Source organism: Ranitomeya variabilis, chromosome 5 (genome assembly GCF_051348905.1).
Source record: "Ranitomeya variabilis isolate aRanVar5 chromosome 5, aRanVar5.hap1, whole genome shotgun sequence".
Taxonomy (NCBI): Eukaryota; Metazoa; Chordata; class Amphibia; order Anura; family Dendrobatidae; genus Ranitomeya; species Ranitomeya variabilis.
In genome coordinates this window covers 141,253,367-141,325,455 of record NC_135236.1, presented here as the reverse complement: position 1 = coordinate 141,325,455, position 72,089 = coordinate 141,253,367, and positions in this window count along the sequence as shown.

Below are 72,089 nucleotides of genomic sequence, written 5' to 3'. Positions count from 1 at the left end.
CGTAGAGTTAGGACTGCCCCATTATGAGATTGCCGTGAAGTGGCGGGGTAGCTCAAAGAATTGATCAATTATTTGCTAAATATCTCATATTTGAAATACAGTCAGAATTTATTATGTGCATGTGCACTTTAGATATTGCGTTTTGACCTTCAGCAGTGCTGGCTTCTCTTCTTTTTTTGCTTCTGTATTGGTATGTGGCTGACCACCACTGTTGCCACGCACGCTGGGTCATATGCGCCATTCTGTCTGGGTTCACTATTATTGATAGGCTGCTGTGCACACACACACAGCAGCCCTGCCCTGCCTCGGGCTCTAGTTAATTAGGCAGCTGTGCCTCAGCCAGTTTCATCCTTTAACTTTGGTGTTGGTTTGGCTGTGTGGAGGCCAGATCTGATATGTCCGCACAGGACCTGATCGGCCTCTATCCGCGCTCGCCTTCCTGGCACTAAGGGAGTGATTCTGTCAATGCTCCAGGTACAGTTTGTCATGTAATGTTATGTAATGTGGTCTGTTTTTTTTTTTTCTCACTCTCTATACATTTAGGAGGCCGTAATGGCACAATGTAAATAAAAAACGTAGAGTTAGGACTGCCTCATTATGAGATTGCCGTGAAGTGGCGGGGTAGCTCAAAGAATTGATCAATTATTTGCTAAATATCTCATATTTGAAATACAGTCAGAATTTATTATGTGCATGTGCACTTTAGATATTGCGTTTTGACCTTCAGCAGTGCTGGCTTCTCTTCTTTTTTTGCTTCTGTATTGGTATGTGGCTGACCACCACTGTTGCCACGCACGCTGGGTCATATGCGCCATTCTGTCTGGGTTCACTATTATTGATAGGCTGCTGTGCACACACACACAGCAGCCCTGCCCTGCCTCGGGCTCTAGTTAATTAGGCAGCTGTGCCTCAGCCAGTTTCATCCTTTAACTTTGGTGTTGGTTTGGCTGTGTGGAGGCCAGATCTGATATGTCCGCACAGGACCTGATCGGCCTCTATCCGCGCTCGCCTTCCTGGCACTAAGGGAGTGATTCTGTCAATGCTCCAGGTACAGTTTGTCATGTAATGTTATGTAATGTGGTCTGTCTTTTTTTTTCTCACTCTCTATACATTTAGGAGGCCGTAATGGCACAATGTAAATAAAAAACGTAGAGTTAGGACTGCCCCATTATGAGATTGCCGTGAAGTGGCGGGGTAGCTCAAAGAATTGATCAATTATTTGCTAAATATCTCATATTTGAAATACAGTCAGAATTTATTATGTGCATGTGCACTTTAGATATTGCGTTTTGACCTTCAGCAGTGCTGGCTTCTCTTCTTTTTTTGCTTCTGTATTGGTATGTGGCTGACCACCACTGTTGCCACGCACGCTGGGTCATATGCGCCATTCTGTCTGGGTTCACTATTATTGATAGGCTGCTGTGCACACACACACAGCAGCCCTGCCCTGCCTCGGGCTCTAGTTAATTAGGCAGCTGTGCCTCAGCCAGTTTCATCCTTTAACTTTGGTGTTGGTTTGGCTGTGTGGAGGCCAGATCTGATATGTCCGCACAGGACCTGATCGGCCTCTATCCGCGCTCGCCTTCCTGGCACTAAGGGAGTGATTCTGTCAATGCTCCAGGTACAGTTTGTCATGTAATGTTATGTAATGTGGTCTGTTTTTTTTTTTTCTCACTCTCTATACATTTAGGAGGCCGTAATGGCACAATGTAAAATAAAAAACGTAGAGTTAGGAATGCCCCATTATGAGATTGCCGTGAAGTGGCGGGGTAGCTCAAAGAATTGATCAATTATTTGCTAAATATCTCATATTTGAAATACAGTCAGAATTTATTATGTGCATGTGCACTTTAGATATTGCGTTTTGACCTTCAGCAGTGCTGGCTTCTCTTCTTTTTTTGCTTCTGTCATTTAACTAAACCAGTTTGAAATGATCCCATTATTTGCAATGGGATTGTTCCCACCGATCTGATGCATCAGTTGTTTCGCCGCATGGTCCAGTGGCCAGAACATGTTTCATGTAACTTTCTGGTCTGCCTTTTGGAAAAAAAAGAAAAGCCTGTTGTCAACTAAACAATTTTTGTATTAGTTTAGCCATCAGTTTTTTTTCCAGTTTGCTTGCATCAGGCTTAAAAGATGATCCTGATGCAACAGCTATATGTGAGCTCAGCCTTAAAGGAATTCGGCACCAAATGACTGTTCAAACCAAGTACAGATGCTTGAAACACCATGGTGGGACCAAACATTTAAATATACCTTACCACCCGCTTGTTTTCCTTTCTATCTTCACCCTTCCTTGGCTATCAAGTATTTAAATTTGTGAGTAAATTTTTTCTTGTAAGAATTCTGCATTGACCAAGTGCAGCATCTAAGTGTACTGCAATGAATTAGACCAGACTTGAACCAGAAGGGAACTGAAGGTACTTGGTAACATAGTGTCACATACAAAATTCTGCGCACATGATGTGGGGTGCGCCTACAAGGGTTAATTTATCTTGCCTCACTCTATCCAACACTCAATCTCTATTCTAGGCTAAAAAGTGAGCATAAATCACACCTCAACACAGTCTGAACACCCCGATTTGTTAATGCACTGCCACAACTCATCAAATATAAGGGGTCATGAGTAGAGATGAGCAAATTTGTTTGTAAAACAATCACCAATTATAACTTAGCACGAACATTGCACATTCGGATTCGTGATCGGGAACACGAGCATTTTTGTTAAAATCGGAAGAAGTCGTTACACTTTCGTAAAAGTGCGGGAAAATAATTGCGTTGCCACTTAAATATTTTAAAGTAGATGATAGATAGAAAGATAGATAGAAGTCTAGCTGGCCAATCAGCCGCTGCATAGTGTAAAATCACTGCAGGAGCCGATAGGATATAAGAAATGGATTACATACATTAAATACTTATAGAATAGGTAGATATACAGATGTCTGTGACAAATACTATTAGAACAGTGTGTGCAGATTACTGTAATCAATAAAAGATAATTTTTCTGAAAAAATGGCATGGGCACCCATGTAATTTTTGTAACCAGCAGAAGGAAAGCTGATGGCTGGGGCCAATGTTTATAGCCTGGGAAGGAGGTAATACCATGGTAAAAAGTCAGTAATACCATGCGAAAAAGTCAGTGATGAGTCTTTCCCATGGTTCTGAGGTCACCGCTGTTCATCCTAGCTGGGATCGTAGCCTGAAAAGCCAGCAGTAACCTCGATGACGTCACCGCGAGTCACTGAGGCTGCGCTCGCAGCAGCTCATTCACCAGTGGCTCTCAGCCTGGACAGTCACATCTTGGCACCATCCAGGTTGAAAACTATTAATCCCCCAAATATGGATTACGGCATGAGACAGAACGATAGACAGATGAGGGATACGGCTGTTTTTTATTTTCGTTTTATTACAGGAGAATGAGGATTTTGGTGGAATAGGTGTTAGGTGAGTATAACTGTGTTTGTTATTTTTAAATAAAAAAGGAAAAGTGTGTTTGTTTAGTCATTAATAATTTAGGACTTTATTCTGGCTGTGTCTTTATTTACCATGTAACTATAGGATTAGTAATGGACAGGTGTCTTACTGATGCTTCTCAATTACTAATCCATGGGCTTCATGTCACCTGACAATACAAAGGAGACATCAACCCCACAAATATGAACGCCACTTGCCGCCGCTACAGGGCAAGTGGGAAGACCCAGGCAAAGTGCCAGAATACCAGCCCCCAGCTGTCAGCTTTAGCAAGGCTGATTGTCAAAAATGGGGGGACGCCACACCAGTTTTTTTAAATTATTTATTTAAATAATTAAAAATAAGGCTTGGGGACCACACTATTTTTGATAACCAAACTTGCTGAAGCTGACTGCTGAGGGTTGCAGCCCCAGCTGTGAGATTTGCCTGGCTGGTTATCAAAAATACAGGAGAACCACACCAAATTTTTCATTTATTTAATTATTTATAGCATAGGAGCTGGCTTATGAATACTCCCATCAGCCACTTCTACGGTTACTGTTATACTACTATAAACCACTTCTACTGTCACTGTTATTAGCAGCAGCAGGTGTCGGATGATGGAGGTAATAGTCTCAAAAGCCGCCATGTGCTGTCATTGTTCTCACAATGCAGAGCATGGGAGAATGATGAGAGTCATCTTCAGCACCCTGCGCTGGGAAACAGCGATTACTATACTGAAGCCTCCCTGGCACCTGCCGTGTGGTACTGATGTGGCACACAGGCGGCACACGGTTGCCACACATGTGCCGCAAGTACTACACACACGGACACTGACCTCTCCGGTACCGTTTTGACGTTAGCACGAGAGCCGTGGGAAAAATTGAAGTGAATTCATTGGCTGTGAACTCTCAGGACCTTTCGATGCCATCAGACAGGGAATAGGAGTTCTGTGTCTCAGTGTCTCTGCTGGATGACAGGTTGTATAGTCGCATCATGCAACCATGCAGCCTGCCATCTAGATGTAGAAGAGCTATTTCTGTTGTGAGACAAATTGATTAGCTGCATCTCCGTGAAAAGGTGAGGAATATTATTATTTTTTTAAAACTATTGCAGATGACGAGGGCATCGGGGGAATGGGCGAGGTCATAAGTATGGTTTAATTAAAATTATTAAATGAGTCTGTGTCATTCTTTCAATCAAATGACTTTATTCTGGGTGTCTGTGTTTTCATATAATGTTACTATGGGATTAATGATGGGGGCATCTTATTGACAACTCTCAATTACTAACCTCGGGGTTTGACATCGCGTGACAATGCAAAGGTTGCATCAACCCCCCTAACTATCACCCCACTTAATACCACTACAGGGCAAGTGGGAAGAGCAAGGCAAAGCACCAGAATTGGCATATCTTAGAGATGCACCTTTTCTGGGGCAGCTGGGAGCTGATGTTTATAGCCTGGTGGGACAGTATCCATGGCCCCTTCCTAGGCCATTAATATCAGCTCGCAGCTGTCTGCATAACTTTGCTGGTTATTAATTATAGGGGGACTCTATGTAACTTTTTGGGGAGTCCCCCATTGTAGTAGCCGGTAAAAGTTAAGTATACAGCTTTCAACTGATGCTAAAAGCCTGGGAAGTTCCAGGGGTATTACCCCCTTCCCAGGCTATAATCATCTGCCCCAGCTGTCGGCTTTCCCTCTGCTGGTTAAGAAAATTGTGCAGGAGCACACACAATTTTTTTTTAAATAATCTTTTAATAATTAATTACATGTTCAGTAAGCTGCACACACACTGTACTAAATGTATATATCACTGACATCTCCGGTACATTTTTTTTCTGGTACCAGAAATATCAGGACTTGTGAAACTGGATTTAGGATGTAAATTGGATGCTAAGTGTTAAAAAACGACTTGTACTTGCAAGAAGAATGCATGACACTTTCATTACACTCGTCCGATTTTGCAGGAACAATATTGGACTGATTTTAAAATCGTTAGTGTCACTCCAGTCATAGGATATGTGCGCTTGTTGAGTATTTGCTTGTAGAAATTTCTGCAAGGTTTCTGCATCTCTTGGCAGCAAAAATGCTGTGTCAAAAAAACACATTTTGCAAAAAAAGGTTTTGTGATATAATTTATTTGTTCAACACCTTCTTTTTCATTCTGATGCAGTAGCATCAGGGTAATGGGATTAGGCTTGGTGTTAGCAGCTGTAATTGACACCAAGCCCTAGGTTTAGTAATGAAAAGATGTCAGCCAGGCACCCTCACTACTAAACTGATAAGTAAACACACATATGCACACATGTGCATGCACGTACACACGCACACATGCACACACGCACACACTGTAACCAGCATGTGTAGGAACGTTAACAGAATGAGCCTACATAGGTTTTCTTAAATCTGCCCTGGACAAATAGCTTGTCCAAGACTCACACTCACTTTTATTTTGCATTGCAATAACAGCTATGCTTGTGACTGCAATATACTCCCATGACCTCAATACGCCTCCGTGCACATCCTGGGGGAACACACAGCGACCCTCACACGTGACACCAGTCACTGCTTCACATATAATACATCCAAAAATCATTAAAACATTTTCCTTGGCTACATTTCTCACACAAACACTATTCTGTAGAGTGGAGTGCATTTCTGTGTTCTCTAAAACTGATAAAAACGTTTTAAATATTTTGAAGGCTTTCATTTCTCAGACATATAGTGTTACATTGTCTGTAAATATTTCTGTGATCTCTGAAAGTGAACAAAAGTTTTTAAAAATATTGTAGGCTTCCATTTCTCAGACATACAGTGCTACATGGTCTGTGATCTATAAAAATGAGAAAAAGCAGTGAAAGCTTTCTGGACTGAAACTCACAAAATCTGCTTTGATTGCTGCATGTGACCATTTTTTTATTTTATAAAAATAAACATGGTTTCAAGAGAGCTAGCAATTAAAAATGTGTAAAGCATGTGTTAAGGGAAGAAGTGAAAGTACTGATGATGGTGCATGCAGATGTCAAGGATGTGGGGCAGGTGTGACTGCACCTGGTGCTTGAGCACAAAAAACATGCCCATCCATGACACATAGGTTCCTGTGCTAATTTGCAGGGAGGCAAGCAAGAGCAGTGTGAACAGGTGGTCAGTGGGATAGCATATAATGCTTCCAGCAGTCTTCGTAGCACCACACAGTCTTTCACAGGGTCCAGTCACACCAGCCTAAAGTCTGGATCACTTAATCCTTACCCTGTCTCCTTCCTCCCATCATGTTGAGTCCCAGGAGACTAGTGATCTCACATGCTCTGAGGATTTCTTTAGAAGCTCTTTACAACATCATTTCTGGGAGCGAATACAGCCAGCAGTCTTTGAGAGCACTCACATTAGTGACTGCTCTCAAAGTCATCAGGATCATCCTGGGACATTATGGATTATCTTCTCTGTGGACAGGTGATGAATATTGTTTTTCACTATTATATTTTTGTTGCAGGACATGTTGGCGTCAGTGGATTAGGCGTTCAGTAAGTATGGTTTAATTTGAATTCAATAAAGGAGTCTGTGTCATTATTTCAAATAAAGAACTTTATTTTGGGTGTCTGTGTTATTTTTTAATATCACTATGGGGCTAGTAATGGGGGCATCTTATAGACTCCTCTCCGTTACTAACCTGTGGGCTTGATGTCACCTGACAAAACAAAGATGATGTCTACCTCCCCAACCATTACCTCACTTGCCACCGCTGCAGGGCAAAAGGGAAGAGCGAGGCTGAGCACCAGATTTGGCGCTTCTTACAGATGTGCCTTTTCTGGTGTGGCTGAGAGCTGATGTTTTCAGTCTGGGAGAGGGCCAATATACATGGCCCCTTCCTAGGCTATTAATATTAGCTTGCAGCTGTCTGCCTAGTATTTGCTAGTTAGATTTTATAGGGGGACACTATGTCCATTTTTTTCTGGGTTCCCTTTATAAACTAGCCAGTAAATGCTAAACAAACAGCTGTGAATTGATATTAATAGCCTGGGAACCTTTATGGCTATTAGCTCTTTCCCAGAATATTAACATCAGCCCTCAGCTGTCGGCTTTCTGTCTGCTGGTTATGAAAATTGCATGGTAACCTACACAATTTTTTTTAAAATTAACAGTTGCTGTTTGGCTACAGACTGCAGGGATTTTATTTTTTAAACGGACTACAGGTTGGTAGTGGGGCAGTCCATTTCCTTCTTGGCCGGGTTTTCCATATGGCTGAAGGCCACAGGTTGGTTGTAAAAAACCCTGAAGCAGAGAGTTGGATGTGTCAGGGTCAGTGTCAGTTTGGTGTTTGCTAGAGTGCACAGCAGGAAGCTCTGCAGAGCTCCACTTGTGTGAGGCAATATAGGCAAGTGGAGCCAAGCAACCAAGGGAGCTAAGACGCCTGGCACCCGCAGTGCACACGGCAGTGCAGTCACCCATGGCAACCGGTCACGGAGGTGCACTGGCGTGTTTATTGGCTGCAATCCAGAGGACATGGTTCCCATCTTCAATCTGGAGGATATCATGTACTTTGTAGTGCTGTGAGTTGAACATTAACCGCTTAAGCCCCGAGGGTGGTTTGCACGTTAATGACCGGGCCAATTTTTACAATTCTGACCACTGTCCCTTTATGAGGTTATAACTCTGGAACGCTTTAACGGATCCCGGTGATTCTGACTCTGTTTTTTCGAGACATATTGTACTTCATGATAGTGGTAAAATTTGTTTGATATTACCTGCATTTATTTGTGAAAAATACAGAAATTCAGCGAAAATTTTGAAAATTTCTAAATTTTCCAAATTTGAATTTTTATGCCCTTAAATCACAGAGATATGTCACACAAAATACTTAATAAGTAACATTTACCACATATCTACTTTACATCAGCACAATTTTGGAAACAATTTTTTTTTGCTAGGGAGTTATAAGGGTTAAAATTTGACCAGCAATTTCTCATTTTTACAACACAAATTTTCTTTAGGGACCACGTCACATTTGAAGTCATTTTGAGGGGTCTATATGATAGAAAATACCAAAAAAAAACTGCACCCCTCAAGGTGCTCAAAACCACATTCAAGAAGTTTATTAACCCTTCAGGTGTTTCACAGGAATTTTTGTAATGTTTAAAAAAAATGAACATTTAATTTTTTTTCACAAAAAATTTACTCCAGCTCCAATTTGTTTTATTTTACCAAAGGTAACAGGAGAAAATCGACCCCAAAAGTTGTTGTACAATATGTTCTGAGTACCCAGACACCCCATATGTGGGGGTAAACCACTGTTTGGGCGCATGGTAGAGCTCGGAAGGGAAGGAGCACCATTTGACTTTTCAATGCAAAATTGTCTGGAATTGAGATGGGACGCCATGTTGCGTTTGGAGAGCCACTAATGTGCCTAAAAATTGAAACCCTCCACAAATAACACCATTTTGGAAAGTAGACCCCCTATGGAACTTATCAAGATGTGTGGTGAGCACTTTGACCCACTGTTAGCTGTCGAGATCCCGCCTCTGCACAGGGGGAATCTCGAACCATCTCCGCTCCAGCCGCAGTGGAGTCTGCTCAGCGGAGATGTCGGTCCCAGCATCTAGCTCAGGTTGATACCAGACGACTGGTTACTGCTGCCTTTCCAGCTTCTGCCATTGTAGCCAGTACTGGGCAACGGCGAGCAGACGTGCTTGGGACTGCTCTTCCCTTTCTGAGCATGCCCAGGGCAAGATCTCTCATTGGAGATCAAGGGTCACATGCTCAGATACTGCAGCAAATCCCATTGGTCCTTTAGGAAGGTCCTGAAGGTGTTCTTCTTCTGTGGCTGACTCCCATTGATCCTTCTGGGAAGCTCCTGTTCTTGCTGCAGCTATAAAAGGTTTGCATGGCAGCACGGCCATGCGCTAGTGTACATTTGGAATCGTGTGTGTTGATGAGTGCAAGTTGTTCTTTAAAATCCCCTCCCTTGTGTATGACTGTTCGCAAAAGGTGGATGCTTAGCTCCCGACTAAGCTGTCAACATATAGACACACGATACAGCGTCTATTGCTGTAACCATCAGTGTGGTGCCGTGCGCTTATAGAGCGCTTTCCTATCCCAAGTCTGGGTGGTTAGTGGCGTCCGCCAAAGCGGCACAGCATGCACTCTTGTGCTTTAAGTTATATTTTCTGTTACTTTGACACCCCATTTGTGGTGTTGAGCATAAGTGGTCTGAACGTACTCTAATCCTGTGTCTTGGGATAGAGTCCTGAGACTCCTTGCTTGCACTCTTGGTGCCGTACTGCGGCCCTGTGACACAACAGGGTTTGCTTCCTTCACACAGGGTGAAGTTAACTTGTGTGTGTATCCACAATGTACCGCCATATAGTCTGTCATTACTCAGCAGCAGATTCCATCTCTGCATGGTGGGCCCCGGGCTGCGAACGCACCTTATACCATCTCTCTTATAATTTGGTGTGTTCGGCTAGCCCTAACACCCACCAAGTGCTTCACAGAAGTTTATAATGTAGAGCCGTAAAAATAAAAAATCATTTTTATTCCACAAAAATTATATTTAACACCCAGTTTTGTATTTTCTCAAGGGTAACAGGAGAAATTGGTCCCCAAAAGTTGTTGTCCAATTTGTCCTGAGTGCACCGATACCCCATATGTGGGGGGAACCACCATTTAGGCGTACGGCAGAGCTCGGAATAGGAGAGCCATTTGGAATGCAGACTTAGATGGATTCGTCTGCAGGCATCACGCTACATTTGCAGAGCCCCTGATGTACCTAAACAGTAGAAACCCCCACAGGTGACCCCATATTGGAAAGTAGACCCACCAAGGAACTTATCTAGATGTTTTGTGAGAACTTTGAACCCCCAAGTGTTTCACTACAGTTAATAATGCAAAGCCGTGAAAATAAAAAATCATTTTTTTCCACAAAAATTATATTTAACACCCAGTTTTGTATTTTCCCAAGGGTAGCAGGAGAAATTGGTCCCCAAAAGTTGTTGTTCAATTTGTCTTGAGTACGCTGATACCCCATATTTGGTCGGGAACCACCGTTTGGGCGCATGGCAGAGCTCGGAAGGGAAGGAGCGCCTTTTGGAATGCAGACTTAGATGGAATGGTCTGCAGGCATCACATTGCGTTTGCAGAGCCCCTAATGTACCTAAACAGTAGACACTCCCCACAAGTAACCCCATATTGGAACCTAGACCCCCCAAGGAACTTAGCTAAATGTGTTGTGAGAACTTTGAACCCCCAAGTGTTTCACTACAGTTAATAACACAGAGCCGTGAAAATAAAAAACAATTTTTGTCCCACAAAAATGTTTTATTTAGCCCCCCAAATTTTTATTTTCCCAAGGGTAACAAGAGAAATTGGACCCCAGAAGTTGTTGTCCAATTTGTCCTGAGTACGCTGATACCCCTTATGTTGGGGTAAACCCCTGTTTGGGCACACAGGAGAGCTCGAAAGGGAAGGAGCACTGTTTTACTTTTTCAACGCAGAATTGGCTGCAATTGAGATCGGACGCCATGTCACGTTTGGAGAGCCCTGATGTGCCTAAACAGTGGAAACCCCCAATTCTAATTGAAACCTTAACCCAAACACACCCCTAATCCCAATCACACCCCTAACCCCAACCCTAACCACACCCCTAACTCCAACACACCCCTAACCCTAATCCCAACCATAACCCTAGCCACACCCCTAACCCTGACACACCCCTAACCCTAATCCCAACCATAAATTTAATCCAAACCCTAACCCTAGCCCTAACCCTAGCCCTAACCATAACCCTAGCCCCAACCCTAGCCCCGACCATACCCCCAATCCTAACCCTAACCCTAGCCCTAACCCTAGCCCTAACCCTAACCCTAGCCCCAACCCTAGCCCCAACCTTAACCCTAGCCCTAACACTAGCCCTAACCCTAATGGGAAAATGGAAATAAATAAATGTTTTTAATTTTTTTATTTTTCCCTAACTAAGGGGGTGATGAAGGGGAGTTTGATTTACTTTTATAGTGGATTTTTTAGCGGATTTTTATGATTGGCAGCTGTCACACAGACAAAAGACGCTTTTTATTGCAAAAAATATTTTTTGCGTTACCATATTTTGAGAGCTATAATTTTTCCATATTTTGGTCCACAGAGTCATGTGAGGTCTTGTTTTTTGCAGGACGAGTTGACATTTTTATTGGTAACATTTTTGGGCACGTGACTTTTTTGATCGCTTTTTATTCCGATTTTTGTGAGACAGTATGACCAAAAACTAGCTATTCATGAATTTCTTTGGGGGGGCGTTTATACCATTCCGCGTTTGGTAAAATGGATAAAGCAGTTTTATTCTTCGGGTCAGTGCGATTACAGCGATACCTCATTTAGATTTTTTTTTATGTTTTGGCGCTTTTATACGATAAAAACTATTTTATGGAAAAAATAATTATTTGTGCATCGCTTTATTCAGAGGACTATAACTTTTTTATTTTTTCACTGATGACATTGTTTGGCAGCTCGTTTTTTGCTGGACAAGATGACATTTTCAGCGGTACCATGATTATTTATATCTGTCTTTTTGATTGCGTGCTATTCCACTTTTTGTTCGGCGGTAAGATAATAAAGGGTTGATTTTTGCCTGTTTTTTTTTATTTATTTTTTTACGGTGTTCACTGAAGGGGTTAACTAGAGGGACAGTTTTATAGGACGGGTCGTTACGGACACGGCGATGCTAAATATATGTACTTTTATTGCTTTTTTTTTGTTAGATAAAGGAATGCAATCATGGGAACAATATATATATATTTTTTCTTTATTTAGGATTTTTTTTTTTTTTTAACACGTGAATATTATTTTTTTACTTTATAACATTGCCCCATGGGGGGCATCATGTTATAAGGTCAGATCGCTGCATATATTTAAACAAGGGACAGAAGTTCCCTATTCTGGTGACCATTTGCGTTCTGGCCCCCACCAATTTTGAACTTATCATTTACTCCTTGGATACGCAAAAACTACTTCTTGCTGAAAAACCTTTAAAAAATCTTGGTACAAAAAAATCCAACAGTGTAAAATACTGCTATTTGATCCATGAGTCTTCCCCTTCCCTGGCATGGCTGGAAGTATTTAACACTGGACAAAAACACCCAAAAAAAATCCCTTGAAACAATGTATTTCTTGAGTTTTAAAAACCAACACTAAAAAAAAGTGAGAAAAAAATATATACGAGCATATATACTGTATGTATATATATATATATATATATATATATATATATATGTATATACATACACGAATACACATATGCATATAAACCAGAACCAGTGCTAAGCAAAGAAAGATATTCAATAGCCTATCTACCGCTAAGTGTAGCCTGAATTGATTCTACCTGTCCATAGAGGTTGGCACCATTATAAGAAAAATATGCCTTGATTACCCTAGTGAGCCCTGGAACTGGTATTGCATACCAGAATTGCCAAGACATGTACAGCTAAAAAGATGGCCTACACATAGTAGCAATAGGTGAAAAACCCTTCATTACCCACAAATGTACATAAATGACACTGTAATATAGGCATAAGAGGAAAATGGTAAATCACAAAAATGTATCACATAGATGGATCTGGGGGTTTGTGTCATAGTGATATACAAAGCCAGCAAGAAGCCAACATATTCTCAAATGAACTTAGTCCAGATGAAGTGCTCAAGGGAACCAGACAAGTAAGTAAAACATTGACACCAACCACTCTCTCATCTCATAGTGAACCCATGCACAATGGATGAAATATAGACCAATTAAAAGAATAACTCATAGTCCACGATAAGGAATCCCACATATTAATTTAATACTTAGCTTACTGATTATAACACGTTTTCCCCCACTAACAGTTTTTTTTATGTTAATTAAGGGAATGTTTGGATGAGATGGAGCATTACCACAATAAGCATTCCGGACTGCAGTAGTAGTGGGATGCTTTGCTACATGGGTTTGTTCCTATCTTGGGGGAGGAAGTATTTTATCAAACCTTGTGGAATTTGTCAACACTAAGGGTGTATTTTGCGCTGGACTGTGATATTTGTATGGTAGCGCTTAGGCGGTCTTTTGTGGTGCAGTTTGGTATTGGTGCTGCAGTGGAGAAGACCACTTTACTACACTGTGGTATATTTTGTGGCGCTCCTGTACTTTATTTCTTTCTCTTAGCCGATGTTGGAATAATGACATGGAGCCCTGATTATTGAACCATTTGGGTTCCAAGCAGAGGCGTAGCTAGGGTTGTGGTTCAGGGGGGCGAAACTTCTGCCTGGGCCCCTAACCAGGTAACCTTGATTACAACTCTGTGATGCACCCTAATAGTGGAGGAGAACCTCAGCAGATGACCACGCTATTACTGTAGATAATCTCTATATAAAGACCAACATAGATATTACCGCCATATGATCAGTGGTAGATACCAGTCCTACAGAACATATAAGAGATCACAGCACAGTTACAGATAATGACTTACTGCTGATGTTCATTCTAATGGAGTCATTCACTTTTCCCATCTTTTCCATCTGGCCCAGACTGACAACTTCTTCCAGCCAGGACTCGTCTGCAGACAATGCATCAAAGACACATTTCACTTCTCACATTCCAGCCATCATCATCTATTCCCCACCACCCATCATCATCTATTCCCAAACTGCACAAACTCCTCATCCTGCTGATACCCCAATACTGAGCCACTGCTGCTGCCCTATGTGTCCCTATTACTGCACCTGCTGTGTGGTTCTATGTGCCTTCTAAATTCTAAAGTAACCCTCTATAATATAATAATGCCGGGTACAAGTGCCCTAGAAAAAAGTGCCAAAATATTGCTCCCTAGAAAGTAATATTGCCCTCTGTGTGCCCCTTTGACAGTCACAGTAACCTGAGTTCCCCTATAGCAATAAGTGGCAACTTTACATTTTATAGTGTCCCAAGTCTCCCTTTTACAGCTCCCCTATACACAGTATGATGCTCTCTTAAACACAGTATAATGCCCCCTCACTGTATAGTACCACCCACACTGTATACTGACCCCTTAGTAGCCCCCAAACTGTTTGATGGCTCCAACACTGTATGCTGGCCCCTTCACTGTAATGCACACACTGTACGATGGCCCCTCACTGTAATCTCCACACTGCATGATGGACCCTAGATTGCCTCCATATGGTATAATGTACCAGATCATCCTAAATATAGTATAATGCACTACACATAGGCCTACTCTATATTGCATAATGCACCCCCATAGGCAGACTCTATAGCACAAAGCAGCACCCATAGGCAGACTCTATAACACAAGGCAGCACCCATAGGCAGACTCTATAGCACAAGGCAGCACCCATAGGCAGACCCTGTAGTATAAGGCAGCACCCCATAGGCAGACTCTGCAGTATAAGGTAACACCCCATAGGCAGAGCCTGTAGTAAAAGGCAGCACCCCATAGGCAGACTCTATAGCACAAGACAGCACCCATAGGCAGACTCTGTAGTATGAGGCAGCACCCCCATAGGCAGACACTGAGGTATAAGGCAGCACCCCTATAGGCAGACCCTGTAGTATAAGGCAGCACCCCCACATGCAGATGCTTTAGCAAAAGGCAGCACGCCCATAGGCAGACCCTTAAGTATAATGTAGCACCCCATAGGCAGACCCTGTAGTATAAGGCAGCACCCCCATAGTCAGACCCTATAGTGGCAGAGCAGGGAGATCGATTTTCCCTGCTCTGCTGCAGAATGTAACTGTATCGGCGCGCTGCCATACTTACCTAATGTATGCCAAGATAACACACGTTTTGCAAATGTCTGACAGATAATAGTCTATAGATTTGTTAGACTCATATGGTGGGGAAATGTCCTGCCATGGACACTGCATATAATGCTCAGATCACATTTGAACCTGGCCTTGAGTTTAGCTTTGGATTGCAGGTATGCATTGATTACTAAATGTATAATTCAGGAATATTTAATTATTAGATTTCTAGTTTTTCTAATAATTTATTCTAATATGAAATAATCTTTCGTGGCGCTGTCATTAACAGATTCCTTAAACATACAAAATAGAAGAATAGAAATAAATACCTTCTTTTTTTTAGCAGGATTTCATAAAAAATGCAGCACAGAACACATAACAGAATGGGCACATGAATGGGAGAGAGATGGAGGAGGACAGCAAAGGACACTGGGAGATACAGACAAGAAATCACTGCAAAGTGTTCAACATTCTCCAGCTGCCGTGCTTTTAATTTGCTTCCATTCCAATTAAAATGCAAATTAAATTTATAATTAGCATCAGAGAAACCTCCTCGTGTACCGTAAAAACATTTGGGCTACTGGTACAGATCTGGCATTTTCAGTTAGCATAAGGGTCAATGCACAGAGCACGGTGCACGCAGCTCAACCTGCACTGCAAGTGTTAAAAAGACATGTATTGGTTGCAAGAGAAGCGTATCAAAAGTGTTGCTATGTGTGTAATATTTTACAAGCAATTTAAAAAAACATATAATTCCACATTTGTTTCAATGTGAATGTATCTTAAAAAAGTATCTGAAACTTTTGTTCAAATGATATTTATCTTACAAAACCATAATTCATAATATAATAAAAATATATATGTTAAAGGGGATGTTCATCTTTGGAGACAATTTTTTTTTTAAAGTATCTATTTGGAGCTAAAAATCATTTTTTATCATTGAGCTTCATTAAACATTTTGCTTTGTTTGGCTTTTGCAGGCTTTTCTTCCTGCACATCTTTGATATTGTCTGCGGTCATCTATCACCTGACTGGAGTTCACAAAGGACTGACAAAAATTGCAATTTCTCAATGAGCTCACTAAGGGTATGTGCACACGTTGCGGACTTTGCTGTGGATCCGCAGCGGATTGGCTGCGGCGGATTCGTAGCAGTTTTCCCTGAGTTTACAGTACCATGTAAACCTATGGAAAACAAAATCCGCAGTGCACATGCTGCGGAAAATACAGCGCGAAAACGCGGCATTGTTTATTTTGCAGCATGTCAATTCTTTGTGCGGATTCCGCAGCGATTTACACCTGCTCCATAAAACGAATCTGCAGGTGTAAAACTGCAGGTGGAATCAGCACATAAACAGCAGTAAATCTGTGGTAATTCCGCAGTAAATCCACAGTGCGGATATCCTGCGGATTTACCAAAATCAGTGCGGAAAAATCCACAAACCTTTCCGCAACATGTGCACATACCCTTATAGATTCTCAGTTAACTCATTGTGCAGTCAGCATAAGACAATGAAACGCAGAGGTTATAGAAGGTAAACAATGCAAACTTTTTAACTCAATTACAAAAAAACGGTTTAAGCCAAACACATATTTAACCCCTTTCCCACCTTAGTCGTATAGTAATGTCTAAGGTGAGTTCCCCCTGTTTGCTGCTATCTCCTGCGGGAAGCCAGCAACTTTTCTGGCACATGACAGCTGATCTGATCAGCTGACATGTGCCCCTAACATCCGAGGGTGGAATCACGAACCATCCACGGCTGTTAACAACTTAAATGCTGCAGTCAATCTCTGATAGCGGCATTTAACATGGTGGTGCCGGAAGCGTGTATCAAACCCCGTCCATCGACACCCATGTCACGTGACCTCTGCAACTATCTTAATATATACTTACTTTGTAATGTCTTCTCATCCTGTTCCATCCAGATGTGTCTGGATCCCAAAATTCCAAGCGGCGGAAGTTCACAGACCTCCATATTGGGACATCCAAGTGATGGGTTTCTCAATATGGAAACAGCTGGTTGCACCAGCCTCTTGCGCAGTACCCCCAGTGGAACACCATCGCACCATACACACACTGTATACACTGTACGCACCACACAGACACACACACACACACACACACACACTGTTTACGCCATACACACCACACACACACACTGTATACATTGTACACAGCCTCTTGCTTGGTACAACCAGTGGAACACTATTGAGAACATGTTGCTGCCGAGATCAGCCGAATGATTCACTGACCGCCGCCATCTTTGTACAGGAGGAGCGCATGCGCAGTTTTAATGTTAATCTGTCTACAGGCAGAGTAAGCCAGTCACATTAAAGGGGTTTTCCCACCAACGAAAGTTCATTTTAAAAATTGTCTGTGTCTGACAGTGTACGGAGCATACCACATCTCCTGGGCAGGGGAGGAAGCAAAAGACAATACTGACATTACAGCAGGGGATCACAGAGGATTTCTTTTGTCAGGTAAAATATTTCACAGACTGTTTTTAAACAATATTTTACCTCACAAAATGTATCCTTTGCGATCTCCTGCTGTAATGTCAGTATTGTCTTTTGCTTCCTCCCCTTCCCAGGAGCTGTGGTATGTTTTGTGCACGGTCAGACACAGACAATTTTTTAAATGAACTTTCATTCATGGGAAAGCCCCTTTAAAAATCAAATAACAATGTCATCATAGCTCCTCCTAAAAAGTACGCCAATGACAATGAAAGGAAAGTGGCAAAGGCACAACATGGAAGACAACAACGGGAAAATGAGACTCTTGAAGAGCAATAGCATCGCTGGGACAAAAACAATGCTTATAAGCGTGAGCACATGAGGAGGGAGATTCTCAGCACTGCAAAGCCTGCCCCACAGTGACATTCCCACCCTCCCAATGCAATAGCATCGGGCCTCCATCTAGTCAATATATAAAAACAATTATTCAGATCGGTAGACGGCATAACAAGAAAAAAACGGAAAAACCCAAGGTCACGAAGGGGATAAAGAAGCCCTTATCTTAATATGGTATTAATATGGTTTCATATGATATCATATTATATGGCCTTGTGTACTTACAATTGCTGATTTTGCCTTTCTGCTCAGTTAGATCTCCTTTTTTCCATTAGATCTATGACATCACATGATTAAAAACTGACTAGCTGAAACCTTCTAAGCTGTATGTAGAAACAGGAGGTAAATTTTCCTTGTATAACTCATCAGGCACTGCCAGAGTCTGAATGGAGAGGAGGGAGCAGCTGGGTCAGGAGTTGAAGAGGGAAATGGAAAATACAGGGACAAGAGAATTCCTGATCTACAGAGAAAAGAAAAGGAGATGAATTTACTGGGTAGAGAAGTAAAAGGAGCAATTGTAAGTGCACATATCATACAATATGAGGATACTAAGTTTGAAGGGCGTGCTTCTTTAAGTAAGAAAAAAACTAGCATTAAAGGTGGAAAACCCCTTTAAAGGCATTATGCAGCCATCAATGCTAGTAGTGTATCAGTGGTGGTCTCGTCAAACTCAAATCTGACAGGTGGACCCGCCCCTATCAGAGTGTATCAAAAGTGTGTAACCCCTCCTCCCCTCCCTGTCAGCCAGCTGTCCCTCCTTGTCTGGGTGTCAGCTTTTGATACAGTTTGAATTGTTAATTGGATCCAGTGATTATTATCCCAGTATTTGTTTTATATTAGATTTTCATATGTAGCTGCTGTGCGATTATTCTGTAATCAGGGCAGTGTGTTTTATTACCAATGAGAACATATGCCAGTCATTGTATGATTTTTAAAAAGACTTTATTAAAGTATGTAACAGACACAATACATTGTATATGGAATACAGAAACTCTGGCTGTCTAGTTAATGGTCAGTAGAGTCACTTTTTTTTAGCAACTGTCAGCAGTTATAGTATCAGACTCAATCAACTCACTTAGCTAGCTAGAATGTATTCTTTATCTTTGTGTAGTTGTGGCATTTGCTTTATTTGCAACAAACAGTTGTTTGTGGCTTTTGTAATCGCTGACCGCTACATATTTAGAATGAAGCAGCGACAACATAATTTTTCATGATCTCTGTGTAGCTGAGATTATTTGTCAGTTCCCAGCCGTGACCGGCTTACATATAACTCGTCAAACTCAATTGGGCACATTATGTATGTAGCCATATTACAACACCCGCAAGTAAGAAGCGGTGTGTTTTATACGATTATAAAAAAAAAACAAAGACACGATATTGTAAAAATTTAAAAAGATTTTATTGTTGTAAAATAAATACATCTCAAAGACATTTCAATACTATAAAAATTATTACAGAGTATAAAAGCAAAAACATTAAATAGTACAATGATCATACATCAACACACTTCTTACAAAATAAATAAATAGTATCACAAGTACAATGAACATACATCATTACACTTCTTGCTGAAATAAATAATATAGTGTAACAAGCCAAGTTCAGCATTTATCCAGTACATTCTTTACATCGTGTGCCACATGGTTTGTAGCATCAGTAGAGACCTTTTTTAGGCATTAGAGTTCCGCTTGTGGTGCCTAATGACGGGGAATGTAAAGATTGAATTGTACGTGGCATCGGGGTTAACTTCTGTGGAGTAGATACAGCGTGTGTCTCGCTGCTGGAAATTTTTAATTCATCTAAAAGCTTCCTAGTAGTGGGGTTACCAACAACTGTAGAGGGTATATTTAGCTCGGCCATAGCATGCATAAATGAATCCCAACCCGGAGGTGAATTCCGCCCGGTCAGAGCATGACTCTGCGTTGTACTACGTACCAAATCCAGTAAGTTAGACCCTGGTATTACGGATCCTTTGAAAATAAATTTGGCTTTATTATTCCAGGCTGTAACATTTTTATTCTGCAGTAACCTGTTAAGTAAAAATTCAGCATTCTTTTTATATCTTTGGTTTATATGACTGACAATTTCAGCGACCTCTTGATTTTTATCAGAGTCGGTATTTGGCAATTGTTGCTGACCAGGATCAGGAGTGCTAACGAGATTTAAAGCCATTACTTCTTTTGAGCTGTGCTGCGTATGTACCAAATAGCGTTGTAGCATGGAGCTATACATTTTAATTTTCACATCATCGGGAATGTCACGACGTTGTAAAATGGCGCTAATTTCACCATCAAGGCGCCGAATAACACTGTCGCGTATGTTATCTGTAGTACCGGGCCTTAGTTTGTCTAGCTCCTGTTTGGGGACTAGATACATTTTTTCTGTATGCTCCATTATCTTCCTGCGAGCAGGCTTGTTATTATTGGAATTGCAAAAGCTAAAAGAGGGCCGATAAACCCCCCGGCCTGCTTTAGTAGCCGCTTCTATTTCTTTATGGGCTGAGACCTGTCGCTCAGGGTTCTTATAGCTTTACGCCACTTCTTTAATATGCCTTTTTGATGCTCTTTCAGCGGAATCCTGCCTTTTAAGATGTTTAAAGCAATCTCGCCTATGGCTGTAATTAAATCATTGCTTGCATTGCGCAAAATAGACTTTCTGACTGCGGGGGTTGCTTTCACCAGAGTTTTTAAGAGAGCCCAGTTACGCCGGAGTCTCTCAGACATCTTTACAGCACAACGCACACAGCGCAGAATGTCTGATACCGGGTAAAATTCACTTTTTAGAAGTGTTTTTCTTTTGAAAATAGACAGCAGGCAACGCTGGTGGAAACAATCCGGTCATTAAGCTCAGATCCTCAGGGGTATTAGCTCTCAAATCTACAAGCAAATACCCATAAGGCTCCCGCGTGGCATCCTCAAAAGCTTCTAGGAAAAAACGTGTTTTTCCGGGATACATCTGCCGAGCTAGAGTTAAAATTTGTAATTTATCTTGGCGATTATTAAAAAGCACCATGTACTTTGTGTTTAAATTTATCGTGCGGCTTTTCTTACCCTGACAAAATATGTTTTGTACCAGATAGAAAATGCTGAGATTTCTGTGGTGCACATACTTGGTAAAGGCTTTTTCTATCTCACAATTTTCACTAGCACTCTCCATGAGATCATCAACAATAGCCAAATTCACCTTCTCCGGAGGGAATAATTCGTCATCTACGAATGTATTCGGCAGACCCTCCACAAATCTGGCGTTGGGAAAAGAGAGAGAGATTTCATCATATAGTTTTTGCCAACACGAATAAAACCAAACAATATTATCAGGTTTCTGAGAAAAATTAGTTTCAATATTATATAGCAGTTGTTTTACAAAATAGCTCTTTCCAGAATTAGACGGGCCTGCTAGAATGCATGAGAATGGGTGCTGCAGACGCGTATCCATCACAATACTCGACTAATACCTGAAAGGCAATGTGGTGAAATCGTCTAATAGTCACCGCTTTGTATAAACATACTTTTGTGTTTTGCGTAATGGCTGCGTCTCAATATCCCAGTACATTTTTTTTCTCACAATGGACGGCTGTTGTACGACAATACGTTTCTGAGTTTCTGTGGCAGAATTGCGCTGGTAGTCTAGAACTAGATCTTTTAGACTGTTGAAATTAATAGATTGAGAGTTACCGACATTTAGTGTAATTCCCTTAACTTTTAAGACAGTTTTACCAGTGTTGAGTTTGTATCCGTAAGTTTTGGGGCCCGCGGATACAAATTCTGTGATGTATGTACCATCGGGTATTTCACTGGTCAGCTCCCCCAGGTAATCGCCTAAAGGCGGCTGCCACTCACCATCTCTCTGTACAAAAATAACTGAATCTGTGTCGTGATAAAGACACCTCTCCTGCAGCCGGTCCAGCAGCGAATAGAGCTCTAACCGAGCATACGCTGTTGTAAAACACGCTATAAAAATGTTTGTGTTTTTGTTGAGTGTGTGGTGGCCTTTTGCATATTTTCAGTTAACGGTTGCAGTGTCATCATCAAGGAAATGTAACATCAAAATGTCATAGTAAGGCAGGAACAAATACTTAAAAAGCTCATCTGGATCCCTAACAATGCTGGTACATGATAGATTAGATCTCTGAGCAAACTTTCCCCATAAAGAATTTAAGAAAAGCTTGGAGATCTGTCTCTTAGCAGGATTGACAGCTATATTTTCAGGCCGTAATTGGACACCTTCTTTTTCAATAAAAGAGTCAATGTACTGCCTTTTCTTGTCGTCATCAGTGCACCAGCTAGGATAACCAGAGGCTTCCTGCTTATCCCTAAGATGTAATTTAATGTAGGGAGCAAACAGTTCATCAGTGGTTTTAGGAAAATGCCATATTTCATAGATGTGGGCGATCGGATACCCTTTTTCTATCGCCATCTCGAGCTCTATAGTGCACCAGGTGCCTGTCAGGGCACGTTCTTCATCACTATGAGCACAAACACCTGCCTGGGAATTTACAGCGCAAGTGTAGCAAAGGGGAAACATTAATTTTTTGTTGAGTTTTACCGGTAGAACTGGAAAAAATAAATCTCTCGGCGGGTAGACCTTGACTTTAGCAATGCCAAAGTATTTTTTAATGAATCCAAAATTGTCATAGATGATGTCTGGATGGCCTACAGGGTATGTTTTAGTTTTGTTTACAAAGGGGTACAGGCTGGTGATAGAGCTTAATGGCGTTAGTTCGGCCGCCATAAAGCGCATCACGGGGGTCTAAAGGAATGTGAAACTCCATCTGGCGGAGAAATGCTTGAAGGTTAGAATCATTTTCAACCATTTCATTCCACTCATGCTCCCACATCACTCTTATTGTGTACCTGCAGCACTGTAAGTAGTGCTTTTTAGCTAAAAAGGTATAATATAATTGACCGTAGGATGTGTTTGTGACCTTATTCGTGTCATTTTCATTATAGCACACGGGACATCCGTGGTAAAAACACCCCTGAAATTCAAAGGCTATGTGTTGGCTGCTAACATAGGCATAACCATCTAGAAAATATTTCCCGACTTGTTTTTCACCGCCTCTCAAAGCGTGCTGTATGTCGATGTTCTCGGAGTGGGCTACATACATTAGCCATTGTATAGCGGGTGACGAGTAGCGCTTTTTTGCCTTGTGATAATTATCACCAGGTAAAATGGCGATTGTCTATTTTGGAAGAAATTTAAACCTGTACATTGCCATACACACCGAGGCCAGGGTGATGAGCTGAAAAGGGTCAACACATCTGCTCACTACAATCGTTTGCTTTTGACGCTTACAGTATTTTTTGACATTTTTCTGTGTCATCTGCATAATACGCTCTCTATAGATCTCGCAGGCGTGTCTCAAAATTTCAACATCCTGTTTGCAATAAGATTTTAGCTCAGCCTTGAAGTCAAAAGTTGTATTTACCTGTGTCTCATACCACTCCATGAACTCTACCCTCTCACCAGGTGACATGTACTCAACTTCATAATATTTTACATCAGGTATGGGGCCTACATAGTTTTGGTTTTCTCTGGTATTAAAAAAGTGTGGAAAATGGCTTTTGCCTCCCGAAAAGCCCATGGCCTGTGGTAATTTACTGAGTTTCATGGGGATAAAATTTAGAGAGTCTATGAACCTTATAGACAAATCGGGTAGCGACACACACAAGAGGCGGCCACCTTGGGTTATCAACTGTACCTGTAGTTTTTCAGAAATCAGTTCCTTAACAATAAAGTACGAGTCGTATCTTTCGCCATTGTGGGCAATAAATGTATGATCTGAAAATTTGCCGCTTGTAAAGAACTGTACAAAGTCATGTGTACAGGTATCCCCCTCAAACTCCCAGGAGGGGTGACCATACAGCGTAGTAGCATAAATGTAATTCGGGATGTGCGTGCCTGTCTCCTGCATACATTCAAAATCATAAAAGATATAACAATCTGACTCATCCTGTGCTACATACTTCCGCATGTAACAGAGATGGGCATCGAATTTATTTATACGGCTGCGACATACAGGACAGCGCAAACCATCACATTTATGCTCAGTTTCGCTATTTCTGAGAACAAAACGGTTGCATTTATCACAAAATGTTTTAAGCCTGCAGAATGCTGGGTCGCCTACAGCCAATTGTGTGTGATAATCTAAGCACTTGCTCGAGCGACAATAAACTCTGCAAACAGGGCACCTGGGTTGTTGGGCAGTACTGCTTTCTACACAACCCTCTCTCTGACAGGCTTTACAAAAATACTGACAGGAATGGTTGTTCTTGTGGTGAAACACTGAATTGCAGAGCTCACAAAAGTAATCAGCACAGATAAAACCCTTCATATTTTTGATACCATAGTAGTGATTATCATGGAACAATATGAATACGGTTTTACCATTAGTTGTATTGCCACTCTGAAAGTAGCGCCAATCACCCTGGCTATAGTACAGTACTTTAATGGTGACCCCCAAATATTTTTCAAATGCCGGGATATCGGTAAAACTCACTAACTGATAATCAGGGATGGCCAGTGCTGTGTGTATGTTTTTAGAGCGGCTCAGTAAAACAGCATCAGCGGCATCCGTGTCGTCCATCAGGGCGCACACACTAGCAGCCAAACACAGATTTGTCGTGTAATTGTTAAAATCATACAACCATTGCCTCTTTTGTTTAATGATCTGACTGCTCGCTATAGATTTCAAGCGCCTTTTTTGTTTTACACCACCGCGACGGTTTTTAATGATGGTGACGACTAGCTTTAGCGAATTGGATGATATGCATTCAGCATTAAAAAAGATTCAGAATTAAAATCTTCCCTGGTTTGTTTTGTAGTGAAAATAGGGTCTAAAGTATCGCTACCTTCAAACCTTAACTGTACAAAGTCGCCAGGTTCAATGTCCCTGATGATTCTATCCAGTAATGCCTGAATACCGTCATGAACAATATTCACACCCTCTTCAAATGATCGTACACGCTCCAAATTTACAAATCTAAAATGATTTGTATGTATATGACCGTTGAAATTGCGGAGAGCCCTTTGATGATGATGGATGTGTTGTAAAAATACTGTATGGTCGGGGTACAACACATCACCACCAGCGACAAAGCCAGCGTCTGAGGCTTGTGAATTTTGTGTAGATGCATGCAGGACATTTGCATAGTTATCATGGATATGTGAATGCTGTTCTGACTCTTGTGACGACAGCTGGGGTGTCTGTAGAGGCATTGCGGGACACGTGCCACCACGACGCCTCCTAGTGCATAGCGCGCGTCTAGCGCTGACCAACAATATTAGAGTCCTCATTATAACTCTAGCCCTATTATGCCTGGGTAGTGCGGGTTTAGGCAGTTTATGCACGCTGTAGCCGACCATATTCAGTCATAATGGACTAGCTGCAGATGTTGTCTCCCCATCCAGCTGCAGATTCCGGAGTGCATATAGTTCGGCCTTATTAGCATGTGTTGGGATTAGTGTTGATAATAATTTTTCAAAAGCATCACAAAAAAACATTATTTTGGGGACTTAGAGTTTGTGGCGTAAGAAGCGGCTGAACTGTTCCTGAAACACTGCCATTTCAGTGGTGCCCCAGCCGATGGAATCATGCCGCAGATTTGTAGATGCCGCCTGAATCCTTGGCTTTTTACACACCTTAACAGCCGATGGTAACGACCTCTTTAACCGTTTCTTAACATTAACAGAGTTAGATACACAGACATGAGATGTGCCACCCAAATTAGAGGCTCCTGAGGGGCCAGCCCCAGAGGAATTAGCAGGTACAGTTAGACATGCCGCTGGCGGTTGCATAGTGTGTGCCACGCGTATAATGAGCGGTTCTATGGATAATTGCGTACCATCAGCGAGCTGATCAATTGCGCGATCAAGCGCTTCACCAGACATCGGAGCTGCGGTACCCACGGCGCTGGATGTGGTCGGTGGCTCTGTAATATGCTTTGTTTTTCGCTTATGTTTTCGGGCTGGCTCTACCACTTCTGGGCATAGTTGCGGTGGGTCGTTCACATGGCTGGTCGATGGCTGTCCAGCACTTGAATGGAGTATTTCACGATGGTCCGCCGGTACAGGGTTTCCTGCACCCTGCACCACACAGATCGGTGATAGCGGGGATGTTCTAACAACTCCATTAGCTGACTGTATTGCCGTCCACACTGGTACTGCGCCATTCTCGAAGAGCTGTAGTGGCTGCAGAGGTGCTGGAGGTGTTTTTCTCATGACTTTGCTTTTAGCTGCAGGAAAGTTTATACATGTGTCAGATATGTGCGAGACCGCCGCATGTCGCTGCGCTTAGCTGCAGGAAAGATTATACATGTGTCAGATATGTGTGGTACCAGGATCTCATTTGAGAAGCACGTGTATCATTGATTGTACAGAGACTGTGAATGTATATCAAAATATACACTTACGGACTAGCAATGTGGGGCGGATGATTGCGGTGGCGGCTTCTGGAGCTTCTGTGGGGTTCTCCATTAGCAGGTGTATATTCTCTTTTGTGAAAATTCTTCTAGGCTTCAGTTTACAATCTATAAATAAAGATATAGGACTTAGTAGAGGCATGGTGGATTTTCTCAGAGCGGTTGTGCAAAAACGCGTTTTCATACGATTGCTACCTTTTCCTTTCTTGCTCGCTGGCCCTCGCGGTTTTTTAGGGGTTCTAGAAACAGGGCTGTTTCTCGGTGTGGGGGCCTGGTACAACAGGACTTCAGCGGACATCTGATTGTGTTCCGAGGTAATTGGTTCTGGAATCAGGTCGATATCTGTAAAGAATTAATATATATTTACACATCTAAATACTTAAAAGATATTCAGGCCGACATCTGTAAAGAATTAATATATATTTTCACATCTACTTAAAAGATATATACACTCACCGGCCACTTTATTAGGTACACCATGCTAGTAACGGGTTGGACCCCCTTTTGCCTTCAGAACTGCCTCAATTCTTCGTGGCATAGATTTAACAAGGTGCTGGAAGCATTCCTCAGAGATTTTGGTCCATATTGACATGATGGCATCACACAGTTGCTGCAGATTTGTCGGCTGCACATCCCAAAGATGCTCCATACAAGGCAGGATGGATCCATGCTTTCATGTTGTTTACGCCAAATTCTGACCCTACCATCCGAATGTCGCAGCAGAAATCGAGACTCATCAGACCAAGCAACGTTTTTCCAATCTTCTACTGTCCAATTTCGATGAGCTTGTACAAATTGTAGCCTCAGTTTCCTGTTCTTAGCTGAAAGGAGTGGTACCCGGTGTGGTCTTCTGCTGCTGTAGCCCATCTGCCTCAAAGTTCGATGCACTGTGCGCTCAGAGATGCTCTTAGGCCTACCTTGGTTGTAACGGGTGGCGATTTGAGTCACTGTTGCCTTTCTATCAGCTCGAACCAGTCTGCCCATTCTCCTCTGACCTCTGGCATCAACAAGGCATTTCCGCCCACAGAACTGCCACTCACTGGATTTTTTTTCTTTTTCGGACCATTCTCTGTAAACCCTAGAGATGGTTGTGCGTGAAAATCCCAGTAGATCAGCAGTTTCTGAAATACTCAGACCAGCCCTTCTGGCACCAACAACCATGCCACGTTCAAAGGCACTCAAATCACCTTTCTTCCCCATACTGATGCTCGGTTTGAACTGCAGGAGATTGTCTTGACCATGTCTACATGCCTAAATGCACTGAGTTGCCGCCATGTGATTGGCTGATTAGAAATTAAGTGTTAACAAGAAGTTGGACAGGTGTACCTAATAAAGTGGCCGGTGAGTGTATATACACACAGACACACAACGCACCTATGATTTCTTGCGCCAAATCCCACAAAGCAGCGTCAGCTTCACTAGTGTTACTATACTCAGCTCTGGCTGTATCACACTCCAGAGCAGGCACGCTGAAGCTGTTTAAAAAATCATCGGGCATGGTCCTGATACATTCATCTTAAACAAGAAAGAATAAAACAATATAAAAATAATATACAAAACAGCCCTTACTTAGAATGGCACACTAACAGATGCATTTATATAAAGCTTGAAACATACCTAAAACCGAATCCTCAACTTGGTCGGAAAAATCCATAAAATTTTGGGATTCCATCTAAAATAAATTATCTGTGTAAATTTTTGTGCTATCTATATTAATTTTACAACACAGACAAACTCATTTATAAACCGCAACAAATAAATTTGCGCCTAGTGTATAAATATGTTTATACTAAGCAAATCACAGGTAACACGGTTAAGTCTTTCTATATTAATTTTGCACCACAAATATGGTTTATACAGTAAAACTATATTATACAGCGCAACTAAATATGCACCTACTGTATAAATATGACTATAAATATGTCTGTGTTAAACAAAACATATGTAATAAGTAAGTACGCTAGTTAGGGTGTATTACAGCTATTAACTACTGTAGTACACAAATTATGTCATAATAAATATACGGTTAAATTATTAAAACATATAATGCCACTAACCATCAATATAATACTAACTTATTAAAACAAATAACAACCTTAATTATGGTTTTAGCTATACATAGTTAAATATAATTAAGCATTTGTGAATAATAAGACAAAGTAGAATAATACGGAGCTCTGTATATACTTACATTTAGAATTGCTCAGAGATTAGCCTGGTCTGACTTCTGGTGGATGTCTTGTGTAGTGCAGCTGTAGAGACAGCTGTATTTATTCCTAGTGTCAGAAAACAAGCCAAATGTTAACACCCAGAAACACACCCAGTTACGCCCCGCCACACGCCTTCTGTTAACACCCAGAACACACCCATACAGACAATTATTGCTTGTATTAACTCAAGCATGATATAGTCGGATTAAAACAGGCAATTTTATACAGCTGAATTTCTGAAAGAAGCAGACGGTTATTGATCATCGAGACACAATCATTTTATTCAATCATGACGTCTAACTCGTATGATGCCATATTAAAAAAACAATATTTTACACCTAAAACCCCAGGGTCATTCTGCGGAATTGACAAATTATTTAGAGAGACAAGAGACCGTGGAATAAAGAAATCGGATGTGACTGGCTGGTTGAATAAACAAGATGCCTACACTCTACACAAACCTGTTAGAAAACACTTTTTGACAAATAAAATTTACATCTCGGACATTGACGCGCAGTGGCAAGCGGATCTCGTAAGTTTAATTGACTATTCAAGGGAAAATGATAATGTCAAATACATCCTGACGGTGATTGATACTCTATCCAGATACGCATGGTGCGTGGCCTTGTCAAACAAGACCGGCGCGAGTGTAGCCAGATCGTTCGAATTAATATTTCAAAATGATAAGCGCATACCGAAGAAATTGCAGATGGATCGCGGCAAAGAATTTATAAATTCACAACTCAAGCAACTATGTAATATGCATAATATTCACCACTTTTTTACCAATAATGATGTGAAGGCATCTATGGTAGAGCGCTTTAATCGCACATTAAAAACCCATATGTGGCGCTATCTTACACAGCACAATACCTTTAGGTATATTGATATTTTACCGGATTTGGTGCATAGCTACAATCATACTTATCATTCTACCATACGCTGTAGTCCCGCTGAAGTGAGTACGCAAAACGCGATGCAAGTCTGGCGCAATATTTACAGTTCTACTATTACTAATATACCGATTAAACCGTCTTTAAAGGTTGGAGATCATGTCAGAATATCGCGTTATAAGGGAACATTCTGTAAGAGCTATGAGAAAACGTACAGTGAAGAGATTTTTTTAATTACCGCAGTCTCCAATACATTTCATAAACCTCTTTATAAAATTAGTGATTTATCCGGCGAGGCTGTAGAGGGGTCATTTTATAAGGAAGAGCTGCAAAAAATACCTATGGATGAGAATCGTGTCTAGAGAGTAGAAAAGATTTTGAGAAAAAAACGTGTCGGGGGTGTGAGTCACTGCTTCGTCAAATGGCTGGGGGACCCCGAAAAATTCAATATTTGGATCCCGGCTTCGGAGTTGACAGATATATAGCCATGGAAGCGGGTTTGTTTTTCATCACATTACCCAGCAATTCCTCAACTAAAATCTACCCCGACAACACCATATCGAATTACAATACCAAGTTAGCGAGGGCCGTTCATCTTTCAGACGCTTATGAAGTGGCGTTAACGGAAATACAGTACCCCCATAGGTGGAACACGTTTGAGGCTTTTGAAGGGAACTTCTACGCTGGTAAGCACAATGATCCGTTAGAACATTATCACATAAAATCAGGATTTTACTCGAACATTCATAAGCTGGTTGGCACGGTCAATGCCTGAATAGAGGCGCTGAATTTATCCACGCCTGCCTACAGAATACGGTATGATGAGCTACGCCGAGAGGTGATCCAGCCCCTATACAGTTTGCTCTGGGTACTAAGCTAAAATGTATTTTCGGCCTACAGACCGTCGATGACTCCCCCGTTGCTTTAATGCCATGGAATCGCCGCTTTTACCCCGATTTAAAGGCTGGTTTTTATTCGCTTTTTGTATACACTGATATAATTCAACATCAGCTTGTAGGCGACAGTTACGTTCAACTGTTACGAACCGTAGAAGTTAGCGGCGAAGATAATGATATTGTCACGGTGCGCTACACGCGACCCGATTACATACCGCTGTGCAAACAACACTTTGACTCCATAAACATTACAGTCATGTCAGACCAGGCTTCGCCGGTTAACCCCTTCCCGACATGTGACGGTATAGTACGTCACATGTCGGGACCCCCGCTTTGATGTGCGCTCCGGCGGTGAGCGCACATCAAAGCTGGGACATGTCAGCTGTTTTGAACAGCTGATATGTGCCCGCAATAGGCGCGAGCAGAATCGCGATCTGCGCGCGCCTATTAACTAGTTAAATGCCGCTGTCAAACGCAGACAGCGGTATTTAACTACCGCATCCGGCTGTGCGGCCGGATATGAGCGCATCGCCGACCCCCGTCACATGATCGGGGGTCGGCGATGCTCCTCCATTGTAACCATAGAGGTCCTTGAGACCTCTATGGTTACTGATTGCCGGTGGCTGTGAGCGCCCCCCTGTGGTCGGCGCTCACAGCACACCTGCAAATCTGCTGTGTAGCAGCGATCTGATGATCACTGCTGCATAGCAGAGCCGATCGGGCTGTGCCTGCTTCTAGCCTCCCATGGAGGCTATAGAAGCATGGCAAAAGTAAAAAAAAAAAGTTTTTAAAAATGTGAAAAAAATAAAAAATATATAAAAGTTTAAATCACCCCCCTTTCGCCCCAATCAAAATAAATCAATAAAAAAAACCCAACCTACACATATTTGGTATCGCCGCATTCAGAATCGCCCGATCTATCAATAAAAAAAGCATTAACCTGATCGCTAAATGGCGTAATGAGAAAAAAATTCGAAACGCCAGATTTACGTTTTTTTGGTCACCACGACATTGCATTAAAATGCAATAACGGGCGATCAAAAGAATGTATCTACACCAAAAAGCTATCATTAAAAACGCCAGCTCGGCACGCAAAAAATAAGCCCTCACCTGACCCCAGATCACGAAAAATGGAGACGCTACGAGTATCGGAAAATGGCGCAATTTTGTTTTGTTTTGTTTTTTGCAAAGTTTGGAATTTTTTTTCACCACTTAGGTGAAAAATAACCTAGTCATGTTAGGTGTCTATTAACTCGTAGTGACCTGGAGAATCATAATGGCAGGTCAGTTTTAGCATTTAGTGAACCTAGCAAAATAGGCAAGCAAAAAACAAGTGTGGGATTGCACTTTTTTTGCAATTTCACTGCACTTGGAATTTTTTTCCCGTTTTCTAGTACACGACATGCTAAAACCAATGATGTCGTTCAAAAGTACAACTCGTCCCGCAAAAAATAAGCCCTCACATGGCCAAATTGACGGAAAAATAAAAACGTTATGGCTCTGGGAAGGAGGGGAGCGAAAAACGAAAACGGAAAAACGGAAAAAGCTCCGGGGGTGAAGGTTCAGATACGGCAAGTGTATAGTGCGATTACATTTTAGACCGCGACAGTATTGACACGATAAAATGGTGTCTCAAAGGGTGTATGGAGATCCCGCTGTTTATGCCCGCTACTATATTGCCCAGTCAGGGCACGGGCTAGAGGGACTCCGCGGGAGCGAGTACATGTATGGCTCTGGCCTGGCCGGGATATTTAAAGGCTTATTTCGTCGCGCCGTGCCGCTTTTCAGAAAATGCTTAGAATTAGTAAAACCCCACATAAAGACGGCGGTCCGGGACATCGCAACGGACGCCGTCATGACCGCCTCAATGGCCCTTATGAAACGGATAAATACACAACCACAGCAAGACGGATCTGGGGTAATTTATGTCGCTAAAAAAGCACAAAAAAGAAAGAGGCGTGCTTGCCCCCCTTTACCGCCTATGCTCATGAATAAAACTACCACCAAGAGACGCCCCCGTCAGAAACGAGTAAGACGCTCTGCGGACGACATCTTCTAATCAGTTATCATGGCTTTCCTGCATGACGCTTCTGTAGAGTGCGCAAAATCTGAACTGGATATTTTTGACGTACCCCCGACACAAACAAGTATAGAGAAATCTCTATTTGTAGAAGTACAACCGGTTGCGGCTCTGTCAGACAATGGACCGTTGGAATTTTTCATATCTGGGAGCGGCAATTATTATTATGATCTAAACAACACGCTGTTGTACATAAGCTGTTGCATCGTGAAGCATGATAATACGGCTATCGCCAATGGTGCCCGTGTGGCCCTCATAAATTACCCTCTAGCCTCTCTTTTTAACAAGGTCGATATTACTCTGGGAGTTTGACTTATCTCACAATCGGACAATCTCTACAGATATAGAGCGTACATAGAGACCCTTTTAAATTACAGCTCGCAGACGCTGTCATCACAATTTACAGCCGGTTTGTTCTATAAAGACACTGCGGGCCATCATAATGACCGGAGCTTGGATGGCACAAATGCAGGGTTTATCAAAAGAGCCAATGCAGCTTCTCGCTCAAAGCCCTTCGACCTCTTGGGGCCCATTTTTGGGGATATATTTAATCAACCAAAGTTAATATTGAATGGTCTTGACCTTACGGTTAAGTTAACAAGAAATAAGGATGCTTTCTGCCTCATGTCCGCAGAAGCCGAGCCGCTGAAGGTGCAAATCACGCAAGCGGCTCTCTATGTGAAGAGAGTGCAGGTGTCTCCGGCTGTCCGAATCGGCCACAGCCAGGCCCTCCTATCCGCAACCGCCAAGTACTCAATTGACCGAACATGTCTGAAAGTGTACAGCATCGCCGCAGGGACACGGATCACGAACCACGAGAACCTCTTCCTAGGCCAGGTACCAAAAACTGTTATATTGGGGTTTGTAGATAATGACGCCTTCAGCGGTTCATACTCAAAAAATCCGTTGAACTTCCACCACTACCACGTCAACCATGCCGCTTTATATCTGGACGGCCAGCAGATACCCGCGAGACCATATAATCCTAATTTTAATGATTATTTAGCCATCAGAGAGTATATGGCGCTTGCCCATATATCTGGCAAGCAAAAGGCTGATTGTGCCATGGCAATAGATCGTGAAATATTTATGGCCAGATTCATTCTATTTGCTTTTGATTTATCGCCTGATCAAGAGCCTGGAGGCCATTTCTCGCTCATTAAAACAGGCAACCTACGTGCTGAAGTTCGCTTTGCGCTAGCAACACCCCACACGATAAATATGATTGTTTTTGCAGTCAACCACACCATTCTGGAAATTAATAATAGGTGTGAGATCTTGTACGATTTTAATTAAGTAACGATGGACAGTCTGCAGCTTACAGCGATACTGAAGGCCGATAATTATACAGACCGCATATTCGCCGGTGTGTTTCCGTGTGATTTGCTTCCGGAAGAAAGAGTGACTCAGAGACCAGCGGCATATATCGTGAATACAGACCCGGCGAATCAAGCTGGACACCACTGGGTATTAATCGTACTATGCGATGATAAGACGGGCATATTTTTTGATAGTTATGGGTTTCATGCAGACAATATTATCTTCCCACGCGATTTTGTGGCATTCCTGAACAAGAATTGTGACTCGTATTGTTATCAAGACGCCCAAATCCAAGATATGTATAGTCATGTATGCGGACATTATTGCATATACACTCACCGGCCACTTTATTAGGTACACCATGCTAGTAACGGGTTGGACCCCCTTTTGCCTTCAGAACTGCCTCAATTCTTCGTGGCATAGATTCAACAAGGTGCTGGAAGCATTCCTCAGAGATTTTGGTCCATATTGACATGATGGCATCACACAGTTGCCGCAGATTTGTCGGCTGCACATCCCAAAGATGCTCCATACAAGGCAGGATGGATCCATGCTTTCATGTTGTTTACGCCAAATTCTGACCCTACCATCCGAATGTCGCAGCAGAAATCGAGACTCATCAGACCAAGCAACGTTTTTCCAATCTTCTACTGTCCAATTTCGATGAGCTTGTACAAATTGTAGCCTCCGTTTCCTGTTCTTAGCTGAAAGGAGTGGTACCCGGTGTGGTCTTCTGCTGCTGTAGCCCATCTGCCTCAAAGTTCGACGCACTGTGCGTTCAGAGATGCTCTTAGGCCTACCTTGGTTGTAACGGGTGGCGATTTGAGTCACTGTTGCCTTTCTATCAGCTCGAACCAGTCTGCCCATTCTCCTCTGACCTCTGGCATCAACAAGGCATTTCCGCCCACAGAACTGCCGCTCACTGGATTTTTTTTCTTTTTCGGACCATTCTCTGTAAACCCTAGAGATGGTTGTGCGTGAAAATCCCAGTAGATCAGCAGTTTCTGAAATACTCAGACCAGCCCTTCTGGCACCAACAACCATGCCACGTTCAAAGGCACTCAAATCACCTTTCTTCCCCATACTGATGCTCGGTTTGAACTGCAGGAGATTGTCTTGACCATGTCTACATGCCTAAATGCACTGAGTTGCCGCCATGTGATTGTTTGATTAGAAATTAAGTGTTAACAAGAAGTTGGACAGGTGTACCTAATAAAGTGGCCGGTGAGTGTATGTTCTGCACCATTTAGCACTCGGGTTACCATTCAAGAAACTTTTACAACATTTCACTCCTAACTTGCAAAGAAATGATAGAATCGTATCAGAGTTTGTGGAATCAAAATTAGCAATTTTAAAGAACCGTTATAACACTCGTCATCTGTTTCATCAAAAATGTATGTGTCTTTGTGCACAGTTGTATTGAGATTTAGCTAACATTACAGAATCGTATCAATTTAATAAAGCCTTTTTAAAACCCATACAATGATTGTCATCTTTTCATAATATTGAGAATTATACCGTGGACATTATCTGTACAGGGTGGGGCGTCTCTGTCCTTGTGGCTATCTATTTTATCTGTTAACCGGTGTGACTGTGGTTAGCCGCCAGCGCTTTGCTTGGACATTATCTGTACAGGGTGGGGCGTTATCACACCTAACACAATCCTTTTATCTGTACAGGGTAGGGGCGTTATCACACCTAACACAACCCTTTATCTGTACAGGGTGGGGCGTTATCACACCTAATTGTCATGATTCTCAATGGCGAGAGAACATAGCCCAGCATATATGAGAACTAGCTCTTGGAAGATGGAAACTATACTGACCATGAACTAAACCTGCCGCACAACTAGAAGTGGCCGGGTAGCATGCCTACGTTTTTTTATCCCTAGATGCCCAGCGCCAGCCGGAGAACTACCTAATCCTAGCAGAGGAAAAGACAGTCCTGGCTCACCTCTAGAGAAATTTTCCCAAAAGGCAGACAGAGGCCCCCACATATATTGGCGGTGATTTTAGATGAAATGACAAACGTAGTATGAAAATAGGTTTAGCAAAATCGAGGTCCGCTTACTAGATAGCATGAAGACAGAAAGGGCACTTTCATGGTCAGCAGAAAACCCTATCAAAACACCATCCAGAAATTACTTTAAGACTCTAGCATTAACTCATAACACCAGAGTGGCAATTTCCGCTCACAAGAGCTTTCCAGACACAGTAACGAAACAGCAGCTGTGAACAGGAACAAAATGCAAAAACACACAAGGACAAAAGTCCAACTTAGCTGGGAGTTGTCTAGTAGCAGGAACATGCACAGAAAGGCTACTGATTACATTGTTGACCGGCATGAAACTGACAGAGGAGCAAGGTTATATAGCGACTCCCACATCCTGATAGGAGCAGGTGAACAGAGGGGATGATGCACACAAGTTAAATTCCACAAGTGGCCACCGGGGGAGCCCAGAATCCAATTTCACAACAGTACCCCCCCCTCAAGGAGGGGGCACCGAACCCTCACCAGAACCACCAGGGCGATCAGGATGAGCCCTATGAAAGGCACGGACAAGATCGGAGGCATGAACATCAGAGGCAGTGACCCAAGAATTATCCTCCTGACCGTATCCCTTCCATTTGACCAGATACTGGAGTTTCCGTCTGGAAACACGAGAGTCCAAGATCTTTTCCACAACGTACTCCAACTCACCCTCAACCAACACCGGAGCAGGAGGCTCTACGGAAGGCACAGCTGGTACCTCATACCTGCGCAACAATGACCGATGAAAAACATTATGAATCGAAAAGGATGCAGGGAGGTCCAAACGGAAGGACACAGGGTTAAGAATCTCCAATATCTTGTACGGGCCGATGAACCGAGGCTTAAACTTAGGAGAAGAAACCCTCATAGGGACAAAACGAGAAGACAACCACACCAAGTCCCCAACACAAAGCCGAGGACCAATACGACGACGGCGGTTGGCAAAAAGCTGAGTCTTCTCCTGGGACAACTTCAAATTGTCCACCACCTGCCCCCAAATCTGATGCAACCTCTCCACCACAGCATCCACTCCAGGACAATCCGAAGATTCCACTTGACCGGAGGAAAATCGAGGATGAAACCCCGAATTACAGAAAAACGGGGACACCAAGGTGGCAGAGCTGGCCCGATTATTGAGGGCGAACTCCGCCAAAGGCAAAAAAGCAACCCAATCATCCTGATCCGCAGACACAAAACACCTCAAATATGTCTCCAAGGTCTGATTAGTCCGCTCGGTCTGGCCATTAGTCTGAGGATGGAAAGCAGACGAAAAAGACAAATCTATGCCCATCCTAGCACAGAATGCCCGCCAAAATCTAGACACGAATTGGGTCCCTCTGTCAGAAACGATATTCTCCGGAATACCATGCAAACGAACAACATTTTGAAAAAACAGAGGAACCAACTCGGAAGAAGAAGGCAACTTAGGCAAGGGAACCAGATGGACCATCTTAGAGAAACGGTCACACACCACCCAGATGACAGACATCTTCTGAGAAACAGGCAGATCCGAAATAAAATCCATCGAGATGTGCGTCCAAGGCCTCTTCGGGATAGGCAAGGGTAACAACAATCCACTAGCCCGAGAACAACAAGGCTTGGCCCGAGCACAAACGTCACAAGACTGCACAAAGCCTCGCACATCTCGTGACAGGGAAGGCCACCAGAAGGACCTTGCCACCAAATCCCTGGTACCAAAGATTCCAGGATGACCTGCCAACGCAGAAGAATGAACCTCAGAGATGACTCTACTGGTCCAATCATCAGGAACAAACAGTCTACCAGGTGGGCAACGATCAGGTCTATCCGCCTGAAACTCCTGCAAGGTCAGCAGAAAACCCTATCAAAACACCATCCAGAAATTACTTTAAGACTCTAGCATTAACTCATAACACCAGAGTGGCAATTTCCGCTCACAAGAGCTTTCCAGACACAGTAACGAAACAGCAGCTGTGAACAGGAACAAAATGCAAAAACACACAAGGACAAAAGTCCAACTTAGCTGGGAGTTGTGTAGTAGCAGGAACATGCACAGAAAGGCTACTGATTACATTGTTGACCGGCATGAAACTGACAGAGGAGCAAGGTTATATAGCGACTCCCACATCCTGATAGGAGCAGGTGAACAGAGGGGATGATGCACACAAGTTAAATTCCACAAGTGGCCACCGGGGGAGCCCAGAATCCAATTTCACATCACCTAATACAGCCCAGGACACGCTGAGAAATTATGCTGCAGGGGCTTTCATTCTAAATATGTAGTGGTCAGCGATTGCAGAAGCCACAAACAACTGTTTGTTGCAAATAAGAGCAAATGCCACAACTACACAAAGATAAAGAATACATTCTAGCTAGCTAAGTGAGTTGATTGAGTCTGATACTATAACTGCTGACAGTTGCTAAAAAAATGTGACTCTACTGACCATTAACTAGACAGCCAGAGTTTCTGTATTCCATATACAATGTATTGTGTCTGATACATACTTTAATAAAGTCTTTTTAAAAATCATACAATGACTGGCATATGTGCTCATTGGTAATAAAACACACTGCCCTGATTACAGAATAATCGGACAGCAGCTACATATGAAAATCGAATATAAAACAAATACTGGGATAATAATCACTGGATCCAATTAACAATTCAAACTGTATCAAAAGCTGACACCCAGACAAGGAGGAACAGCTGGCTGACAGGGAGGGGAGGAGGGTTTATACACTTTTGATACACTCTGATAGGGGCGGGTCCACCTGTCAGATTTGAGTTTGACGAGACCACCCTCTGATACACTACTAATGCTAAGGGTTGGTCTTATTTTCAACACCACTGACACTGTGCTTTGTAGGGGTTTTAGGAATTCAGTGACTACTTTGTAACCTTCATTATTTCCACAGCTTCATATACAAAACATTCACATTCATACTTACTGTGTGTAATTTTACTTCTCCCATTCATGTCAATGGGTTGAAGCTGTATCAATAGCATGATTGTGTATTACAAAGCTGTGTAAAGAATGAACAGTACATCATGGACATGTACAGGTACAGGCTGGACAAGCGCGCATTTTAAAGTGCGCGCGTGTCCAGCCTCCCGGCTTGTGATTGGTTGACCGCGATGCAACCAATCACAAGCCGGGACGTCACGGGAGGCTGGACAAGCGCGCATTTTAAAATGCGCGCGTGTCCAGCCTCCCGTGACGTCTTACGGCTTGTGATTGGTTGCGTCGCCCATGTGACTGCGACGCAACCAATCACAAAGCCGGGACGTAATTTTAAAATCCTTAAGGACCTGAAATTACGTCACGGCTTGCTGTGATTGGTTGCGTCGCCCATGTGACTGCGACGCAACCAATCACAAAGCCGGGACTTCACGTAAGGAAAGAAAAGCGCGAATTTTAAGCAAAAAACGCTGCCGGTTCCCTCGGAGAGGTGAGTATAGCAATATTTTTTATTTTAATTCTTTCTTTTACACATTAATATGGTTCCCAGGGCCTGAAGGAGAGTTTCCTCTCCTTCAGACCCTGGGAACCATCAGGAATACCGTCCGATACTTGAGTCCCATTGACTTGTATTGGTATCGGGTATCGGTATCGGATTGGATCCGATACTTTGCCGGTATCGGCCGATACTTTCCGATACCGATACTTTCAAGTATTGGACGGTATCGCTCAACACTACTCAACACTATTCATGAAGAATTTTCAATGAAAAAGAGATTGTAGGCCTCCATTCATATTAGTTAATAGTCGTTCAAACCTGATGATTTTCATGGGTTCGGTTCACCATCTAATAACTCCTGATATTCTCCAGACAGTTTATATATAAGGATATAGTTAGTGATGAGCTAATATATTAGGCACTATTCATTATTTGCACAAATAGGACGTATTCAGGCTATTCGTTACTCGGCGAGTAATTAGCTATTCGCCTCGGTATATTCAAGTGATCCGCCTGGCATATTTGGAGCTGTATTTGCAGCTAATGAACATTCTGGGCTTGCTTGCCAACCACAGTAAGGCCGGCGCCATCTTTGGTGTGGTATCACTGTGATTGGCTGGCCTTACAGCATCAAAGGAGATATTTAATCCCTGCCAGCGCCAGGATTGTACTATTGGTTAAATAAATAGTGTATATTTATCTAGTAGTTGTGCAACTGGCGCAAAGCCTGCTGAGATACTCAAAAGTGATAATTTACCAGTAATTTTCCTGAGTCTGCTGTTGGTGTGTGTAACAAAGGTGATATAAAAAAAATTACTGTGCTATTGATTAACTAAATAGCGTATATTTATCTAGCAATTGTGCGACTGCTGCAAAGCCTGCTGAGGTAAGCAAACATGACTATTTACCAGTAATTTTCCTGATTCTGCTGTTGCCATGTGTAATAAAGCTGATAGATTAAAAAATATTACCTACACATTGATAGATACAGGGAATTTGTAGATTTTGGAAACCTCTGTGAGGTTACTTGTACAAATAAATCCAGGATTTTTTTTCTCATAATGATTCAATATGGGAAAGGGTGGTGTTAAGGAGTGGGGACGTGGATGTGGTAGTGCTCACCAAGGCCATGTCACAGATCAGAAGGTGATTTTATCTCATTCTAGCTTCCTGTCAAAATTTGGTCTGCGCGCTACACCATTGTTGAACCCAGACAAGTGCAAGGATGTTACGGGTTGGATGGCAGACAAAGGTTCCAGTGTGTTGATAAGCAGCACCACAATGTCTTCCACAAGGTTCAATCTCAGTAACCAAGAGGCTGGGCCTCACAATCCTCAACCTGGTCCTCCTTCCTCCCCCCATCAAGAGTCCCAGGAAACATATGAAACATATGACCCCAACAGTGGCCACTCTGAGGAACTGTTTAAGTTTGCTTGTAATTATTTAGCCTCTCACGTGTACCATTAAAGAGGGTCGTGAGGAGAAGGAGTGCAGTGATGCACAAACATTTGAGCACCAAGGCCAGAAGAAAGCCACGTTGGGGAAGGTCAATTAATGTCTGAAGAGGTGGAGGAAAATCATGACACACAGTTGCCATCAGGTCAGCCTAAAATCGCAACTCAGAGGGACTATCAGATTGATGACTTGGAAGGCAAAGTGGTTGATGATGAGGCCACTGATCCAACCTGGCATGATGGCATGTATAGTGCGCACAGCAGTGCAGAGAGGAATGGATCTGTAGCATGAAAACAGGCAAGAAAAGGTAGTGCTTTGACCAGAAGGAGAACTCTGTCAACTGTTTGACAGAGCACCCCCTACTCAGCTAGATAACAGGAGAAGGGTGCATTGTTCCCCTGTATGGCAGTTTTTTTTTCTGAAAGTCCTTCAAACAAAACAATTAAAATTTGCAGCATACCAAGCTGAGAAGAGGCAAGAACACTGCCAACCTGAGCACCATGGCAGGCAAGCACTGCAGTAGGTGGGTGGTATGCCTGGATACAACATCTGTGTCTGAGGGTGAAAGCACTGCCCCTTCCCCTGTGTTATGGTCTTCTCAATCTGCTTTCCAGGAAGCAATTGCTGATGCCTCCTGCCCACAACCTGCTGTTTCACACAACAGTCAGCAACCAGGTCCATTTTCTTGTCCTAGCGCAGCGTTCAGTTGTCCCTTGTCAGCATATACGTCCCTTCCCAAATTGTTAGATAAGGCATACATATTTGGTAGCACTTTACATTGTCCGGTGCTGGACAAAGACCATTGATGACTTTTCCAGGCTCCTAAGTGAGATTTGTATCTCTTTATTAAACTGTCGCTTCCCTTAAATTTTATAAATTTTGTTAAAAAAAAATGGTGGTGTGGTATTGGCCAGTTTTCCACATTTTAAGCAGGTCTAAGAGACATGTCACGGGTGTGCCAGAGGCTGCAGACCGTCACTCTGCATTTGACTGCAGAAGGTCTCAGCAGTCTGCTTTGCAGACGTCTTCCTGGCCCTTCTGACTCTAGGACCCATTGGCAGCCTTTCCCCTGCTCTGGTTGACACACCTGGACCGCGGAGTTTATGACTCCCAGCTTGCTGCTGGGAGTTGTGGGTGACATTTCCATTTTCATGTTGAGGTTTGGAGCTATAGCAGTCGGCTATCTTCATGTTTGGTGTTTATAGGATGTCTGTGTTACTCAAGGTAGGTGTTCCCATTGATGGTGTATCCATCTGTCTTTAGTGGTAGTTAGTGTTGAGCGATACCTTCCGATATCGTAAAGTATCGGCCGATACCGGCAAAATATCGGATCTCGCCGATACCGATACCCGATACCAATGCAAGTCAATGGGACGAAAATATTAAAATAAACCCTATCTTTCCTTGTAGGTTCATTCTACATGAAGGAAAACAAGTAAGAATAATGTAGGATGTATTGGGGGAGGTGGCGGAGACATTAAAGGCATAGAGGTTTAGCCCAATCAAATAGAATAGCAGGAATTTAAATTTTTTTTTAAAACGTTCAGAGTTACAAAGATATTGACTATGTTAAGATTTTTTTTATTTTGTCAGATATTCATGTTTCACTACTTCCACGCCCTTCAACCTCTTTTTTACTTCTCCCACACTTTCTTCTTCTTCATCATCAGCATCTTTGACATCAAGTTCTTCTTCACCTTATTCATCTTCTTCTTCATCTTCTACCTATAATTTTTTTTTGTTACATTGTTCATATTCTTTTTATTTAACTATTATTCTTCTTCATATTCAACTTCTTCATCATATTCTTATTTGTGACAGGCATTCCCGTAGTTGTTATCTATAAAAGTTTGAAGATTACACCTTTCGTTCTGCCTGTCACAAAAGAGTTAGATTTTTCCGTGTTCAGTTTGGCCTGCAGCATCAGGCTTTATCCAGGGGCACCACGAGGAGGAACGGACTCACCCCCATACACTGCTTAGTCTTCTTCTGCTTATAATTTAGATAATATCTTTTGCTCTGATATTTAGTGTTATGCTTAATGTTCTTCTGCTCTTTGTTCTGCAGCCTCTTGTTCTTCTGCTTCTCGGTCTCCCATGTCGTCGTCGTCTCCAGGGTCGTCGTCATCTCAGTGGTTGTCGTCTCTGGTGTCGTCGTCATCTTAGGGGTGGTCTTCCGGGTCATCGTCTTTAGGGTCTTGAACTTGGAAATGTAGCAGAAGGTACAAGAAGGCTGAGAAAATGCCGAGAAACAGCTGATGGAACTGGAACTCGGATGGCTACCCGAAGGTCCAAGAGCCAATGGAACTACTGAGGACCAGCTGACGTTACTGGAACCTGGTTACTAAGCAGGAGGTACCCGTGCCTGAAAGCACTACCAAGGACCACCTGATGTTTGTGGAACTTGGATACCCAGAGGGAGGCACCTAAGCCAAAGGCTCTGCCCGGAACCAGCTGACAGTACTGGAACCAGGATGGGGAGCAGAAGGTACAAGAGCAAAAGACACTGCCAAGAACCAGCTGACGGTACTGGAACCCGGATGGGTAGCCGAAGGTCCAAGAGCCAATGGAACTACCGAGGACCAGCTGACGTTACTGGAACCCGGTCACTTAGCAGGAGGTACCCGTGCCTGAAAGCACTACCAAGGACCACCTGACGTTGGTGGAACTCGGATACCCAGAAGGAGGCACCTAAGCCAAAGGCTCTACCCGGAACCAGCTGACGGTACTGGAACCAGGATGGGGACCTATTCAAGCTTGTCTTCTTAGAGCCCCAACTAGTGGGGTTGGAGCAAAGGGTCAGCAGGGGGAGCAGAGCGTAGGCCGAAGCCTGCACTGGAGGCATTTGGAGGTCTGTTGTGTCTGCGTGGCATGTGCAGGACACGATGCCGGCTACACAGCAGGGGAACAGCTGTCGTTGCTGAACTCCACTGACACATTGGCGGGTGTTTTTCTCTGTGCAGCCAGCACTTCCGGGCACCAACTGGCGGTGTTAGAGCCTAGGGCCAGCAGGAGGAGCAGAGGGAGCAGAGTGTAGGCCGAAGCCTGCACTGGAGGTAGTTTTAGGTCTGTTGTGTCTGCGTGGCGTTTGCAGGACACGTTGCCGGCTACACAGCAGGGGAACAGCTGTCGTTGCTGAACCCCACTGACACATTGGCAGGTGTTTTTCTCTGTGCAGCCAGCACTTCCGGGCACCAACTGGCGGTGTTAGAGCCCAGGCTCTGCAGGAGGAGCAGAGTGTAGGCCGAAGCCTAATTGAACCAATTTTAAAGGTAACCTTTAACCCCCCCTCAGGTGTAACAAACTAGAAGAGCCACAGCTTGGGCAGTAGTAATGCTGCACAAGTCAAAGGTTGCTCTTTTAATTTTGCTCCTTGCACATGCTGAAAGAAACACGTATAACATTTAGCCCCTTATACTGTCAAACTGTCTTGGAGGCGGAGTTTCCTTCTTAATGAGACGCAGCACAGCTGTCAAAAATCCCACCTTGGTGCTGGGCGCAGCCTCCTGAGCATCGCTATTTGCTGTACAGGAGTCTGCACTGTCGTGTTATCCCTTGGCCTTGCGCTGTTAGCGCTGCCTGTCTTCTGACATCATTTAATGTTGGCCGGTGCAGTTCGCGATGCCCATGAATCCCAGCCCCGCAGTGTCTTCTCATTTATTCACACTGCGGGGCTGGGATTCATAGCCTTGCGCAGTACATATGTTCGCCTCTCGCTCGGGTCCTTACACCTGCTTCAGACTGTATGGCGTCAGCTGATCCCTTATCGCATGCCACGGCCATGAAGCTGCACAGTCTGAAGAAGGCAGAAGGAGATGAGGGACAGGCGAAGATATGCACCGCTCATGCCCATAAATCACACCCTCGCAGTCTAAATAAATAAGACACCGAGGGGCGTTGTGTCGGGCAGGGCGGCCGCAGAGGCGCAGCCAGCCAAACAATGATGTCAGAAGAAGGGCTGCGCCACCAAGGGGGTCACTGCGTGTCATTACAAAGGAAAGTCACACCTCAGGGACGTTTTAGTGGTCTCGGGGGACACATTTTATACGTGTTGAGTTCGATGTGTGCAAGGAAAATAACTTAGTGAGCCACCTTGTACAAATGCAGCATTACTGCTGTACAAGGTGGCTGTTATACATACAAACGCCTGGGGGGGACAGGTTCCCTTCAATTTCAGTTCTTGTGTCTGCGTGGCGTTTGCAGGACACGTTGCCGGCTACACAGCAGGGGCACAGCTGGCGTTGCTGAACCCCACTGACACATTGGCGGGTGTTTTTCTCTGTGCAGCCAGCACTTCCGGGCGCCAACTGGCGGTGTTAGAGCCCAGGGGCAGCAGGAGGAGAGGGAGCAGAGTGTAGGCCGAAGCTTGCACTGGTGGCAGCTTTGTGTCTGCGTGGCGTTTGCAGGACACGTTGCCGGCTACACAGCAGGGGAACAGCTGGCGTTGCTGAACCCCACTGACACATTGGCGGGTGATTTTCTCTGTGCAGCCAGCACTTCCGGGCACCAACTGGCGGTGTTAGAGCCCAGGGTCAGCAGGAGGAGCAGAGGGAGCAGAGTGTTGGCCGAAGCCTGCACTGGAGGCAGTTTTAGGTCTGTTGTGTCTGCGTGGCATTTGCAGGACACATTGCCGGCTACACAGCAGGGGAACAGCTGGCGTTGCTGAACCCCACTGACACATTGGATGGTGTTTTTCTCTGTGCAGCTAGCACTTCTGGGCACCAACTGGCGGTGTTAGAGCCCAGGGTCAGCAGGAGGAGCAGAGGGAGCAGAGTGTAGGCCGAAGCCTGCACTGGAGGCAGTTTTAGGTCTGTTGTGTCTGCGTGGCGTTTGCAGGGCATGTTGCCGGCTACACAGCAGGGGCACAGCTGGCATTGCTGAACCCCACTGACACATTGGCGAGTGTTTTTCTCTGTGCAGCCAGCACTTCCGGGCACCAACTGGTGGTGTTAGAGCCCTGGGTCAGCAGGAGGAGCAGAGTGTAGGCCGAAACCTGCACTGGAGCAAGTTGAAAGGGAACCTTTAACCCCCACCCCAGGCGTTTTTTGCTGAAAGTGCCATCTTGTACAGCACTAATGATGCAAAAGGAAAAGGTGGCTCTTTTAATTATGCTCCTTTCAAAGGCTGAACTAGACACGTATGTAATGTGTCCCATCACACCGTTAAACCATCCCAGAGGTGGGACTTTCCTTTGTAATGTGACGCAGCACAGCCGTAATTCCTACCCCCTTGGTGCCGTGCGCCGCCTCCTCAGCGTTGTTTGATTCTGTCCCGGAGCCTGCGCTGTTATGTTATCCCTTGGCCAGGCACACTTAGCGCTGCCCATCTTCTGACATCATTTGGTGTCAGGCTGGCTGAGCCTATGCGGCCGCGCTGGCCGAGATCCCGCCTCGCAGTGTCGTCTAATGTAATCCCACCGTGGGCCTGGGATCCGTGGCCATGCGCAGTGCATATACTCACCTCTCACTCCCCTCCCTCCGGCTTCTTCAGACTGTGCGGTGTCACGGCCGTGGCATGCTATTAGGGATCAGCTGACGGTGCACAGTCTGAAGAAGGTGGAGGGAGATGAGTGACAGCCTGAGGTGAAGATATGCACTGCGCATGCCCATGGATCCCAGGCCCGCAGTGTGATTAAATCAGAAGACACTGCGAGGCGGGATCTCGGCCAGCGCGGCCGCACAGGCGCAGCCAGCCTGACACCAAATGATGTCAGAAGACGGGCACCGCAAAGTGTGCCTGGCCAAGGGATAACATAACAGCGCTGGCTCCGGGACAGAATTAAACAACGCGGAGGAGGCGGCGCACGGCGCCAAAGGGGTAGGAATGATGGCTGTGCTGCGTCACATTACAAAGGAAAGTCCCACCTCCGGGATGGTTAAACGGTGTGAGGAGACACATTTCATAAGTGTGTAGTTCAGCCTTTGAAAGGAGCATAATTAAAAGAGCCACCTTTTCCTTCTGCAGCATTACTGCTGCACAAGGTGGCTCTTTCAGTAACAAACGCCTGGGGGGGGTGGGGGTGGGCAGGTTCCCTTAAATTTTAGTTGTGCCAGTGTGGCGGTCGCATGACACGTTGCCGGATACACAGCAGGGGAGCAGCAGGCGTTACTGAACCCCACTAACACATTGGCGAGGTGTTTGGCTCTGTGCAAACAGCACTTCTGGGCAGCAACCAGCAGTGTTGGAGCCCAGGGACAGCAGGAGGAGCAGATAGCAGGTATTGCAGCACACACAGCAGGGGAGCAGATGACGTTACTGAACCCCAATAACAGAGGAGCGACTGTTGACTGTACGGACAGCACTTCCAGGCACCAACTAGCGGTGTTAGAGCCCAGGGACAGCAGGAGGAGCAGATAGGAGGTATTGCAGCACACACAGCAGGGGAGCAGCTGACGTTACTGAACCCCAGTAACAGAGGAGCGACTGTTGACTGTGCGGACAGCACTTCCAGGCACCAACTAGCGGTGTTAGAGCCCAGGGACAGCAGGAGGAGCAGATTTGAGGTATTGCTGCACACACAGCTGGGGAACAGCTGACGTTACTGAACCCCAATAACAGAGGAGCGACTGTTGACTGTGCGGACAGCACTTCCGGGCACCAACTAGCGGTGTTAGAGCCCAGGGACAGCAGGAGGAGCAGATAGGAGGTATTGCAGCACACACAGCAGGGCAGCAGCTGACATTACTGAACCCCAATAACAGAGGAGCGACTGTTGACTGTGCAGACAACACTTCCAGGCACCAACTAGCGGTGTTAGAGCCCAGGGACAGCAGGAGGAGCAGATAGGAGGTATTGCAGCACACACAGCAGGGGAGCAGCTGACGTTACTGAACCCCAATAACAGAGCAGCGACTGTTGACTGTGCGGACAGCACTTCCAGGCACCAACTAGCGGTGTTAGGGCCCAGGGACAGCAGGAGGAGCAGATAGGAGGTATTGCAGCACACACAGCAGGGGAGCAGCTGACGTTACTGAACCCCAATACCAGAGGAGTGACTGTTGACTGTGCGGACAGCACTTCCAGGCACCAACTGGCGGTGTTAGAGCCCAGGGACAGCAGGAGGAGCAGATAGGAGGTATTGCAGCACACACAGCAGAGGAGCAGCTGACGTTACTGAACCCCAATAACAGAGGAGCGACTGTTGACTGTGCGGACAGCGCTTCCAGGCACCAACTAGCGGTGTTAGAGCCCAGGGACAGCAGGAGGAGCAGATAGGAGGTATTGCAGCACACACAGCAGGGGAGCAGCTGACGTTACTGAACCTGTTGTGAACTCTGTTTTCGGGCTCCCTCTTGTGGTCACTGGTGGTATGGTGTGACTTTTGCTTTGGGCTCCCCCTGGTGGCTTTGTTTGTTATCCTGCTGGTCTCTGGCTATCAGCTGGTTCGTTATCCTCTGGGAGGTTCAAATATAGCTCTGTTTTACTTCCACTTGTGGCCGGCTGTCGATGTAATCAGTGCTACTCAGATTCCTTCTGACTGCCTTGCTCCCTGTCCATCCAGGATAAGCTAAGTTTTAAAAACAAAAGTTGCCGTGCTGCAAGGCACTTACTAGTTCATGCAGAGTCCTGAGTATTGCCACTTGTGCACCGAAAACTTCTCCACCGTCCGGTGGTCTCTACTAGAGGGAGCATCCTCCCCAAGAATGCAAATCCCCTGTGAAAAACTCGTCGCCGCAGCTCAGCGGGAGCCTCGGCCGATGGCGCCGCTGCCAGCGACGCGAGGTGTGCAGGGGGCGTGGTTAGATGGTGACGTCACCTAGCCGTGTGTAACGGACATGAGCGGGGGCCAATCCCGACGCGTTTCGAGGGTAACGTCTGTCTTCCTCAAGGTACCTTGAGGTACCTGGAGATTCAGAGCCGGCTGGTATCCTTAGAGAAGGGGTGATTTTGTCTGCCATCTCCCCAGATTTGCGACGTGTGCTGCAAGAGTTTCAGGCGGATAGACCTGACCGCTGTCCACCGGAGAGACTGTTTGTCCCGGATAGATGGACCAACAGAGTCATCTCCGAGGTTCATTCTTTGGTGTTGGCGGGCCATCCTGGAATATTTGGTACCAGAGACTTGGTGGCCAGGTCTTTTTGGTGGCCTTCCTTGTCGTGGGATGTGCGTTCCTTTGTGCAGTCTTGTGGAATTTGTGCTCGGGCGAAGCCTTGCTGTTCTCGTGCCAGTGGTTTGCTGTTACCTTTGCCTGTCCCGAAGAGGCCTTGGACGCACATTTCCATGGATTTTATTTCAGATCTCCCTGTCTCTCAGAGAATGTCTGTCATCTGGGTGGTGTGTGATCATTTTTCTAAGATGGTCCATTTGGTGCCCTTGCTTAAGTTGCCTTCCTCCTCCGAGTTGGTTCCACTGTTTTTTCAAAATGTGGTTTGTTTGCACGGGATTCCTGAGAACATTGTTTCTGACAGAGGATCCCAGTTTGTGTCTAGATTTTGGCGGACCTTTTGTGCTAAGTTGGGCATTGAATTGTCTTTTTCATCGGCCTTCCATCCTCAGACGAATGGCCAAACCGAGCGAACTAATCAGACCTTGGAGACTTATTTAAGATGTTTTGTTTCTGCTGACCAGGACGACTGGGTTACTTTTTTACCATTGGCCGAGTTTGCCCTTAATAATCGGGCTAGTTCTGCTACTTTGGTTTCTCCTTTTTTTTGTAATTCGGGGTTTCATCCTCGTTTTTCCTCGGGTCAGGTGGAGCCTTCTGACTGTCCTGGAGTGGATGTTGTGGTGGATAGGTTGCATCAGATTTGGAATCATGTGGTGGACAATTTGAAGTTGTCACAAGAGAAGGCTCAGCTCTTTGCCAACCGCCGTCGCTGTGTGGGTCCCCGACTTCGCGTTGGGGACTTGGTGTGGTTGTCTTCTCGCTTCGCTCCTATGAAGGTCTCCTCTCCTAAGTTCAAGCCTCGGTTTATCGGTCCTTATAAGATTCTGGAAGTCCTTGGCCCTGTGTCATTCCTTCTGGACCTCCCGGCATCATTTGCTATTCATAATGTGTTCCATCGCTCGTTGTTGCGGAGGTATGTGGTACCTGTGGTTCCTCCGGTTGAGCCTCCTGCCCCGGTGCTGGTTGAGGGAGAATTGGAATACGTGGTGGAGAAGATCTTGGATTCTCGTGTTTCTAGACGGAGGCTCCAGTATTTGGTCAATTGGAAGGGCTATGGTCAGGAGGATAATTCTTGGGTTGTTGCCTCTGATGTTCATGCGGCCGATTTGGTTCGTGCCTTCCATGTGGCTCATCCTGATCGCCCTGGGGGTTTTCATGAGGGTTCGGTGACCCCTCCTTAAGGGGGGGTACTGTTGTGAACTCTGTTTTCGGGCTCCCTCTTGTGGTCACTGGTGGTATGGTGTGACTTTTGCTTTGGGCTCCCCCTGGTGGCTTTGTTTGTTATCCTGCTGGTCTCTGGCTATCAGCTGGTTCGTTATCCTCTGGGAGGTTCCTATATAGCTCTGTTTTACTTCCACTTGTGGCCGGCTGTCGATGTAATCAGTGCTACTCAGATTCCTTCTGACTACCTTGCTCCCAGTCCATCCAGGATAAGCTAAGTTTGTTTGCTCATTTTTTGATCAGCAGTGTTTATCATGTTTTCTGTTCCAGCATGATAAAATGTAATTCTCTCGCTTGCTGGTTGCTCTAGTGGGCTGAGTTTCTCCCCACACACCATTAGTTGGTGTGTGGGTTCTTGAAATCTCAGGATGGATATTTTGTAAGGGTTTTTTATTGCTCGCATAGACCCCTGCTCTATTTTCTGCTTTCTAGTACTAGTGGGCCTCTTTTGCTGAATCTGATTTCATCCCTATGTATGTGCCTTCTTCTTACTTCACCGTTAACATTTGTTGGGGGCTTCTATATCTTTGGGGATTATTTCTCTGGAGGCAAGTGAGGTCTTTCTTTCTCTTTAGGGGTAGCTAGTTCCTCAGGCTGGCTCGAGACGTCTAAGAATTTTTTAGGCACGTTCACCGGCTACCTCTAGTTGTTTTGGATAGGTTCAGATTTGCGATCAGTCCAGTTACCATCTCCCTAGAGCTCGTCCTTAGTTTAATCACTTGCTGATCTATTTGTGATCCTCCGCCACTATGGATCATAACATGAACCCCAATAACAGAGGAGCGACTGTTGACTGTGCAGACAGCACTTCCAGGCACCAACTAGCAGTGTTAGAGCCCAGGGACAGCAGGAGGAGCAGATAGGAGGTATTGCAGCACACACAGCAGGGGAGCAGCTGACGTTACTGAACCCCAATAACAGAGGAGCGACTGTTGACTGTGCGGACAGCACTTCCAGACACCAACTAGCGATGTTAGAGCCCAGGGACAGCAGGAAGAGCAGATAGGAGGTATTGCAGCACACACAGCAGGGGAGCAGCTGACGTTACTGAACCCCAATAACAGAGGAGCGACTGTTGACTGTGCGGACAGCACTTCCAGGCACCAACTGGCGGTGTTAGAGCCCAGGGACAGCAGGAGGAGCAAAGGAACACCGTTTAGGCCAAAGCCTGATTGGAGCAAGTCGAAAGGGATCCTTTAACCCCCCAAAATGCGTTTGTAGTTGAAAGAGACAGCTTTTGCATCACAAAGGATGCCAAAGGAAAAGGTGGCTCTTTTCATTATGCTCCTTGCAAACACAGAACTAAACACTTATAAAATGTGTCCCCTGATACCGTGAGACCGTCCCGGAGGTGGGACTTTCCTTTGTAATGTGACGCAGCACAGCCATCATTCCTACCCCCTTGGTGCCATGCGCCGCCTCCTCAGCGTTGTTTGATTCCGCCCCGGAGCCTGTGCTGTTATGTTATCCCTTGGCCAGGCACACTTAGCGCTGCCCGTCTTCTGACATCATGTGGTGTCAGGCTGGCTGCGCCTGTGCGGCCGTGCTGGCCGAGATCCCGCCTCGCAGTGTCGTCTAATGTAATCCCACCGTGGGCCTGGGATCCGTGGCCATGCGCAGTGCATATCCTCGCCTCTCACTCCCCTCCCTCCGGCTTCTTCAGACTGTGCGGTGTCACGGCCGTGGCATGCTATTAGGGATCAGCTGACGGCGCACAGTCTGAAGAAGGCGGAGAGAGATGAGTGACAGCCTGAGGTGAAGATATGCACTGCACATGCCCATGGATCCCAGGCCCGCAGTGTGATTAAATCAGAAGACACTGCGAGGCGGGATCTCGGCCAGCGCGGCCGCACAGGCGCAGCCAGCCTGACACCAAATGATGTCAGAAGATGGGCACCGCAAAGTGTGCGTGGCCAAGGGATAACATAACAGTGCTGGCTCCGGGACAGAATTAAACAACGCGGAGGAGGCGGAGCACGGCGCCAAGGGGGTAGGAATGACGGGTGTGCTGCGTCACATTACAAAGGAAAGTCCCACCTCCGGGATGGTTTTACGGTATCAGTGGACACACTTTAAAAGTGTTAAGTTCTGCGTGTGCAAGGAGCTAAACAAAAATAGTTACCTTTTCCTTGTGCAGCATTACTGCTGCACAAGGTGGCTATTTCACTAACAAACGCCTGGGGGGGGACAGGTTCCTTTACATTTCAGTTGTTGTGTCAGTGTGGCGGTCGCAGGACACATTGCCGGCTACACAGCTGGGGATCAGCTGACGTTACTGACACCCAATAACACTGGGTCATATGTTTTGACTGTGCAGACGACACTTCTGAGCCTCAACTGGCGTGCTGGAGCCCAGGAATTACAGTTCAGATGGTAGAAAGATGAACACAACAGGAGAGCTGGATACTGTAGACAGTCACCCAATTATTTAATCAGGAAGAGGAGTGGCAAATTCTGGCGAGATCCAGGCCTGTTTCATTTTCAGGAAAGTAAGCCTGTCAATGTTATCGGAGGATATTCGCATGCGACGGTCTGTTAGTACACCACCTGCAGCACTAAAGACGCGTTCCGATAATACACTAGCCGCAGGGCAAGCCAGCATCTCCAATGCATACTGGCTTTGCTCTGGCCATGTATCCAGCTTAGAGACCCAAAACTTGAAAGGGGAAGAGCCGTCTGGGAGTACAGCAAGAGGGCAAGACATGTAGTCTGTCACCATCTGACGGAACCGTTGTCTCCTGCTGACTGGAGCCGTCTGTGATGGTGTAGACATTTGTGGCGGGCACACAAAACTGTGCCACAGTTGGGTCATACTGGTCTTGCCTTGGGCAGAGGCACTGCTTCTGCTCCCTCTTTGTGCAGAGCCTCCTCCACTGCCTGGACGCACTGAGCTGCTTTGTAAAGCACTAGCAGCACTTCTCTCAGTTGGACTGGAGAAGATGATGGAATTCACCAGTGTGTCTTGGTACTCCCGCATTTTACGCTCCCGGTTCAACGGTGTGATGAGGCTTTGTACGTTGTCCCTGTAGTGAGGATCGAGGAGGGTGAACACCCAATAATCAGACATGTTGAGAATGTGGGCGATGCGGCGGTCGTTTCTCAGGCACTGCAGCATGTAATCAACCATGTGCTGCAGACTGCCAACTGGCCAAGAAACGCTGTCCCCTGCTTGAGGCGTGATCTCTGCCCGCTCGTCATCACCCCACCCTCGCTGTACACACTGACTACTGGACAATTGTGTAACTCCCTCCTCTGGACCGATGTCTTCCTCCTCCATTGACTCCTCCTCATCCTCCTCACAAAGTGTCCCCTGCCTACGCGTTTGTGAGGAACCACGTGGCGCTGACTGTCCAGAAGATGATGGAAATGGTGAATCCTCATCCTCCACCTCTTCCACAACATCATCTGTTGTGAATTCTGCTTTTGGGCTCCCTCCGGTGGTTGTAGGTGGTAATGCAGTTGCCCCTGAGTTGCAGTCCTGGTCAGGTGTATCTGCTGATTGCAGTTCTGACTGGGGTATTTAGGCATGCAGGATTCATTAGTCCTTGCCAGTTATCAATTGTTGTTAGGAGGTGTTGGACCTCTGCTTGGTTCCTCCTGCCTTTCTGCCAAATCAGCAAAGATAAGTGTCTGGTTTTTTTTTCCTGTGGCACACATGCTATGTGCTTCACAATTCAGTGCTATTCTTTGTGTTTTCTTGTCCAGCTTAGATTGTGTCAGTATTTTCTCAGTTGTGTTGGATTCTCTGGAGTGGCAGATATACATTCCATGTCTTTAGTTAGATTGTGGAACTTTTTGTATTATCTGCTGTGGATATTTTTGGAAGGGTTTTAATACTGACCGCCTAGTAATCTGTCCTATCCTTTCCTATTTAGCTAGAGTGGCCTCTTTTGCTAAATCCTGTTTTCTACCTGCGTGTGTCTATTCTTCTCCTACTCACAGTCATAATTCGTGGGGGGCTGCCTATCCTTTGGGGGAATGCTCTAAGGCAAGGTAGCATTCCTATTTCCATCTATAGGGGTATTTAGTCCTCCGGCTGTGTCGAGGTGTCTAGGGTATGTTAGACACACCCCACGGCTACTTCTAGTTGCGGTGTTAGTTCAGGATTTGCGGTCAGTACAGGTTCCACCAATTCCAGAGAAAGTTTCATGCGGCTCCAAGGTCACCAGATCATAACAGTACAACTGGCCCATAATGAGTTAAATGCATCTCAGAAGAAGGGAAGAAAGGTGTTGAGCCATTTTTTTCTGTAGTCTGTTTTGTCTTTTCTTCCCTCTTTATTTATGGGTGGCTGAGGAGTCTTGTGCCAGCATGGATGTTCAGGAATTAGCTTCTCGTGTAGACCAGCTTGCTGCTAGGGTACAGGGTATTTCTGATTATATTGTTCAGACTCCTGCTTTAGAGCCGAAGATTCCTACTCCTGATTTGTTTTTTGGTGATAGGTCCAAATTTTGGGGTTTTAAAAACAATTGTAAACTGTTTTTTGCTTTGAGACCGCGATCCTCCGGTGATTCCATTCAGCAGGTTAAAACTGTCATCTCCCTGCTGCATGGCTATCCACAGGATTGGGCATTTTCCCTGGAATCTGGGAATCCGGCCTTGTTTAATGTAGATTCCTTTTTTCAGGCTTTAGGATTATTATATGATGAACCGAATTCTGTGGATCAAGCGGAGAAAACCTTGTTGGCCCTGTCTCAGGGTCAAGAGGTGGCAGAATTGTATTGTCAGAAATTTAGAAAATGGTCTGTGTTGACTAAATGGAATGATGATGCTTTGGCGGCAATTTTCAGAAAGGGTCTTTCTGAATCCGTTAAAGATGTTATGGTGGGGTTTCCCACGCCTTCCGATCTGAGTGATTCTATGTCTCTGGCCATTCAGATTGATCGGCGCTTGCGGGAGCGTCAAACTGTGCGCGCTGTGGCATCGTCCTTAGAGCAAAGTCATTGTGGCGACGCTTCTCATGTCATTTCAGTCTGCCCTAAGCGGACAAAAAGGATCGTTAGTTCATTTACTATCAGTACTGTACAACCTAAATTTCTGTTATCGGTGTCCTTGATCTGCTCATTGTCATTATTTTCTGTCATGGCATTTGTGGATTCAGGCGCCGCCTTGAACTTAATGGATTTTGAGTTTGCCAGGCGTTGTGGTTTTCCCGTGCTGCCTTTGCAGAACCCTATTCCTTTAAGGGGGATTGATGCTACACCCTTGGCTAAAAATAAGCCCCAGTTTTGGACACAGGTGACCATGCACATGGCGCCAGCCCATCAGGAAGATTGTCGATTTCTGGTGTTGCATAATTTGCATGATGTTATCGTGCTGGGTTTCCCGTGGTTGCAGGTATATAATCCTGTGTTGGATTGGAAATCTATGTCTGTGACTAGTTGGGGTTGTCAGGGGGTTCATAATGATGTTCCTTTGATGTCAATCTCCTCTTCTTCCTCTTCTGAAATTCAAGAGTTTTTGTCTGAATTTCAGGATGTATTCGATGAGCCCAAGTCCAGTTCCCTTCCACCGCATAGGGACTGTGATTGTGCGATTGACTTGATTCCAGGCTGTAAGTTTCCTAAGGGCCGACTTTTCAACCTGTCTGTGCCTGAACATACCACCATGCGGAGTTATGTTAAGGAGTCTTTGGAGAAAGGGCATATTCGGCCATCTTTTTCACCGTTGGGAGCAGGTTTTTTTTTTGTTGCTAAGAAGGATGGCTCCTTGAGACCTTGTATTGATTATCGCCTCTTGAATAAGATCACGGTCAAGTTTCAATACCCTTTACCTTTGCTTTCCGATTTGTTTGCTAGGATTAAGGGGGCTAGTTGGTTTACGAAGATTGACCTTCGGGGGGCATATAATCACCAAGCAGGGTGATGAATGGAAAACTGCGTTTAATATGCCCGAAGGCCATTTTGAATACCGTGTGATGCCATTCGGGCTCACTAACGCTCCATCTGTTTTTCAATCCTTCATGCATGATATCTTCTGGACTTATATTGATAAATTCTTGATTGTATATTTGGACGATATTTTGATTTTTTCCGATGATTGGAAGTCTCATGTGGAACAGGTCAGGATGGTATTTCAGATCCTTCGTGACAATGCTCTGTTTGTGAAGGGGTCTAAGTGTCTCTTTGGGGTGCAGAAGGTTTCTTTTTTGGGCTTTATTTTTTCTCCCTCATCTATGGAGATGGATCCGGTTAAGGTTCAGGCCATTCATGATTGGATTCAACCCACATCCGTGAAGAGCCTTCAGAAATTTTTGGGTTTTGCTAATTTTTATCATCGTTTCATTGCTATCTTCTCCAGCGTATTTAAACCCTTGACTGATTTGACGAAAAAAGGCGCTGATGTGGCGAATTGGTCCTCTGCGGCTGTCTCTGCCTTTCAGGAGCTTAAACGCCAATTTACTTCTGCTCCGGTGTTGCGCCAACCAGATGTTTCTCTTCCGTTTCAGGTTGAGATTGATGCTTCTGAGATTGGGGCAGGGGCCGTTTTGTCTCAGAGGGATTCTGTTGGTTCTTTGATGAAACTGTGTGCCTTCTTCTCCCGCAAGTTTTCGCCTGCTGAACGCAATTATGATGTCGGCAATCGGGAGTTGTTGGCTATGAAGTGGGCATTTGAGGAGTGGCGACATTGGATTGAGGGAGCTAAGCACAGTATTGTGGTCCTGACCGATCATAAGAATTTGATTTACCTCGAGTCTTCCAAACGGCTGAGTCCTAGACAGGCTCGATGGTCCTTGTTTTTTTCCCGTTTTGATTTCGTGGTTTCGTATCTTCTGGGTTCTAAGAATATTAAGGCTGATGCCCTTTGTAGGAGTTTTTTGCCTGATTCTCCTGAGGTCCTTGAACTGGTCGGCATTCTGAAAGAAGGGGTGGTCCTTTCTGCCATTTCCCCTGATTTACGGCGGGTTCTTCAGGAATTTCAGGCTGATAGACCTGACCGCTGTCCTGTTGGGAAATTGTTTGTTCCTGACAGATGGACTAGTAGAGTGATTTCTGGGGTTCACTGTTCTGTGTTGGCTGGTCATCCTGGTATTTTTTGTACCAGAGATTTGGTTGGTAGGTCCTTTTGGTGGCCTTCGTTGTCACGTGATGTGCGTTCTTTTGTGCAGTCCTGTGGGACTTGTGCGCGGGCCAAGCCTTGTTGTTCCTGTGCTAGTGGGTTACTTTTGCCATTGCTGGTCCCTGAGAGGCCCTGGACGCTAGGGTTGAGCGATGTTTACTTTTATAGGATCGGGTCGGGTTTCACGAAACCCGACTTTTTCAAAAGTCGGGTCGAGTGAAATCGGACGATCCTATAAAAAAGTCTGGGTCGGCCGAAACTCGAAACCCAATGCAGTGCATTGGGTTTCCAATGGTTCCCAGGGTCTGAAGGAGCGGAAACTCTCCTTCAGGCCCTGGGATCCATATTTAAGTGTAAAATAAAGAATTAAAATAAAAAATATCGCTATACTTACCCTCTGACGGGCCCTGGTACTAACCGGGAACCTTCCTTCCTTAGAATCAGCCTTCCAGGACCTTGCGGTGACGTCGCGGTGACGTCGCGGCTTGTGATTGGTCGCGCGGCCGCCCATGTGACCGCTCGCGCGACCAATCAGAAGCCGCGACGTCACCGTGACGTCACCGAAGGTCCTGGAAGGGCTGATTCTTAGGAAGGAAGGCTGCCGGAAAGAAGCAGGGCGTGTCCGAGGGTGAGTATATACCTAATAGGAATATACTCACCCTCGGCTTCGTTCCGGCAGCCTTTCTTCCTAAGAATCAGCCCTTCCAGGACCTTCGGTGACGTCACGGTGACGTCGCGGCTTCTGATTGGTCGCGCGAGCGGTCACATGGGCGGCCGCGCGACCAATCACAAGCCGCGACGTCACCGCGACGTCACCGCAAGGTCCTGGAAGGCTGATTCTAAGGAAGGAAGGTTCCCGGTTAGTACCAGGGCCCGTCAGAGGGTAAGTATAGCGATATTTTTTATTTTAATTCTTTATTTTACACTTAAATCTGAATTCCGATACCAATTCCCGATATCTTAAACATATCGGGAATCGGTATCGGAATTCCGATTCCAGAATCAGAAGATCGCCGACTTCATGGCCGACCCCACACAGGGGTCGGGTCGGGTTTCATGAAACCCGACTTTGCCAAAAGTCGGCGACTTCTGAAAATTGCCGACCCATTTCGCTCAACCCTACTGGACGCATATTTCTATGGATTTTATTTCTGATCTTCCGGTTTCCCAGAGGAAGTCGGTTATCTGGGTTGTTTGTGACCGGTTTTCTAAGATGGTTCATTTGGTGCCTTTGCCTAAATTGCCTTCCTCTTCAGAGTTGGTTCCGTTGTTTTTTCAGCATGTGGTTCGTTTGCATGGTATTCCGGAGAATATTGTGTCCGACAGAGGTTCCCAGTTTGTTTCTAGGTTTTGGCGGGCCTTTTGTGCTAGGCTGGGCATTGATTTGTCTTTTTCTTCTGCATTTCATCCTCAGACAAATGGCCAGACCAAGCGAACTAATCAGACTTTGGAGACTTATTTGAGATGCTTTGTGTCTGCCGATCAGGATGATAGGGTGGCCTTTTTGCCTTTGGCCGAGTTTGCCCTTAATAATCGGGCTAGTTCGGCTACTTTGGTTTCGCCTTTTTTTTGTAATTTTGGTTTTCATCCTCGTTTTTCTTCTGGGCAGGTTGAGCCTTCTGACTGTCCTGGTGTGGATTCTGTGGTTGACAGGTTGCAGCAGATTTGGGCTCATGTGGTGGACAATTTGGTGTTGTCTCAGGAGGAGGCTCAACGTTTTGCTAACCGTCGTCGGTGTGTTGGTTCCCGGCTCCGGGTTGGGGATTTGGTTTGGTTGTCTTCCCGTCATGTTCCTATGAAGGTCTCTTCCCTTAAGTTTACGCCTCGGTTTATTTGTCCTTATAGGATTTCTGAGATTATTAATCCGGTGTCTTTTCGATTGGCGCTTCCGGCCTCTTTTGCTATCCATAATGTCTTCCATAGATCTTTATTGCGGAAATATGTGGTGCCCGTTGTTCCCTCTGTTGATCCTCTGGCCCCTGTTTTGGTTGATGGGGAGTTGGAGTATGTGGTTGAGAAGATTTTGGATTCTCGTTTTTCGAGGCGGAGGCTTCAGTACCTTGTCAAATGGAAGGGTTATGGCCAGGAGGATAATTCTTGGGTTTTTGCTTCTGATGTCCATGCTGCTGATTTGGTTCATCCTTTTCATCTGGCTCGTCCTGATCGGCCTGGGGCCTCTGGTGAGGGTTCGGTGACCCCTCCTCAAGTGGGGGGTACTGTTGTGAATTCTGCTTTTGGGCTCCCTCCGGTGGTTGTAGGTGGTAATGCAGTTGCCCCTGAGTTGCAGTCCTGGTCAGGTGTACCTGCTGATTGCAGTTCTGACTGGGGTATTTAGGCATGCAGGATTCATTAGTCCTTGCCAGTTGTCAATTGTTGGGAGGTGTTGGACCTCTGCTTGGTTCCTCCTGCCTTTCTGCCAAATCAGCAAAGATAAGTGTCTGGTTTTTTTCCTGTGGCACACATGCTATGTGCTTCACAATTCAGTGCTATTCTTTGTGTTTTCTTGTCCAGCTTAGATTGTGTCAGTATTTTCTCAGTCTTGTTGGATTCTCTGGAGTGGCAGATATATATTCCATGTCTTTAGTTAGATTGTGGAACTTTTTGTATTATCTGCTGTGGATATTTTTGGAAGGGTTTTAATACTGACCGCCTAGTAATCTGTCCTATCCTTTCCTATTTAGCTAGAGTGGCCTCTTTTGCTAAATCCTGTTTTCTACCTGCGTGTGTCTATTCTTCTCCTACTCACAGTCATTATTCGTGGGGGGCTGCCTATCCTTTGGGGGTCTGCTCTGAGGCAAGGTAGCATTCCTATTTCTATAGGGGTATTTAGTCCTCCGGCTGTGTCGAGGTGTCTAGGGTATGTTAGACACACCCCACGACTACTTCTAGTTGCAGTGTTAGTTCAGGATTTGCGGTCAGTACAAGTTCCACCGATTCCAGAGAAAGTTTCATGCGGCTCCAAGGTCACCAGATCATAACAATCATCTCTTAGCGCTTGCAGTGATTTTTCAAGCAGGCAGATAAGGGGGACAGTCATGCTGACTAGTGCATCATCTGCACTCGCCATCCGCGTGGAATAATCGAAGGGATGCAAAACCTGGCAAACGTCCTTCATAGTGGCCCACTCTGTGGTTGTGAAGTCTGAACGGCGCGGAGTGCGACTTCTTTGCGCCTGATGCAGCTGGTACTCCATTACTGCTTGCTGCTGCTCACACAACCGCTCCAACATATGTAACGTGGAATTCCACCTGGTAGGTAGGTCACATATGATGCGATGTTCCGGAAGGCGGAATCGGCGCTGCAGAGCCACAATGCGCGATTTTGCCGTGCTGGAACGCCGCAAGTGAGCACACTCTAGGCGGACCATGTGCAGCAGTGCATCAAGATCCGGATAGTCCCTCAAAAAACTCTGCATGACCAAGTTGAGCACATGTGCCAGACATGGGATGTGAGTGAGGTTGCCGAGGCCAAGAGCTGCCACGGCCATTATCACACACTACCATGCCTGGCTGGAGATTCGCTGCCACAAACCACACATCGCTCTCATGCTTGATGGCATTCCAGAGCTCCTGCGCTGTGTGGCTTCGATTCCCCAAAGAAATTAATTTCAAGACGGCCTGTTGACGTTTGGCCACGGCTGTGCTCATGTCGGTCGTAACAGGTAAACGTTCACGGGTCCATGTGGAGGTGGACTGTGACTGCTCCTGAGGAACTTGTGAAAGAGGAGGAGTCAATGCGTACAGACTGGATTCCTGCAATCCTTGGAGTGGGCAGGACACGTCCTGCGCCACTCGCACGATCTGTACCCGCCTCAACAACATTAACCCAATGGGCAGTGAGGGAAAGGTATCGCCCCTGTCCATGGTGACTGGTCCACGCATCGGTGGTGAGGTGGACCTTGCTACTGACGGCGTTCAGTAGCGCGTGTTTTATGTGTCCCTCCACATGCTTGTGCAGGGCAGGGACGGCTTGCCTGCTGAAGTAAAAGCGGCTGGGCACATTGTACTGTGGGACTGCCAATGACATCAAGTCACGGAAGCTGTCAGTCTCCACCAGCCTGAATGACAGCATTTCCAGTGACAGAAGTTTGGCAATGCCTGCAGTCAGAGCCTGTGCTCGTGGGTGGTTTGACGAGAAAGGCCGCCTTTTCTCCCATGCCTGTACTACCGATGGCTGTAGACTGGGCTGGGAGTGTGAGGATGACTGGGAACATGGTGCTGCGGGTGGAATTACAGTGAGTCTCTGGACAACAGTGCCAGAGGTTCTTCCATGGCGATCCTGGGAGGAAGCCGAACCAGCTGTGTGTGAGCAGGAGGAAGAGGCAACACGAGCTGAAGAGGTGGTAGCTGCCGCTGTTGGTTGGCCTAGGTCTTCAGTGTGTTTTTGTAACTCTGCCGCATGCCTGGTCCGCACATGTTTCCACATATTGGAGGTATTGAGGTTGCTGACATTTTTCCCTCTTTTGATTTTATGATGACACACCTTGCATTTGACAAAGCAAATGTCATCTGCAACTGTGTCAAAAAAGGACCAGGCACTGCAAGTCTTGGGAGCGCCCTTTTTGGCTTTTGGAAGAGACATGCTCCTAACGGGTGCCAAAGTGGAGGCTACAGGATCCGCAGTCTTCCCCCTCCCTCTCCCTCTTTGGCCCGTTAGGGGAATCTCTTCCTCAGAGCTGCTCTCACCACCTTCCTGTCCCTCACGCCATGATGGGTCAAGGACCTCATCATCTACACTACCCTCTGCCACCAACTGCTCTTCCTGGGTAGTCTCAGCAGCACAGCATGCACCAGAAAGTGGCACCTGAGTGTCATCAGCGGATGCGTTCTGCGGTGTGGTGACCGGAGGCACTGGCCCACCCGCCTCTTCAGACTCAGAGAGAAAAAGCTGATGGGCATAACTACACACTGCCTCTTCTTCCATTTCTCCAATGCTGCTTGGCTGGCCCCCTGTTTCCAAGCCAAGAGATTCAGAGAACAGAAGTAGAGACGGCTCCTGTCCTGGGCTCTCTGTCTGCCTGGGCAATTCGACAGGTGGTGAAGAGACAGATGGGTGCTCTCCAGTGCTCTGTGTCTGAGAGGATGTGGCACTAATTGAAGTCGATGTGTTAGCTGCCATCCATCCGACAACGGCTTCAATTTGGTCTTCACGCAGCAGCGGTGTATGGCGCTCTCCGACAAAGCTGCGCATGAAGGACTGTTCCCTGCTGAAACTGGGTGATGATGAGTCACCGGTGCCCGCAGCAGGCACAGAATCCCCACGTCCTCTCCCTGCTCCACGCCCATGCCCACGTGCCTTACTCCCTGCCTTCTTCATCTTGGTTGACTGATAAAGATAATCAGAAAAGTACTAACGGCTTAGTGTGCTTATTCCTGAACAGCTCCTAACAGGTACAAGAAACACTAATTTTCTAAAGTGTGGACTAGACTTTAATATGAGCTAATGTGGCCTACACAACTGTAAAGTGGTGTGTTTGGTGAACTTTAATTATTTATTTATTTTTTTGGGGCTGAACTGACAACAGGGCGAACTGCACTCACACGGAGACCGTGCAGACAGCCGTAAATGGTGCTGCAAGGCCCCAAAAACCTCCTCTACGTTATCCTATGTAGTGTTTTTCCACAATTTAGCTGGATACGGGTGGAAAGCCACTAATTGGAATTATTTGAAAAAATGTGCAGCGGGCTGCACTATTTGCAAAAAAGGACAATGGAATGGATAGAACTGTATGAGTCAGTGAACCACCCTGAGCTGGATACAACCGGCTGTGGCTGCACACAGACTACAGGGCGAGCTGCACTCACATGGAGAACGTGCAGACAGCCATAAACGGTGCTGCAAGGCCCCAAAAACCTTCTCTACGTTATCCTATGTAGTGTTTTTCCACAATTTAGCTGGATACGAGTGGAAAGCCACTAATAGGAATTATTTGAAAAAATGTGCAGCGGGCTGCACTATTTGCAAAAAAGGACAATGGATTGGATAGAAATGTATGAGTCAGTGAACCACCCTGAGCTGGATACAACAGGCTATGGCTGCACACAGACTACAGGGCGAGCTGCAATCACACGGAGACCATGCAGACAGCTGTAAACGGCGCTGCAAGGCCCCAAAAACCTCCTCTACGTTATCCTATGTAGTGTTTTTCCACAATTTAGCTGGATACGGGTGGAAAGCCACTAATAGGAATTATTTGAAAAAATGTGCAGCGGGCTGCACTATTTGCAAAAAAGGACAATGGAATGGATAGAACTGTATGAGTCAGTGAACCACCCTGAGCTGGATACAACCGGCTGTGGCTGCACACAGACTACAGGGCGAGCTGCACTCACATGGAGAACGTGCAGACAGCCATAAACGGTGCTGCAAGGCCCCAAAAACCTTCTCTACGTTATCCTATGTAGTGTTTTTCCACAATTTAGCTGGATACGAGTGGAAAGCCACTAATAGGAATTATTTGAAAAAATGTGCAGCGGGCTGCACTATTTGCAAAAAAGGACAATGGATTGGATAGAAATGTATGAGTCAGTGAACCACCCTGAGCTGGATACAACAGGCTATGGCTGCACACAGACTACAGGGCGAGCTGCAATCACACGGAGACCATGCAGACAGCTGTAAACGGCGCTGCAAGGCCCCAAAAACCTCCTCTACGTTATCCTATGTAGTGTTTTTCCACAATTTAGCTGGATACGGGTGGAAAGCCACTAATAGGAATTATTTGAAAAAATGTGCAGCGGGCTGCACTATTTGCAAAAAAGGACAATGGAATGGATAGAACTGTATGAGTCAGTGAACCACCCTGAGCTGGATACAACCGGCTGTGGCTGCACACAGACTACAGGGCGAGCTGCACTCACATGGAGAACGTGCAGACAGCCATAAACGGTGCTGCAAGGCCCCAAAAACCTTCTCTACGTTATCCTATGTAGTGTTTTTCCACAATTTAGCTGGATACGAGTGGAAAGCCACTAATAGGAATTATTTGAAAAAATGTGCAGCGGGCTGCACTATTTGCAAAAAAGGACAATGGATTGGATAGAAATGTATGAGTCAGTGAACCACCCTGAGCTGGATACAACAGGCTATGGCTGCACACAGACTACAGGGCGAGCTGCAATCACACGGAGACCATGCAGACAGCTGTAAACGGCGCTGCAAGGCCCCAAAAACCTCCTCTACGTTATCCTATGTAGTGTTTTTCCACAATTTAGCTGGATACGGGTGGAAAGCCACTAATAGGAATTATTTGAAAAAATGTGCAGCGGGCTGCACTATTTGCAAAAAAGTACAAAGGAATGGATAGAACTGTATGAGTCAGTGAACCACCCTGAGCTGGATACAACCGGCTGTGGCTGCACACAGACTACAGGGCGAGCTGCACTCACACGGAGACCGTGCAGACAGCTGTAAACGGCGCTGCAAGGCCCCAAAAACCTCCTCTATGTAACCTATGTAGTGTTTTTCCACAATTTAGCTGGATACGGGTGGAAAGCCACTAATAGGAATTATTTGAAAAAATGTGCAGCAGCCTGCACTATTTGCAAAAAAGGACAATGGAATGGATAGAACTGTATGAGTCAGTGAACCACCCTGAGCTGAATACAACCGGCTATGGCTGCACACAGACTACAGAGTGGGCTGCACTCACACACACACACACACACAGAGACCTTGCAGATCGCTGTGAAAACAGCGCTGCAAGGCAAAAGCAAGGTGAACACACAGCGGTTGCTAAATTGGCCTGGGAAAAGCACAAAGAAGCAAATCGCTATCTCAACTGGCCCTCAGTCAGAACACAGCGTCCTATGCCTAACTGAATTCACAGCAGAGTGAGCCCCAAATGGCGCCAGCGACTTTTAAACTGCAGCATGACATCATTTCAGCAGCCAATCACAGCCTTGCCAGTAGTTTCATGCCCACCATGCTGAACAGGATGTGCCCACACTTGTAATCATTCCTCATTGGCTGAATTCGTGCTGTTTGAATTGAGAACTTCCGATTCCGGTATCCGATATGCGGCAAGTATCGGATCTCGGTATCGGAATTCCGATACCGCAAATATCGGCCGATACCCGATACTTGCGGTATCGGAATGCTCAACACTAGTGGTAGTGGATATTGGCTAGTTGTTCATCCAGTCCTTCCCTATGCAGGGCTTATTACCAGGGTCAGGCAGGTGTTAGGTATCCTGCTTGGTGATAGATGCAGAACCTATATAGGGACACTTAGGGCAGACAGGGTGACGTTAGTGCTCCACTCCTCCCTTCCCTAGTTTTGGGTGCCCTTCCCATTATCCCTTCATGTTGCACTTAATCTTTCCTACACTGTGTGTGACATTATCAACTGCTATTCACGTTTGAAAAAAAAAACTGACTAGTGTTTTTTTTTTGGTGTTTTTTCAGTGTGAGTTTTTTTTCTTTTGCTGGGTTCATGGATCCTATTTCTATGCTGGCAGAGCAGCTGCAGAGGTTGGCACTGGAGGTGATTGACCATCGTTCTGAGGTTCAGCAGCAACAGCAGTGGATGCAGGCTCCTTTTGTGGGGGACTCTGCAGGTAGGCCGGTCCAGCTTGAACCCAAAATTGCTCTCCAGTACAGGTTTTCTGTTGGTAGGGACAGTTTTTTTGTGCTTAAGGAGGCATGCAAATTGTACTTTAAACTTCATCCTTACTCATCTGGAGATGAGGAGTAGGACTTATTATCTCACAGTTGCAGATGGAACCAGAGGTGTATCTAGGGTTTCTGGCACCCGGGGCAAGAATTCATTTTGGCGCCCCCCAAGGACATATGCCCCCCCGTCAGCTCCATCATTGCCCTCTCCTCCTCCACAATCCCCATCATTGCTCTCTCCCATCAGCCCCATCATTGCCCTCTCCTCCTTCACCATCCCCATCATTGCTCTCTCCCCGTCAGCCCCATCATTGCCCTCTCCTCCCCCCCACACACACACACCATTCACTTCTCTGCACATTCCCCTGCAGCGCGATACACACACACACACACACACCCAATACTGAGCCACACACACACACACATACACACATTCACATACACACACATGCACACATTACACATACACACATTCTCACACACACACACATACCCACACATTCATTCACACACACACATACACACATTCACACACATTCACACACACACATTCACACACATACACACACATATTCACATACACACACACACATTCACATACACAAACACATACACACATTCACATACACCTCTCACCTCTCCTCGCGCTCTGCCGCAGCATCTCATCACTTTAGTCTGACACAGCCGGCCGCTGAATGATGACATCATCCAGCGGCGCGTCTGTGTGAGAGGAAGCAGGAAGACAGATCGCTGAGCAGCGGAGCTGCAGGCATTTCTCCTTGCCCACCGCAGCCACTTTGCAGGGGCTTCCCTCCACCTTTGCACACGTTGGGAGCCGGTGCTCTGCAGCTTCTCTGTGCCGGCTGTCAGCTTGACAGTCGGCACAGAGAACAGCTGACTCCCAGACTGGGGGCGGCAGAATGCAGACACCGGGGGAGACACTGCGGACCGCCGAATTAGGCGGCCCGACTGCGCCCCCCTGCCACCTGTGCCCAGGGGACATGCCTCGGCTGCCCCCCCTAGATACGCCACTGGATGGAACCTCAGTCCTGAACTTTTTCTCACAGGATTCTATGTGTCCCCAGTCTGTGGAAGAGTTTTTCAGGGCTCTAGCCCTTATCTATGATGATCCTGACCAGATTTCCTTGGCTATTCGGGTGGATAGATGCCTGTTGGACAGATGGGTTAGACCACCTCCTTCTGAACCCTCTTTCTGGGGATACTCTGATGTCAGAGGGAAGGTCCAGGGGTGAACCCATATGTGCGCAGTTAGATGAACCGATGCAGTTGGTGGGTGCGTTCATGTCGTATGTTTCCCCTGACATTTGCAAGAAAAGGGGTGTATGATTTTTTGTGGGAAGAAGAGACATTTTATTGTGAAATGTCCTGTAATTTCAAAGCAAAAAGAGACTGGATTAACCCTTGGGAGCCTTGAGCTTGATAATTAAGTGGTGTGTTTATCTTCAACCTGCAATTCTCATTTTGCCCTGACAGCATAGGTGGTGCTAGAGAGCAGGTCTGAAAAAAATGTCTGTTTGTAGACAGATGCTGAGTTTGCTAGAACTCATGGTTTTGTCTGCTCCAACTTGGCTAAACCTATTCCTATTTGCGCTGTCGACTCAGCACCACTTGCACAGAGAACACTGACACAAATTCATAACATGAGACTGAAGATAGGGTCTTTTCATTATGAGTGAATCGCTTGTTATGTCCTGAAGGATCTCCACACTCCAATGGTTCTGGGTTTGCCCTGGTTGATGAAGCATAATCCAACTGTGGATTAGCAATCCAGAGAGATTGAAAAGTGGAGAGATTACTGTCATGGTAACTGTCTAAATGTTTCCCCTTCTGCTGTATCTACAGGGACCTTACCAGCATTTTTGTCTGGCTTTGAGGAACATGTCCCATTTTCAAAGAAGGGAGTCGGCATCTTGGACTTGTACAATGACCTGGAGTGTGAGGTCTTGAAGGCTCAAGGGGATGCCCCTACCTCCTGTCCTTCTAGGAGGTTATTTGTGCCATCTAATTTGTGCCACAAAGCAACTAAAGAATTTCATGACTCTTTACTTGCTGGTCACCCGGATGGTAAGGCAACCACGGACCTCCTTTCTCATTGTTTTTGGTGGCTGTGGTTGCATCGGAATATGGTTGAACAGGTGTCTGCTTGCAGTGTTTGCACAAGTTCTAAAGTGCCTCTTACATCTTACATCTGGTCCTGTTTTGCCACTACCTGTTCCTTACAAGGTCAGGGAAGACAGATATAAATGTATGATTGTCAGTAATTGCGTGCCAGGTCTGGACCTGAATGTGAATGATTTTGTGTGGTTGTCTACCAGGAATTTAAGGTTGAGGGTTCTGTCATGATCTCCATGGCCAGAGAACTAGCATAAGCCTCTATAGGAACAAGCTCTTGGAAGATGTAACTGTACTGACCATGAACTAAACCTACCGCATCATCTAGAAGTAGCCAGGTAGCATGTCCTACTTTTTATCCCTATATGCCCAGCGCCGGCCGGAGAACTAAATAATGCTAGCAGAGGGAAATATAAGACCTGACTCACCTCTAGAGAAATGCCCAAAAGGAGACAGAAGCCCCCCACATATATTGGCGGTGATATGAGATGAAACAACAAACGCAGCAGGAAAATAGTTTTAGCAAATTTGAGGTCCGCTTTCTAGATAGCAGAAGACAGAAAGCATACTTTCATGGTCAGTAGAAAACCCTAACAAAACACATCCAGAAATTACTTTAGGACTCTGGCATTAACTCATAATACCAGAGTGGCAATTCCTGATCAACAAGAGCTTTCCAGACACAGTAACGAAACTGCAGCTGTGAACTGGAACCAAAATACAAAAACAAAACATGGACGAATGTCCAACTTATCTAGTAGATGTCTGGGAGCAGGAACAAGCACAGAGAGGCTTCTGATAACATTGTTGACCGGCAAGCATCTAACAGAGAAGCCAGGTTATATAGCGACACCCAGATCTAATCAGAACAGGTGAACAGGGAAGATGATGTCACAAGTTCAATTCCACCAGTAGCCACCGGGGGAGCCCAGAATCCAAATTCACAACAGGGTTCCTTCCTGGAAGTTGGGACCTAGATTCATCAGACCCTATAGGATAAACGTTGTCATTGGTCTAGCAGCGTTTTGTCTTGAGCCACCTCAGGTTCTTAAGATCTACGTTTTTCACAGGTCTTGATTCAAGAGATATGTGGAATCTCTTGAACCCTCATTCCTACAGCTGCCCTCAATAATGGTGGATAGAAACCGAGAATTTCATATTTTGAGGAATGTAGATTCTCGCCTCCAATTTCGTTCCCTACAATACTTGGTACATTGGAGGGGTGATGGTCCAGAGGAAAGGATGTGGGTTTCTGTATCAGAGGTGAATGCTCCCAGGCTGGTTCATTCATTCCACACCACTTATCATGAGAAACCTGGTCCTGAGTGTTTAGAGGCCACTTGTAGAAGGGGGGTACTGTCACGAGTGTGTCAGAGGTTGTAGACCGTCGCTCTGCCTCTGACTACTGGATGTCTCAGCTGTTTGCTTTGCAGACTTCTTCCTGGTCCCTCTGATTCTAGGAACCAGTGGCAGCCTTCCCCTGGCTCTAGTTGACACACCTGGACCGGGGTTTTTATAACTCCCAGCTTGCTGCTGGGAGCTGCCGGTGATATTTCAATTTCCATGTTGAGGCTTGGAGCTATAGCAGTTGGCTATCTTCCTCTTTGGTGTTTGGAGGATGTCTATGTTTCTCCCTGAGCCTACTCAAGCTAAGTGTTCCCCTTGTTTGTGCATCCCATCTGTTTTTAGTGGTAGTGGAGATTGACTAGTTGTTCATCTTTCCTTCCCTATGCAAGGCTTATTTCCAGGGTCAGTCAGGGGTTAGGTATCCTGCTCTGTGATAGGTGCAGAACCTATTTAGGGACACTTAGGGCAGATAGGGTGACTTTAGACCTGCCTAGTGGTCTTCACTACCCCCTTCCCTAGTATTGGGCTCCCTTCCCCTTATCCTTTCGTGTTACACTTAGTCTTTCCTACACGGTGCATGACAAGACTGGGTTCATATGCTCCACAGACCTATTCAGGCTGCAGCCTTACACATATTGCAACATGGTCATTGCCATGCTAAGGCCTTTACCAGAGCTCTGTAGCACTGACTGTCACCTGAGTAATACACTCCACAGACCTCGCCACTCTCAGGGACATATCCTGCAATTATTCCATTATTGCTCAAAACCATGCAAAAAATAAATTTTCCCTGGTTGGGTAGCTTCCAGAAGAAGTGCGTAGGCTTGTGCAGATTGGTCAATGGCACTCATGTCTCTTTTCGTTGAGTAGGCAGCTTCCAAGAAATATGAGGCTTGTATATGTTCCTGACATGGGTTTCAGGCCTGACAGACTGACCAAAATACAGGCCTTCGCTTGCATACACTGTATTCAGAATTTAATTGTAATGCTGTTGATATCTGGTAGAATCCAATTTGCTGACATTGAGCATACAGCTCCCCCAACTCCTGCTTTATATTCACCTTACAGTGGCTTCACCGGCTATGACAGTGGCTCCATTGGATCTGGTGGCCAAAATGAACCCATGACCTCACAAAACTCACGTTTCACGGCACCTGCTGGCCCCCTTAAAATGTCAAGGAAGAGCCACATAATGACATGGCGGTGAACGTGGTGATGGTAGCGGGCGAAGCCCAGACTTCAAATGGGCATGTTTTAGCTACCATTGTTAAGTGATGGGGAATATGTATTCCACTATCTAGCTAACAATTTTGAATGAGGGAGGGACCTCCCAAATATAGAAGTAAGAGCCTTCACAAATGTTATAGGAAAAACTAAAGCCAAAACGCTCTGTGTGAACATATGATAAAGGGGAGGTATATACAGTGCCTACAAGTAGTATTCAACCCCCTGCAGATTTAGCAGGTTTAATAAGATGCAAATAAGTTAGAGCCTTCAAACTTCAAACAAGAGCAGGATTTATTAACAGATGCATAAATCTTACAAACCAAAAAGTTTTGTTGCTCAGTTAAATTTTTATAAATTTTAAACATAAAAGTGTGGGTCAATTATTATTCAACCCTTAGGTTTAATATTTTGTGGAATAACCTTTGTTTGCAATTACAGCTAATAATCGTCTTTTCTAAGACCTGATCAGGCCGGCACAGGTCTCTGGAGTTATCTTGGCCCACTCCTCCATGCAGATCTTCTCCAAGTTATCTAGGTTCTTTGGGTGTCTCATGTGGACTTTAATCTTGAGCTCCTTCCACAAGTTTTCAATTGGGTTAAGGTCAGGAGACTGACTAGGCCACTGCAACACCTTGATTTTTTGCCTCTTGAACCAGGCCTTGGTTTTCTTGGCTGTGTGCTTTGGGTCGTTGTCTTGTTGGAAGATGAAATGACGACCCATCTTAAGATCCTTGATGGAGGAGCGGAGGTTCTTGGCCAAAATCTCCAGGTAGGCCGTGCTATCCATCTTCCCATGGATGCGGACCAGATGGCCAGGCCCCTTGGCTGAGAAACAGCCCCACAGCATGATGCTGCCACAACCATGCTTGACTGTAGGGATGGTATTCTTGGGGTCGTATGCAGTGCCATCCAGTCTCCAAACGTAACGTGTGTGGTTGGCACCAAAGATCTCGATCTTGGTCTCATCAGACCAGAGAACCTTGAACCAGTCAGTCTCAGAGTCCTCCAAGTGATCATGAGCAAACTGTAGACGAGCCTTGACATGACGCTTTGAAAGTAAAGGTACCTTACGGGCTCGTCTGGAACGGAGACCATTGCGGTGGAGTACGTTACTTATGGTATTGACTGAAACCAATGTCCCCACTGCCATGAGATCTTCCCGGAGCTCCTTCCTTGTTGTCCTTGGGTTAGCCTTGACTCTTCGTACAAGCCTGGCCTCGGCACGGGAGGAAACTTTCAAAGGCTGTCCAGGCCGTGGAAGGCTAACAGTAGTTCCATAAGCCTTCCACTTTCGGATGATGCTCCCAACAGTGGAGACAGGTAGGCCCAACTCCTTGGAAAGGGTTCTGTACCCCTTGCCAGCCTTGTGACCCTCCACGATCTTGTCTCTGATGGCCTTGGAATGCTCCTTTGTCTTTCCCATGTTGACCATGTTTGAGTGCTGTTCACAAGTTTGGGGAGGGTCTTAAATAGTCAGAAAAGGCTGGAAAAAGAGATAGTTAATCCAAACATGTGAAGCTCTTTGTTCTTTGTGCCTGAACTACTTCTTAATACTTTAGGGGAACCAAACAGAATTCTGGTGGGTTG